At 41.7% G+C, this 72089-nt stretch overlaps 1 protein-coding gene across 4 annotated transcripts; it reads left to right on the top strand.

The window, feature by feature from the left end:
• The first annotated feature begins 15500 nt into the window (after nucleotides 1–15500).
• INSIG2 (insulin induced gene 2) lies at nucleotides 15501–29195 on the top strand. Of its 4 annotated transcripts, XM_032693113.1 has the most exons (7): nucleotides 15587–15618; nucleotides 16513–16706; nucleotides 19627–19967; nucleotides 22833–22957; nucleotides 25212–25378; nucleotides 25790–25889; nucleotides 26342–29195. In XM_032693113.1, the coding sequence occupies exons 3-7, from the start codon at nucleotides 19724–19726 to the stop codon at nucleotides 26381–26383; spliced, it is 678 nt and encodes a 225-aa protein (XP_032549004.1). In that variant the 5' UTR covers nucleotides 15587–15618; nucleotides 16513–16706; nucleotides 19627–19723; the 3' UTR covers nucleotides 26384–29195. The 4 variants fall into 4 exon arrangements, with proteins under 4 accessions (XP_032549003.1, XP_032549004.1, XP_032549006.1 ...); XM_032693112.1 differs by lacking the exon at nucleotides 16513–16706 and having other exon boundaries at nucleotides 15501–15618; XM_032693115.1 differs by lacking the exons at nucleotides 15587–15618; nucleotides 16513–16706 and adding an exon at nucleotides 15995–16181.
• The last annotated feature ends 42894 nt before the right edge of the window (nucleotides 29196–72089 follow it).

Genomic DNA, 72089 nt, shown 5'->3' with positions numbered 1-72089 from the left:
GCTACATCCTTTAGCAGATTCTTTTACTTCATTCAAATTACTAATCGTTTAGATTCTCTCTGAAAGTCTTTCCTCCCTCGCTCCCCATGCATGCTTAACCTAATTAACTATAAATGAGAAAAAATGCTATTCACATAAAAAGAAAATGTTAACCTATAAATTATCCAGTGCTCCCTCCTGAGGCTGGCAACGCCTCTCGCAGAAAAGCTCAAATGTTGGTGCAGTACTCTTGGCTTCCTATCCTGTTTCTGCCACCCAAAATCATTTTATACAACACATTACTCTGCCATTTTTTACATCTGGCAACATTTGCTGATACTAAGTCCTCTCCCATGTTTTCAAGACTACACGAAAGAGGATTTTGAGGATGATTAATTGGAGACAGAAAACCATTCCTTTACATTTCAAGGAACATTTGCAGAAGACTAATGGTCATTTATGGAAATATGGCCTCTTTATACCCATTAATGTCTTCCAGTGCTCCCTGTGGGTCACACAATCAACCACCGCTTTGTGTTTCTTTGCTGCCGTCATCCAAAGTCCTCTCAGTTGCCATCATCAGTTGAAAATCTGCTTTGCCATCGCCAGATCAAAAGCTCACTCAAGTCTGTGGGGCTGAGACATCTAAGAGACAGGATCCTTGCTCTATATGTTTCTCCTCAAAATACAGTTTCTTTCAGAGGTTCTCAATTGCATTTTGCCAAATTTGACCCTGACAACCATTTCCAAATGTATTTGCAAATCCAAATAAAATGGAGAGAGAGAGAGAATCCTTTATTTTTTGATTCTATTCTCATGCTTTTGTGACTTTGTTCATCTTACTGTCCAGTGGTGATGAAATCTTTGCTGTCACTAGCACAATATAACTCTGATCCACAGCTAGAGCTCCAGAGTACTGTCATAACTTACTGCTATTATCATTAGTGTTACCATTATTTGGAATTATAACATTTACTTCCAGTAAATCTTGAATCCCTGTCCAGTAACATGACAAATGTGTGCCCAGGTGCCAGGTCACATCATGGGCACCACAAGGGATGCTAGGCTCAAGCAAAGACTGGCACTAGGCATGCCCTTTCCATCACATTTTCCATGGTTCCCTGCTGTCCATCCCTATCTCCCTGTCACTGCAGGGATTTGTGTCAGCATTCTGAGGGCACTAATAGGCCTTAATGGCCAAGGGATTAGTATTACACAGTATGCTGCCCGGTTTTTTCCCCTTTTGCCAATGAAAGGAGACTGCCCTGGCAACAACAATCTCTTGCCAGGATATTTGTGGGCACTCTATTTTGGCACTGGCATCTCACCAGCTCATGGTTTAATTTACCACCAATTCCATCTCACTGCTCAGTGTTTGCCCCATGCACTGCCTGTGAGCTCCAAAACAGATGCATGTTAAACTGGGAAGGGCAAGGTGCTTGCAAACAAGCTGGGAAGATGGATTATCCATTGTGAATGAAAATCTTTTAATTTCCTTTCCCTAGCATTATCCCTTTTTATTTTGATTAACAAAAGATAAAAAGTACATGTATGTTGAATAAAAGGCACAGTGTTACCCAATTACCCAGGTGTAAGTTGTATTACAGTTGGTAATATCATCCATGTAACAAGCCTGGGGTCGGGAAATGAGTTCTCAGTTATTCCACATCTGTATGACAAGAAGATTTCTCTCTGGTGACCTGAAAAGGAAGAAGATGGTTCCAAGGACTGAAGCAGACACCGACACCTTCATCTCTGTCCCCAGCCAAAGGGCTGCAGCCACATCCCTCAGTAACTACCCAGAGTTCAGACATCACGAGGAAGCTGATGCTGTTTCAGGCAATGTCCAAGTCATTCAGAGGACACTGGTCCCAGGCACATATGGTGGTGTCACCTTCCCATGGAGATGGCTGATGCCAAGAACAGCCTCTCCTTCTAGAGAAGCCAGAGAGTTACAGCCATCAACCAACACCCAGGGATGGGTATCTGTTGACACCTCTAGTTTGTTACAGTTTCCTTTGCTATCCGTGTAACTTGTTCCAGGTATTTTATAAACTGAAAAACATCAACACTAGGGGTTTTTTTTTTTGCCCTTGATATCAAAAAAGACGTACTCAAGCATAGAAGAAAATGAGAGAGAAGAAGGAGAAATGAGGACAATACTGATAAAAACAGAGAGAAATGATAGATCAAAAAACTGTAACTTAAAGAAGACACAAACTGCTTATCTGTTCATTCCCAATTCCCTGAAATTTTCCCTGTTTTGATGGTGCTTGCTCACAAGCTGAGAAGAGATGGGCCTTCCAGCTGTGAGGAGACAGCCTCATACCAAAACAGGAAAAGAAGCATAACCTACTTGCCATTCCTGAATACAGTAAAAGAAACAGACAAAGAAAATCTCAGGAACAAACTGCTGGCATTTTGTTGCATAGCAAAATAAAGACATGGATGTAATGCGTGCGTGTGCATTATATGGAGCAGGAAACACTGACACCATCACACAAATTAGTTGAAATTTTTGTAAGTACACAAGTCTGATAAAATATCCTTATTAAAGGTATGTATAAAATTCAGGAGAAGATAGTACCATCCAATCTTTTCTTTAACATTGCTTCAGGATGATTTACAGCACTTCAGCAGAAAAATACAAAAGCTAAGCATGTAATTCACTTATATTTTTACCTACAGGAAGGCCTGTGCTCTTTTCTGTGGTCCCTCAAAAGACTGAATCAGCACCACAGCACCTTGCAGACAGACCCCCATCAAACCTGCCAACCCACTGTCTCCCCAGAACCTTCCTCACAGTTACTGCCCACATTTCATGTTCCCTGGGTTTCTCCAGTGCCACATCCATTTCCTTTCTCCCGTTTCCCATCAGAGGCTGAGCCCATGGCCCCAACCCCTCGCCAAGGGAGCACCAGCCAGTCCTACCCTTTTCCATGGACCCCTCACTTCACTGCCAGCACAAACCCCAATCACCTACGTTCCTGTTCTCTACCAAGAGCCCCTTTCACCAACGGGTTTGCAGGAATACAACTGCTAAGAATTTGAGTTAATTGGCACTAATTATAGTTAAGGGGGAACTAGGGACACATTCGCAGGGGGGAGGGAGGGGTGAAGGAGGAAAAATATAATTCAGTACACTCTCAACTCTGTACACACACTTAGCTGAACAGGGTTAATAAGAGCATCGGTCTGGTTCCCAAGCACATAAGAGGTAAATAGAAGCCATTTTTCATGTTTTATTCTTCAGGTACAGTTTTACCATGGCCCGTTTTACAAGTGAGGTAAATGAGTCATAGAAAAAGCAAGTAGCTTGACCAAGGCTTTGCAGTAAGACATCGGCAACATAGAGAGAGCACTGCAGGAGCTACTTTCCAGCCCACTTGATCCTCAAGAGAACAAAATCTTGCATTATTTTTATTATCATTACTGCTGTGTAATAGCTATCCTTCATCTCCAGCACCAGAAATTTTAGGCTAAGCTGTGGCACAGCTGCACGACTGAATTTGAATCAATCAATCTTTAATCCCTGATTAGATGAACACAGCAAGAAGAAAATATCTGAGGGAAAACAAACTTCTATCAGAAACAAAATTATTATTTGTGAGGCTAATGTCCTGCATCAGTTTACAATTGATAAGATTCAGTAAGCAGCAGTGGAAAAATATTACAAAGTCTATTAGGAGACACTTAGGTGAATATTGTGTTCCAACCTTTGAAATCCAAGCTGTGCCTTAAGATTGTAACTATCTTTTTGCTCCAGAACAAAAAAAAAAAAAATAAAAATTGAAAGGCATGACTATTAAAAAAGGATAAAGGTTGAGTCGTAAGCAAATGTCATGTTATAGATTTACCTACCAACAAGAAGCCAGCGGGGTTCAGGTCAGAGGTTAATGAAAGACATCCAAAGGTCATTCCGTGATTATGTGAGAGCATGAGTTTAATAGGGCACGGGGACGACAGACACTGACAGAAGATTTATACCAGAGGTGATGACACTGCTACGAATAGTGCTGATAAAAAGAGCCCCAATATCGGCCTGAGCAGGATGATGAATGGTGCACACGTCCGCTCACACTTCTCATTATAAGCTCCTTCACTCATGGTGGCACTTAGCGGCGTTTATTTACTGTGGTTTGATGGCACTGAGCAGAAGCACAGTATATCTAATACTTTAAATGTAGACTTGCCATATAAAAATGAAACAAGAGATAAGATTAGGCCATTGAATAATTGCCCAGCTTTCCTGCAGAGATTATATTCACTAGTGCTAACATTATTTTTTTCCTAATGTTCTAGTGTACGAGCAGCTCAAGTGAATTAATTTTCTAAGGCAGAAGGTCAAAAGAAAATAACTGATAAGCGTTGTGCCTGCTGTAGAATATCACTTTACAATATTCTCGCCTCCTCATTTATCAGATAGAGAATAAGAGATAATATAATAAAGGTATATAAACATATTTTTTGTCACACCATATTTAGTTTTAGTTGTCCCAATTGCTATTTTTCCTTGTGGCTATGGGTAGGATCAGAGAAGTCAGCCAAAAATGTCAGAATGAAAAAAAAAAAAAAAGACCCACAAAAAATCAACAATAAACCTTAGGACCAAACCCAAGGAAAACTGAGACCTGATAAATAACATGCACTGCACCAAGAAACTCCTTTTCAGACTGTTATATATTTATCAAACCACTGGAGTGTGAATTTATGAATAAGTCTTATCATCTTTCAGGCAGCAGGCACAATAAAAATTAGAACTACAGAAAATTGTGGGTATTACAAAAGGTTATTTCTATCAATTCATGTGTATCTGTAGATGGGATTGTCAGAGAAGAAAGTTCTGTATGCCTTTCCACTCGTACCTTCACCCAGAGACAGAACAGGACAACATGACGTCATATTTAACATTTAGTTGGACGTGGAGCAACATAAATAAACACTTAACCAAGAGGTGTTGTAAATAGTGTGGTAATTTTAAGAGGTGGAGAGATGTAACATTCTCAGCATACAGTACCATCCCTCTCCAAGTGCTGCCAGTATTGCTGCTTCCAAATACAACAGATCTGTATTTTGTACCACATCCATCTTGTGGTACCTGAATGTCTCCCACATAACAGAAAAGGCAGGCAGCCACAGAAATACGTTGCCATCATTATTTCTGTCATTATTGTTTACTGGGGTCCACGTTGCAAGCACCATTTACACAGAGGTCATTTGGGTAAGCAAAGGCTTATTGCAACAGAGATGTGCAGTCTGGTTCTAGAAACGCTGCATAATGTGAAAATTTTGCTACATCTTGTGCTCACACATAGTGGAAAGGTGCTGCTTGTCCCAAAGAGACATCATCTCCAGGAGGTAACAGGGGGTCTGCATGGCTTCACCCCAGGCAGGACATCACTGAGGGTGGGGGATGTGTTTGCTGCAGCACTGTGTGCTTCTCTAATAGTGCTGTGATAGGTCTTCCATGACATTAAAACAGCACACATGAAAACCCTCCTAGCCCATTCCTTGTGGCCAAGTTTTCAAAAGATAATTTCTTGAAAGAGGGCCAATGCACCCAAGCTACAGCCTCTGGCCACTCTCTAATTAAGGCACAGAATACAAGCATTCTGAAAGGGGGGGTAGTATCTCCAATATACTTTGGAATATTCCTTCACCACAGAACAAATATGTGATAAACAGGAAAAAACCCCAAACCTACCTGAATTTCAGAAAGAAAGAAATATCTCCAGTGTTACCTTGAAAATCACATACTGGTATCTAATACCTGAAGGGCATGTGAAGGTTCAGTAGATCCCCCAGGATAAGGGACCTCTAACGGACTCCAGAAAACCAGATGTATGTCAGGCAGAAGTTGCTGAAGTGTCACATCTAATTAATGGAGAGAGGAATTACAGTCACTTACATTTCTGCTTGACTAGGGGGAGTAAAAAAAGAAAAACAAGAGTTAATGACACCTTATCCCTGTGCAGCACGTGAAACCTATGCATTGTGTGAGCCAAACAGGAACATAAGTGGTACTGGCTTTGTACCAGCTTCTGGAACATGGTAAACTCCAACTTGAGTGGAAGAAATGTCTTTTGTTACCAAACCAGACATCCCACCAATTCACAGCCCTGACACAAGTCACAGACTAGCCCTTTTTAGTACTGATTCTCAGTCATCTCTTCCATCTATGCCCAGAGCAGATGGACTTATATATATACCCATTTTCATTTAAAGGACCTCCCTCAGTTTTCCAGTGTTTTCCAAGTACTGCAGGATAATTTACCAAAAATACACTTAACCAACATTTCTCACTAGAGGGGTATTTACTAAACTTTGACATCTGGGTACCTATTTTTTCCTTTGGAAAAATAATATAATCAGTTTTACACTGGGCTAATCACTAAAAATTAATAGAAATACATCAACAAGGCCATTAAAACAGTGTGTGGGGTACATTCAGATATACGAAAACCAAGGAAAAGGCAGGAGGCAGAATGGTTTTTCTTTAAAGCTCTCTAGTCATCAGTGACACACTGTCATTCAGCATGTTTTATTGTCTATCTGAATCCAATGAATAGAACAGTCTAATGAAAGCCACAGTGTTTCTGGATAGACAGTGTATTTGTTACTTAGGCAGACAATAAAATGTTAGTAAAACATCTGAAGCAGCTCTACACCAAATGAGGATGAGATTTCTTATTTATGAGTAAGGAAAATAAAACTTGAACAACACCACTTATTTATTATGCAGTAAAAGAGAAAGCCAGGGTGACTGAAATTTTGCATATAGAGCAAACAGAAAATCAGTTTTCTAGGACAGCCACAAGAGACCAAGTTTCATCAGAAGTTATAAAATCATTGCTGGTTATGAAGGTAGGATCACTTTTTATGAAGCAGCAGAAATTCACTGATGACAAAACATTGCTCATTTTGGCCCATGTTCTGGTTACAAGCATGTCCAACTACTTCTAAAGTCTCTAAAAATATATAGCTAAAATCTCATAACTGGAATAAAACATGGTCTTTATTCTGCACCACAAATGCTGGAAAATATTGATCTAAGAGTCAAGAAATTGTATAAGCAGATTACTCTCAAAAAGACTGGTGTATGAAATTCCCTTATTGTTTATAATATATTTGGCAATTGACACATGCCTTTGGATTTATTTGAAATGGAAGATCTTCATACGGCTCTCAGGAAGCACATATGAGAAAATGAGAGTGAACTGCTGAGAAGCTCGTGCCCTTTCCCAAACTAATTATGTTATTTGGAGTCCTGCATCTGCCACGGAGATCCACAAAACAAACTAATTATCAGATAATCTAATCTGCCAGATTTAGATCAAATCTCTAGAAGAACTGGTTGCTAATTATGGGTATATGCACGTACGTATGTGCGTATCTGTATGGACAATATTTTTAGTTTAACACTATGAATTTAATTAATTTAGTTCTTGAAAAAGCTTTCTTCTGAGAAAGGCCAGAGGAGAAAATACTGTGACAACAGCCATAAATCCACAGCAGAAGGTCTGCTGGGTAAATAGTACAGGGCACAAGTTGTAATATTTTCCTGTATTTAAAGTATTTGTGTTCATTTTGGGTACGTGTGTTTATCTTTATGCAAGTCCTGGCTTACTCAGAGTTCTTCAATTCTTGGGTAATGGAAATACCATCAGAAGCCTGAATCTCATCACCTTGTTTCATAAATGAATCACTGGAGCAAAAAGAATAAAAAAAACCCTACCAAAAACCCACTAGGAACAATACAAACACAAACACAATACTGAGATGTTATTTGTTTCTGCAAGGTGAAGGCCAAATTCTTCACTGGGGTAAATTTACAATGCCAGCAGAAATTGACATCCAAAATGTGTAGCCCGGGAGTAATGGAGCTAAAACAAAATCCAGGAGCCAGTTTAGGCTGGTGGTAGTTCAGTGTCCCACATCAGCAACACATCTGGGCACATATTTTTCAGTTCTTGTGAAGTCCTATGTACTTTGGCTCAACTTATGCGTGATAATTCTAGTAAAAGAGATAAGAATTAATAAAAAAAAAAATCTCCCTCATTAAACCTTAAACCTTCCTCATTAAGCCTTAAAAATACGTAGAAGAGAGTACAAGTGATTCTGTTAACAGATCCATTTACCACCACATTAAAATATAAGTTCAGAAGGTTCATACTCAATGTTCTGATTGTAACATCAAATCTTACACAACACAGCTAAGCCTCGGCTTTCATCAGAAAAGGTCAAGTTGAAGCAGTAGCTCAGAACTCCAGGACAGGCTAACAACTCTTTGATGACACTAACTAGTGGGTCACTATAGAAGAAAGAGACAACTCTATCTTTTCACAAAGATTACAGCCAAGACAGTAAAGTAATTATGAAGGAGAGAAAGCATTTTCATTTTTTAGGCCTGAGAATTCTTCAACACAAATTCAATTTAAATTATTTTATCTTACCACAGTATGATAGAATGGTTTGGGTTGGAAGAAACTTTAAAAATCATCTTGTTCTAACCCCCTGCCATGGGCAGGGACACCTTCCACTAGACCAGGCTGCTCAAAGCCCCATCCAGCCTGGACCAGTAATATACTTCTGTCTTCTTTCCTTCTCCAGCACATGGGCTCTCCAGTGTTGCCTCTGTGATCAAAAAGAAAATATATAATAATGCTGACTCAGACAATTCTTTTTTTTTTATAGCTTCAGGGAGACTTACATAGAGTTGATTGCTAGTTACTGCTCTGTTTATCCTGGTGTTCCTTGCACAGTCAGGTTGCCCAACAAACTATTTCACTTCTTGCTTGCCAAGCTTGCTGCAGCTGCATTGCCACATGCTCAGAGGGTTCCCAGGACAGCACAGGCTCCTGCTGCAAGTGACTGGACTGCAACCTGCCTCTTGGCATGGGCTTGGCATGGAGGCAGTGGGTGAACTAGCTCCCGGTGCTCAGCACCTGTTGGAGGTCATGGAGTGTGAATTTAGGGTTAGACAAAAGAGCACTGTGCTGCTGCCCTCTCTCCTTTATCAGGCTCTGACAGCCCATTAACAACAGCATCAGGTGGGATGTTTTTCTGTTTGAAATCATAGAGTTTCTGAGACTAATTGCCCAGCCCAGGGTGTGTAATGCTATTCTAGATGCCCCAGAGTGTCCCTCCCCCGCCACAGCCTTAGGAAGGTAAAGGTCTTGCAGGTGGCTGTCACATCCCCAGCTCCATGCAGGTGTCCTGGATATCCTAAAGTATTTCTGACAGACCGTGAGTCCTATGTTTAGGCACCTGAATCACTTACTGACTGTCAAAAGCAACTATAGCTGATGGAATATATTTCATTAAAACTGATTTTAACTGCAAATTGTGTTTCTAAGTGAGCTCTTGGTTCCTTTATTTCTGCATTTGCACCGTGTGCTTTCTGAGGGAAAGGTCAAATTTGAGACAAAGCAGAATGCTGCAAAATGGAAATATTTGTTGGAAACGAGAACTTGTGGTATTTGAATTGTCACTGTAAATCTGCAGATTTTCACTGGCTAAGAGAAATAGACATTTTTTAAACTGCTCTGTAATGTGTCCTTCTCAGCACTGTCAATGCCAGCAGTGATTGCTGCCTGACAGAAGCACCTGAGACTGGTGCAACACAAACATTCCTCAACACTGACCCAGATAACCTGTGCTGTTGAACAAATACACAGGATAACATCATTATCTTCTTATTCTGAGGCTTAAAAGTTAGATGTCTATGAAGTTTGGCACCTGTTCCATTTGCAACAGGTGAAGGAAAGAAGCAGGCTTCTCCAGAGGACAATTTTTTAACTTAAAATAGATACATCAAATGAGCAGAAGGGTCTCTCTGTGTGTGCTATTTCTTTCTACCACCCACAGAGGAATCTGCTGCTCTTTTTGGACTGTAAACTTTGCAGAAATAGCCTGTTTGTAGAATCATAGAATATGCTCAGCTGGAAGGGACCATCAAGTCCACAAGGATCATCAAGTCCAACTCCTGGCCCTGCGCAGGACAACCCCAAGAATCCTAGCATGTGCCTGAGACGTTCACACTTTGCCTTTGTACAGTGAAGGGCAAAATATGGGTGGGTTGCCCTATCTCAAAATAATTTAAAATTAGTTGTTGATATTCTTTGTAGGCATAAGTATAAAGTCTGTATCTCTACAAATATAATGCCAATTGAAATAAATTCAGTCAACAGTATTGCCAAATGCAATTGGCACTGAGACTGTCTGCTAATGACTACATGGCAAGCTTTGGGTTACTGAGCAGAAGCTTTCAATTTCAGTTGCTAGAATCTTCTTCTTCCTTGTGGATCTGAAATGCCACAAAGGGAATGAAGGAAAAAGAGAGGGAAAGGGATCAAGAAAGGAAGAGAGGAAGGAAGGGAATCTGAGTTTCATGGCTGCAGAGAAATTGTTAACCTCCCAACTTAAAAATATTAATTTTCATTCTAACTTCGATGACATATATATCTCAAATATTTTCATTTGAGTTCAGAAAATATTTTAACTTCTTGTGCAAGGGTACTGTCCTTCTCAGACACTGCAGTTTTTCTGTTTGCATTTCTTACGCCATTTTTCTCATCCACGGAGCCAGCTATTTTTAGCTTGATTTGACATGAATTTTCTCCCTGCCCTTTTTGCATATACTTACTCATCTGCACTGACCTTATTTTGACTCTCAGCAAGTGACACACTTCTGACAGATGCACATACACCCAGGGGTAGAATGCATTCATATACATTCTCCATGCACCTCCAGGCTCCATACTGTCCTTGTTTCTCACCAGAATTTACCACTGAAAAAAAGACTTCCCACTGAAACTCAGTGTCCCAGCTATTTAGTCTGTCCTTTGAATCTAGATGTTGTATGGCACTGTAAAAATATGGTAGGAAGTCTTTAATTTCTAAATCCCATACCTGGATGCATTCTAACATGATGATGATTACCTTGCATTTTCAATCTCTTATTTAAATGTCACAGTCCTTCAATGCTACAGCTATTTGTGGCTCTCTGGCATGTGATGCAATGAGGTTATCTTGGCAAACTCCTGACTGGGCTGGACTCCATATCTCAGAAACCATGGCTGTGGTTGGCAGTGTTTACTCCCTAGGTAACTATTTTAGCAAGTACTGAATGAGTATGGAAACTAGACTAGGGCTGAGCCACGCTGGCAGAGTGATACAGGAAAACCCAGGCTGCATTTGTCCATGCACCACCTTTCAGTACATAAATAAAGGACTTTAGCCTCTGGAGCTGACAACACAGCACCTTTTGCAAGTGGCTAAATAAACAAACAAAAATGGTTATGATGTCAGCCCTACAATTGTGTATCTTGTTGCTAACCTGAGATAAGCACAAGCCCTTTTCACATGTGAGAATGCACGTGATCTGATAGTTGCACATTGCTGCTGTCTCTTTTTCATTTCCTCTCTAAAATGCCAACAAGTTTTATAGAACTTGTCAACTACTTGCTATGCTCTTGCCAAGACCCCAGACTAGTTCACAGCACTCTGCCTCTTTGTGCCTAACTCCCATGTGAGCTCCCCATGAGCTCCCCATGTGCTGCAGGATTTGTCTCTGCCTGTGACCAGCTGTGTGCTAACCCAGGTGCCTGCAATGCCTTCTGCAGATAGTAAAAGATAGTAGAAGACAAGACAGCATCCTCAGCTGGTGAGATAAAAGACATTTGTGGAAAATGTGCCCAGTTCCTTAATTCTTCACTTTGGCCTTCCAGAAGCCTTCTGCATGCATGGAGAACTTCCAAGAAGGCTTTGGAAGAGATTTATATTCCTGAAGAATGATTTGATAGAGAAAAATCTATTATTTACTTTTTTTTTTAAACAACACTAGCTAGAGGCCCCAAATAACACCAATACTTGATATAGTTGTCTGGAATGTAAAATGAGGAAGGGACAGGCAGTCCTTGTTGGGAAACTTCTGTTGGTCATTCACCATGCTTCAGCACGGCTCACAAAGAGGATTCTGCAGAACTCCTGCTACGGGGATGCCACAGATACTTAAGATCTGCAGACTGTGCTTGAAGAGCTCTACAGACATTCAATCACATACCTAACAGGAAGCAAACCTGGTTTACTCCCTGGGAACAAGGCTCCTACCCAGATGGTCATACACTGAATGGTCTTACACTCTGTGGTTGCCCCACTGCCCCCCCCACAGTAAAGGCAGGCCTTCGGAAAGAGCTTTGGCCTGATGTTGTCCTTTATATAAACTCTAGAAGCCCTATTAGGAATTGGCTCCAAACTGTCACTGGAGGTTTTGTCTTGTCATACACATAGGCTTTTCTCAAGTTACACATGCGTATAGTTCCAGGAACACCTGATCATTTCATTATGAATCATCACAGAGAGACTCAGGTGAGGTTTTTTTACCTACTCTCTTATTTTTCTCTTTTTCTAACCCATCCATCCATGTATATATCTATCCATTGTTTCTTACTCTTTCCTTATTATCATGCTATGGACACATCTCCAGTCCAGCCAACTGGCCTTGGCTCACTCAACCAGTGTATCAGGCAGCTCTGAAAGCCTTTACAAAATACAGCTTTTAAAAAGCCATTGTTAGGGTCATGAGAGCAATTCCACTTTTTCTACAGGTGTGTGGCTGCTATAAGCTCCTCTGCTTTATATAAAATTTCCTGGGCTTTTCATTGTCAAGTCTATCATATCCAGAGCAATACTGATGTCTCAAAACTAAGTGCAGAACACTCTGTATCATCTTCTTCTGCAGCCACTGCAATGAAACAACTCCATATTGCTTTCCAAAAGAGATGATTCTGCCATGATGTTTCATAGCAATTCCAGTCAAAGTCAGAGCAAGTGACATTTCTCTGCAGGTCATATCTCTGTCTCCTTTGTCTGCAACACTATTTGCTGACATATTTGTTTTGGCAATTTCCAATTCAGACATGTTTTTTTATGTTTTTCCCTCGTGCTCCTCCTATTTCTGTGCAATAGGACATTGTGCCCTCCAGGATAACCAGATGGGTGTAAGGACTGAGCCTTCAGCTGGTGTAAACTGGCAATGCCATGAAGTCCTTGGAGTTGCAGAGATTTACTCCAAAACTGGTTATTCACTTTCTCACGTTAGTCTTCATACCCTCTAGTAATACGGCTAACATTTATCATATGATAATTTGTTTTTTGTAGGAACTAATCTCTTGTAATTTTATAGTACCAAACACAGCAGCAGACCTGACTGTAACTAACCCAAATTTATATACAAGCCATTACCTGACTATATATATGTGTGTCTAGAGAAGGAAAGATCCAGCGATTATTCACAGTCTCCATCTACTTATGCCATACTTTCCTCTCTAGTGCACACACCTTATGTTCACAAAGTTTCTGATTTCAGGCTTTCTGGTGGTCCTGATCCTTAAGGCACGGAGTGATAAGGCACTTTGCTCTGCTTCAGGCACATGGCTGGCCAAAGGCTTTTATCTGACATTAGGGAAAGCTATTTTATTTGATTAAAACATCCGTTTGTCTTTCTCGATCCAAAATTTGGAGTTCGAGGTCAGCAAAGCAAATATGTAAACCACAGGCAGGGCAAGCAGCTCATTAGGAATTACAATTACTAAGAATAAAAAGACTTTGTTTCTGTGTGACAAAACTCAAAGTTGAATGATTTGAAAATTCATTTATTGCTCATATAAACCACAATGGGTTTCTACTGCTGCAAATGTCTCCCTCTTCCATTCTTAGTATATCTATTATAGACCCATGTATTCTCTGAGTTTCTATATGTTTGGTGACACTGTTGTTTGCAACATACCAGCACAAAGAAACCACAGTTATGACTAAAGATGCCAATATAGTAAATAGCTACAAATTCCATCCTACCCAGTCATTATTCTGGAAACTACAATGGGATTTGCATGGAACCACTGCAGACTTCGTAATATGGAAAGCTCTGTCAAAGTCTTTGCAACGAAATATTACGCTTGAGGGAATGCAACATTCAAATATTTTTAATAAATTGTATTCAAAATCAGAGCAATGAGAAAGGGAAGAGTTCATTAATAATAGAATAATAATGAGTACAATGTTATAAGGAATATATATGAGATATAAATGGCTGTAACAGTATTATTCTCCAATAATCTGCCTCATGTACATACAATAAATGGTATTTTTTATTGTGATGCCTTTACCAGCAGTTAAGACTGGCTAACACAAGTTGTTTTCTGCTTAATGTTGTACATTCTCCCAGTCTGGCAATAAAAATGTGGCTTCTGGAGTAAGGGGATGTGTAATTTTGGACTCAATCAATAAAGCAAGTGCATGGGAAAGTCCTTGTGAGACCAGGTGCTCAGGATGGCCACAGCAGGGCTGGCAGCTTCAGGTGGGAACAAGGACTTTATCCCCCCATCTGTGCTTGAATGTGTAACAGGGCTGTGGCACAGCCACACCAGTGCACCGAGCCCAGCTGGGAGCGTGACCGTGGTGCAAATAGTCCAATGCATATGGATTTTGTTTTAATTACAGAATCAATGAATGTTAAGGGGTTGAAAGGGGCCTTAAAGATCATCTAGTCCCAACCTCCTGCCATGGGCAGGGACACCTCCCACTAGACCAGGTTGCTAAGGCCTTATCCAACAAGGCCTTGAACACTGCGAGCGTTGGGGCATCCACAGCCTCTCTGGGCAATCCGTGCCAGGGCCTCACCATCCTCAAAGTAACGAACTTCTCCCTAATATCTAACCTGAATTTGCCCTCCTTCACTTTGTACCCATTACTCCTTGTCCTATCACTACAGTTCCTGATGAACACTCCCTCTCCAGCTTCCCTGTAGGCCCCCTTCAGATACTGGAAGGTTGCTATGAGAGCTCCACACAACTTTCTCTTCTCCTAGCTGAACAGTCCCAACATCCCCAGCCTGTTAATAGAATCACAGAATACGCTGAGTTGGAAGTGACTCATCAGGATCATTGAGTCCAACTCCTGTCCCTGCACAGGACACCCCAAGAATCCCACCCTGTGCCTGGGAGCACTGTCCAAATGCTTCTTGAGCTCTTGTCAGGCTTGGTGCTGTGACCACGGGGAGTCTGTTCCAGTGCTCAGCCACCCTCTGGGTGAAAAGCCGTTTCCTGACATCCAACCTAAACCTCCCTTGGCTTCAGGCCATTCCCTCGGGTTCTGTCACTGGTCACCAGAGTGAAGAGATCGGCACCTGCCCCTCCACTTCCCCTGGTGAGGATGTTGAAGACCACAATGAGGTCTTTCCTCAGCCTCCTCTTCTCCAGGCTGAATAGACCAAGTGCCCTTAGCCGCTCCTCATACGGCTTCCCCTCAAGGCACTTCACCATCCTCGCTGCCCTACTTTAGACGCTTTCTAACAGCTTAATGTCTTTCTTATATTGCGGTGCTGAAACTGCACACAGCACTCGGTGAGGTGCTCCAATCCTCTTGCGAACTGCGTGGCGCGCCTCTGGACTTGCTCCAACACCCCCAATTCTGGTCCCCAACGCGTTCCCGAGGCGGATCGGCGCCGTGCCGATGGATGCCCGGGCAGACCCCGGGGCTCTCTCTCTCCCCCCCGCCCGAGCCCAGAGCGCCCCAGGGCCCGGCGGTCGCTGCGGAGGCTGCGCGGGGCGGGGACTGGCGGAAGATGGCGGAGGTCGAGTGAGTGCCGGGGCTGTGGAGGGGCCGGGCCGGGGCCGCGGGAGGGGGAAACGCGCCGGGCCGGGCGGGTCAGCGGCGCCCCCGGCCGGTCCTGCCCACGGGCCTCGGGACGGGGGTGACGCCTGGGGGGCGGCAGGCGGGCCGTGCCGGGGGCGAGGCGGGGACAGGCCGGCGGGGCCGTTCCCCGGGCGGCAGCGGGACTCTGTGCCCCGCGGGGCTGCCCTGGGCCCGCGGCCCCTCCGCCGGCCCTGTTGGAAGGGCCGGGCCGGGCCGGGGTGAACCGGGCCGGGGGTGCTGGCGCTGCCCAGGCTGGCAGGGCTGCCGCGGGTCCGGGGCTGAACCGCCGCGACCGAAGAAGGGGGTGGTTTGCTTTTGGCAGGCGACGGATGGTTTCTTGCCATCTCCTGCGCGGTGTTGCTTAAATAAATCTTCTCTTACTCGGCCCCCGCAACGCCGCGCCGTGCCCGGTGTGTGTGTGCGGTGTCAGGAGTTGTGGATCTCTCCCGGTGCTCCCGGAGAGCCCTGGGGGGCACTTGCAGGACGGACCTTCTCAACAGGAGACAGTTAAGTGACTAAGTGTTTCCAAAATGTCTAAGGTGGTAATTTACTCCTTAAGTGTTTGTGCAACGCCAGACACAGTTTACGCCTTGCACAGTGTGTTGGAAGGAAGGCTTGGGCTGAATCCATGTGCCACCGAGGAGGGGAAGCGCAGCTGAGGCTCTGGCAGTGCCAAGCCTGTAGCTTTCAGTGTGGTGTTACAGTTGTGAATGAGCAGTCCCAAGAGACGCAGGCTCAGAAATCGTGTTGGTTCAATATGTGATCTATTCCCATCTGAGAGGAAACGCTCAGTAAAAAATAAGTCTTAAAAGGAGACATTGTCTTCTCTGTCTGCAGGCGCAGTAGCCTCCCAGTCCAGGAGGAGGAGGTGATGTTGTCTTTAGAGATCTTAATTTCATTTTCATGAAAAGTGATGATACTAAATATCTTTGCTGAGCCAAAGCTGTCTGAGGCACTGAGGAATTTTTCATGAGCATTGGTCACCTTGCTCCATTCCCCTGTTGCTCTGTGGCATGCCAGAAGGCCGTAAGGTCAGTGGAAAATTTAGAAACTGGGATAAAACAAATAGAAATGATACGTGCGGGGTGAGAAACCACCAGGTGAAAACTACTGCTACTTTAGGACCTTGAACATCTACCAATGTGTACCCACTCGGGTGCCCTCGCTGTGGTCAGGCTGTTTACCTGGTAGTAAAAATCTGTTGCTGGTGCCTTGTATGACTTGCAGCTGCAGTGGTTGTATAAGAGCAGTGAATGATTTCCTTGAGTAGCAAAGTCCTCTGACGTTTTGCTAAGCCTTCACAATTAAATATATATTTGCTGAATGACAAATAAAAGGAAATTGGATAAATGCAGGTTTCCTAGTCTGAAACTGGTTTATGCCAGATTAAAACTGGACTTTTTTCAATCATCAGCATTTCTAGAAAAAAACCAATAACATTTGATCGATGTTTACATCAGTATTGCCGTGCAGGACAGTTGGTGATTCTTAATTAGGTTGAAGATTCTTGTAGTTGAAGAATTACTAAAAGCAGAGTCTTGTTAGAGGGACATATCAAGAGATAGTATAAAAGGGGGAAATAATTGCTGTGGGGAAATTGTTAATAGATTTCATCAAAGACTGGAGGCTTGGGCCAATCTCTCTCAGTATTTGGGTTTGGAACTAGGTGATCTTTAAGGTCTTCCAACCCAAAGCACTCTATGGTTCTATTTTAGTTGATGACATTGGTGCACAAAATAGGATGCAGTAATCTTGCTTGCTGAGGACTCAAAGCTGAGAACCGTTTGGAGGGCCAAAGAGGACTGGGAGATTGTGCAGGAAAAATGGAATGACGTTGAGTGTCAGAGTAAATAACACCTGAAATGCAGCATACAAGGTTTGGGGCTGGTAGCAGGGAATGAGGACGTCAGTAACATGAAAGAAGAAACACTGGAATGTAGTAATGGATCATGGGACATGAGCAAACCACTTTATGACTGAAAAAAGAAACTGTGATCCTGTGTGCTGCAAAACTGCTAGTTATAGAGAGACACAAAGGTGTGAACTTTCTTGTACATCAGCTGTGGTCATGTATTTAAAAAAAGGGATGTGGAGATTTCAGGAAATGCCAAAAGCTGTTGGGATGGAGAAGTACAGAGTCAAGGGTTTAACTTGTTTTCCTAGGCAAGCTAAGGCTTAGAAGGGACATAACAGTGTGAAAGCCTCCGTTAGGCACAATATTCCTGCAGAGTTTGTAACTGGGACCTACAGCCTCCAATGCTATGCATTGAAAAGACTCATGTAAATTCTGAGAATTCCTGTGATCATCTGTTGGGCAAGCCCTCAGGGATACAGGGGAGACTCTCAGCTGAAATAGTGATGTATTTGTGATTCCATGCTTTCTTTCCTGGAGGGTAAATGTATTATCCAAGCTCCACTTATCCAAGCAACCAAGTCATGCCATCCGGAGGAGGGAAAAAAAATCTGAAGCACCTCCTTTTTGCTTGAGGGAAGTGTGTTGCAGTGCCAGTGCCAGCCTTGATGCAGACATCAAGGCTGGCAGTGTGAGTCAGGAAACAGACTGAGAAGCCAGACACCTTGTTTGTCCTCTGTCCACCTAAGAGGTGCTCATTATTACAAATAATGTGGAGAATCAGCTGTGCAGAAGAGATCCTGTGTTCTCAGGAAGACTGCTGCCTCCCCAGATTGCCAGTGGGAAGCTGCGTGTGATCAGAACTTTTTTTTTTTTCCTTTTTTTTGTTGCCTGTTGGAACCTTTTCCATCTGATGGAGGATGCCATGGTGTGGCATTGCATCTTCTGTGCAGTTACCTGGAGTATCTTACATAGCCTGGGTGTTTTTAACTTCCTTTTCAGCTTTCAGTCAGCAAAACTGAATGCTGTGTCCTCTGCCCTGCTGCTGCATCTTCAGAGAGCTTCCTCTGGATCTGCTGGAGCCGGGGAGGAAGGGAGATGGATGTTCTGGTTTGGCTCCCCATGTACCATAAATAAGAGTTAACAGAAGCCGCCACCGGCTGGCAGTTTCAAATTTAAAAACAATGTCAGGGCTTTTTTTCTGAAGTTCCAGGTGGCTAAGCTGTCGATCAAAATCGTTGTTATACATGAATGTGGCACTGAATTCATGTATAACAAGACTTTTGATGGACAGGTTTTTTTAAAAAAGAGTGATTGGGATGGGAACTCTGCCATTCCGGTAGTGCCTGCAGTTACTCACGTAGGACGCTGCCGAGCGCACGGGCAGGCGGAGCTCCTTTTACCTTCACCCTCAGGTGCTTTTGTGCCTGATTACAGTTATGGTTTGTAATAACATATGGCAGTTTTCACCAAAAGTGTGTTACTTGGGCAAATATTTCTCTGTATTGAGGTTACTGCTCTGGTTTGCCAAGTTGTTTGCACTTACCAGGGGTTACAAAATATGCTCGCTGCAGGATTGTTGAAATTCTGACTCCATCCTGAAAATTATTTTTCAGATTTCACTTTCCAGTTGAGAAATGTTTTCTGGCATCTCTTCAGCAAGAGAGATCTATGAACCTCTGTGGCTGACGTGGAATTAAGGACTGTGTTTACTTGCTTCTGAATTACATAATCTCCAGTTGTTGCTTAAAGGAGGGGAGAAAACCAATTTATTGTTACTACAAAGCAAGCCTTTCTTCCATCTGATACCAGTTTCATTTCTTCCCCTCCTCACTGTGGTTTCACATTCCTAGCTGTCCCATACCACGTGTTTCCTCCTCTGTCTCCTAATAGACAAAGCTATTTGTAAAACCTGTTTTCTTCGTAAGTTGTTTTTGCAACTGTGGTTGTTTCTCCTCTCAAATGACTAGTTGCCTCCTCAGAAAATTCAGGAAAAAAATACAATAGACATTTTTTTAACCCAATCTCCAAATAATTTAAGAGAAATATATGTAATGTTTCTTATATCTGCATTTTCACCCTTTTTTATTATTTTTCAGGGTTTGGATGTCTCCTAATTGAAGAGAGTCAACATACCGATTGCAAGTGAATCCTCCTCAGTCAGCCTGTTGGATGCCTCTGAGAACATAAGAAGTCATGGCAGAAAATGATGCAATGCCAACCTTACCAAAAAAGTGTGGCCCATATATTTCATCTGTAACCAGTCGTGGCATGAATTTGGTAATTCGTGGTGTAGTGCTGTTTTTTATTGGCGTATTTCTTGCGTTAGTATTAAACTTGCTTCAGATCCAGAGAAACGTTACTCTCTTCCCCCCTGACGTGATCACAAGCATCTTCTCCTCAGCTTGGTGGGTACCACCTTGCTGTGGCACAGCATCAGGTAAGTTCAGTCATGTGTGTGTGCCTGGCATGGAGATGAAAAAGTGGAGAGGGAGGTAGATAGTTACAAAAAGCTATATGAGAGGTGGGGAAGGTACAAATTTCTCTTCCATCATCACTGCCCTTTTTGAGCTGTTACTGTCCTTTCTGATCTCCCATGTCTGTACACAAATTCGCATGTATCCAGAAATTGTTGTTCTGCAATTTTGTCTTATTGTACTGTTGTTAGCACAGCAATTTTTCTGCTTTTTTTGCTGGGGTAGAGCGCAAGTTCAGTAGACTTGAGGAGGTGGTGCCACATGTAACCTGGAGGCTGGATTACAGGAATGTGCTCTCAGACAGCCCTTGAAAATACCCCAACAGTGTCAGACTGTGCATCACACAGTGCCTTGTTTCAGCACAGCAAACCACCCTGAGCAATACTCTGTTTTGTGGTCCAGCTTTCCATTTGTTCCTTGTTCCAACTGGAGGTATGGCTTTAGCTCCATGGAGCTGGGAGCCCTGATGTGTCTCCAGAGCTTAGGGCAGGCAGGCAGCTTATAATCGTAGAGGCACAGAGCAGAACAGAGCACCTCAGATGATGTGAACATGCTCCATTTCTCCCATGACCACGTAGGGAGTTGAGGTTTTTGTGTGTTTAACTAGTTTAAGTGAGATGTATGTCCACCGTAGGTAGTAAGAAATATCCCCTTTCCCTCTTCTTTCAACTATCAAGGCATATTCTGTGTTACAAGCATGATAGGATTAGACTTTCTACTTGCCTCTGAAAATCACTGATCTGTGGGTCAGTTTCACGCTTTACTAAGGGAATATTCTTAGCAGCCAGTACTGGAGCATTCTGCTTTGGTGAAACTGTTAGTTGTAGGCAATATCTTCCTAGAGGTCAGTTTTAATAAGATTGAGAAGCTTGTGACTCTGGGTAGTAATGTGAGTCAATAAACTTGTTTTCAAGATGGCATCACTGTTTTGCAAATGGTAATATTTAAGTCTGGTTTTTTCCTAGGTTTTTTTTTTTAATACCTTCTAGAAATACTACACTCCAGATGTCATAGAGGAGCTTAATTTGAAAGGAAACCCTCCAAACAGCTTGCTAAATACGTCAGTTGTGTTCTCCAGTGGAAATGCATTTGGCATATTATGGTGGCAGTTACATACCTGCTTTATCTGCTAGTTGTCTTAGTCCTTTTCCTTAGCCAAGATTGTTGATTAGGTTTTGGTTCGTATTCTCTATTTGCTGCATTTTTCTTTCATGCTTTAAACTGACTGTCTTGACAAATATTTCTGGTAAAGTTTTGATCTTTTATATGTATGGAGTAATGGGAGTTGAAGTGACAGAATACTAGCTTGCAATAGCAGCAATGCACAAGGTTTGCAGTGTTTACTGCAGCGTTTGCACCAAAAGCTGTTTGCATCAGGCTGCACCTTGTGCTCTCTTGGGTAACCTGGGGACACTGCAGCTGTGAGTGGGAACTTGTGAAGGGTAGGTCTTGCCATCATCTCACAAGAAACTTGTGGGCCTCCCTGGATCTGGTAGGTTGGTGGTTTTGATGAAAAGACTGGATATGGCTTGTAAATTGTAGTCAGTCCCTTGCTAGGCAGTTGCACTACTTGATTTTAAGCCACCTGATTTAAAGATATTACAGCCTTAATTGGCTTTTCCCAGCAGGAGTCACCCCTGTTGAAGTGTTCAGGTTCTTTCTTTTTCATTATCAGTCTTCTGCATTTTCTTCCCTTATCTTCTCTGCTAGCATACATACAGGGAACCTCTGTGGTAAATACTGATAATTCACCCATTTTCTTACCATTTGTACTTGCACAGCCTTCCTGGAATTGGCGTGAACATTTCTCTGCAGTATGGTTTATTATTATAAACAGAATAAAGGTATTTTGCATATTTATAATCAGTGGTGATCGAGGCTGCATTCAGAGAAGTCCTTTCATCCATCACTGTTATTAGTCATGAGTTTGGCCCAAGGCCTTTGGCAAGAAAATTGCTCAGGGAGGATTTTTTTTTGTGCTCCAGCTTTACTGATGATTCATTTTCCTGAATCCTGGAGATCAGTTTCCTCTGTGGCAGAATAAAGAGCATTTGTGGTGTTACCCCCAACAGTGTGCTGGACTGAGAGCACTGGAGTCTGTACTGATGGCTCAGACTCTGCCACACTCCTGCCACACCAGTGTAACTTTATGCACCATTGTTAGTCCTCAGTGGGGTTGGTAACAGTCTTTTTAGCTGCAGTTGGAGTAGAGAACACGTTTATGAAGAAGTACTGAAAGAGCATCACAATTCCCTGGGGCTGGAAGTCCTGTTTTCTGTATTCAACAGCTGCCATAGGCTCTTGGTTTTCTCTCTTCTGGGTGAGCTTGATAGTGAGCATTGAAGAAGAGAAAAACATTATCTAAACAAAACCTGCTTGTAACAACAGAAGAAAAAACAAAATACCACACTCTGCCCGTACTGTGGTGTGTTTGTTTTGCAGTTATTGAAACATGTATGTTTGATATGTGGGGCTTTCAAAAGTGCCACCCTGCAGGTTATCACTGTTCTTCCTGAACTGCAATGCAGATTTTGGTGTGGGGGAGAGCTCTGTCATCCTCTGCCCCTAATTCAAATTGTCTCCATATTTCTCCTTCTGCCAGGTCACTGCTGCAGTGATTGAAGGTGCTGCTGAAGTTTTACAGGGCTTTTTTAAATAATAAAACTCTTTGAAATTCCTCTTTGTTTACAATGTATGTTTTTGTGCTATTTATCCTTACAGGTCTGTTTTAGTAGTGATTATAATGGTCAAAGTCTGGATAGTCTTTATTTTAGTTAAATGTTGCAGTGCTTTAACTTCTGGGCCTTTTTTCTTTTCTGTCTCCACAGCTGTGATTGGGTTATTGTACCCCTGCATGGACAGACATCTGGGAGAGCCACATAAGTTCAAGAGAGAATGGTCCAGTGTAATGCGATGTGTAGCAGTCTTTGTGGGAATAAATCATGCCAGCGCTGTATCCTGTGTTCAGATGAAATTGGTGATAACAAATGGGTTTCCATGAAAAAAAAAATCACGCAGTCAGTCACATGAATTGTTAGTAAAGATATAACATGCAGAGTTTTTGCAAGGGACATGTAGAATATGTGTTAGTGTCAAACTGTTGTAGCAGTGTTGGAGGTGATAAGTCTCAGGTCTTTTTTTTTTGAAAAATCTTTTCATTAGAAATGTCTCAATATTAGGCTTTGTCTTAATTAGATTCTTTATTTTCTTTGAAAAATTAAAGTAAGTGTAGGAAAATATTCATATGGTAGGTATTACAGAAAAGTGCTTTAAGACATTCCAAGTTATGTCCTTTTAACACCACAGTAAGAGGTTGAATCCCAGTCTTGAGGTAATCAGTGAAGCACATGCACTTTGCAAAGAACGGGGAAAACTCAGGACCAGGAATACCCAGGACTATGCAACTCAAGGAAGCGTTGTTACCCCATTCTGCAAACAATGCCTTCCTTGACGCCAAGAGAGTAGTTCTCATTCCTGTGGTCATTCAGTAAGAGCAATTAGAAGTCAGTCAGCACGCTGTAGTACATTATACTCCTCCTAATTGTGTAGCTGCTCAGATACATCCTGGCACAAGTGAGCTCAAAGGTGTCCCTCTGAAGCAGCTGGGGACATGCTGGGTGACAGGGTGCTTTTCTCATGGACTGCTGCACCTTACTGGCAGTGCTGAGACGTTTTCTGTAGTCATGTCTAGTGCATTCTCTGTCAGCTAAAGGCAGTATCTGTTTGTGAAAACTGGGGTCTTGTAGAGTAATCAGAAAGGAAGTTGATCATCTCTGAGATGCTTGTCTCCATCAGTGTCAGCTCCAACACAGTTCACAAAAACGATACTAAGAAGTGCTGACCACCTGCTACTGAGTCTCATTCCCAGGAAGAGGGCAAGTTAAGTGAAAGATGGGAAGGCAGGCTGAATTCCCACTGAGGTGGCTTGGCCCTCAGATGAGTTTTGTTGTTTTCTGGTGGTGTTGCACTGCTCTCCAGAATGGCCGGATGAGCTGGAGCTGCCAAGGCTCCGAGTCACTCCCACTGTCCCTCACAAGCCTCGCTCTCCTTGCCAAAGATACACTAGTCTGGTACTGTGGTTCTCACTGACCTGGCCTGTACCTGTTGGGTGAGCACATGCAACTTTGCTGCTTTTAAGAAATACAGGAGAGTTGGCACTACCCCTCTGCTTGTGTCTGGTTATTTACAGCAAACCTTCTGCAATTCTCTAACAGCTGTTACCCATATTTCAGGACGTCAGCAACATACTGTCTGTATTTCCTCCTTGACAACTCTCCAGTCTGCTTTCTCTTCAGCTCTTGCCAGTTCTGCACATTGCCATGTTTGGTGAGGGTTTTGGTCTTGTTTGATACTTTTTCTGATGCTGTTGATTTTTATCCTGTAATTATTTCAGTTAGTGAAGCTTCTTTCTCATTTCCTCTAGGTCTTTCTCCAGATTTTTGTGCGAAAACAGAGCAGTGTTTTTTATATTGTCATCCCATAAATTTGCTTTCAGGCTTATGAAACGTGACAGCCTCCTTTTTAATTATCTGTTTTGGACAGGAGTAGGGAGGATGGGTTAGTGTTTCCAAAACATTTTGAAGGATGTGAAACACTACAAAGATATCTGGAATGACTTCATGCTTCTGTCACAAAGCTGACAAAACTGACTTTCTATGTTGATTTATGTGAACACTTCCAGTAATATTTACATTTTATTTTATAGAAAACATTAACATTTTAATGTTGAGCTTTATGTAAAGTGTCATTTAAATAAACAAATTGCAATTAATTAAGAGTGATAAATACCTTTTTTTGGTAAATCCCTGTCACTTGGAGAAGTCTAATGCTAGGTTTAAGTTTTCATATCTAGTGTAATAAAGGACGAGGTGAGGATGAGATGTTCTTACTCTTAACAGTAACGTGTGCATTGCGTGTCTTTATAGTGCTTGCATTCTCTGGTGGGTTTAGAGTATCTTTGCTCTTGTACAGGGCCCAGACCCTAAAATTTGAAGAAGTGTCATAAGTTTTTAGTTTCCCAATATATTGACAACTTTTACAAGGCTTATTTTCTCACGCCTGTAGCTGCGTGAGAGCTGACGCAGGTAATGCTGTATTTTTTTAGTAGTATTTTTTTCTTTTGTGCCAAAATATGATAAACAGAATGAAAAAAATTACTTTACACTTGTATATGGTATTTCCAAACTTATCCTTAACAGCCAGCACAGAAGGTGGATTTTGCCAACAATATCCAGCTGTCTCTCACATTAGCAGCACTGTCGATTGGACTGTGGTGGACATTTGATAGATCACGGAGTGGCTTTGGCCTTGGAGTGGGAATTGCTTTCCTGGCCACGTTGGTGTCACAGCTTCTTGTGTACAATGGAGTTTATCAGTAAGTATTTGCTCTCTTAAGATTAAATTATAGTATTCTGAACCTGTAACATAAAATCAGAATAACTGAAAGGGTATGATTTGACATGATTTCCAAAGCAGTCAGCACCTAATTTTGAGCACAGCATAAATTGGACTGTTTATGAAAGCTGTTATGTGTGTGAGAAATCTAGTTGGAAGTTGCTAATTGAAATAAAATTAGTACCTTACTAATAATGTAACATGCTTTTTTCAGTTAGGTAGATGCAGCTATAATCAATAAGAAGCTCCTTTGTTGTTTTCTGCAAGTAATTAGATTTCTATAATGCGTATCTTTTTGAGTTGAAATGTCCTAATATAATTTGCCTCCAATCACATGGAGGACTCTCTGTATTGCATGGTGTTGAGCTCAAAAATGTGTGTTCTTTTCCAGATACACATCTCCAGATTTCCTCTATGTTCGTTCCTGGTTGCCATGTATATTTTTTGCTGGTGGAATAACTATGGGCAATATTGGCAGGCAGCTGGCAATGGTGAGTGTGGAGGAGAGGGTTGATTGCCTTCTAGTAAAAGTCTAAATGTCCATGTCATTTCTTCCTCCATATATACCAACCAGCTATTTGACTCGTGGGTGTGCAGTAAGGTAGAAATCAGTAATCATTGCTTTTCCTGTTGTTCAAAGCACAGCCTATGCTTTGCTCTGCACACTCTGTTACATACTTTTAGGTCCTGAAAGGACCAGGAGGTAAATAAGAGCTACTGTGTTTGGGGAAAAGTCAGGCCATCCCCCAAATCTGACCTGTTCTGTCTGCTGCTCAGGGAGACAGAAATTGCAACCACCAGTGTGTGCACAGAACCTGGGGAGACCAAAGTCATGTGGGTGAAGTTTAAGAAGAGCTGTTTTATTACCCATTTTGTAGAAAAGTCACTCTCATAAGTCTTTTTCATGTAAATTAATATTGTTTTATCAACTTCTGTTTTTCAGTATGAATGCAAAGTCATTGCAGAGAAGTCTCATGAGGACTGAGAGGAAACAATATGCACCGTTTAAACAGGAAAATTTTCTGACAAATGACTGTTGGAGGAGCATAAGGAACACTTGACTATGAAATTGCCAAAATGCAATTTTTTTCCCTTGAGTGGTATACTTTACTGCAATCTGTGATTGCTGCTTCTATAGAAACCTTGATGTCTGATTTTGATTACTGTGAAGTTGTAATAGTATGCAATACATTTGACAATATTGGTTCAATTATAGGATTCTTTTTTTCCAAATCTAAACAGTTTACCATAAATTCCTGTTTGTCCATAATGTTGCAGTGCCAAACTGAACCTTTGCACTATGTTTCTGTAGCTGAAACTTCTTGCTTCACTTTATCTTGAAAGTTTTGAGGAATATATTCTAAACAGCTAGTGAAAGACAGGGGGTTCAAATGTTGGAATGAAGATCTCTTTCCATGATGATAGCCCATAATATCTGTATGAAATTTATGGATTACAGGTGAGCTTTGATGCAATAAGTAACTGATTTATGCCTATTAACACAGTGTATCATTCTTCTTACTCACAGGTGAGGAAACAATACAGGTTACGTGGGTTATTGCTGTAGCATTTCATTCGTCTGTGGTACGTGCCCAATATCACAGAATACAGAAATGGAAACTGAATCTAGAAATTACTTGCTGTTTTTCCCCTGGTACAACCAGTATACATGTTTGTGTATGAATGTATTGTCACATGTGGACAGATTCTGAAACTACCCGTGTGCACAACGTGATACAGTTTGGGTTATTGTACAATCCTTTAAGCTGATTTGTGTGGTTAGGAAAAAAAATCTTAGGGAGTTTTTATTGCAAAATTTAATTCTGCTGAAGTAAATCAGCCACTACCATATAGTGTCATAAACCCCTCCATTACCAATGTTACTCTTGACAGTCCTTGCCTACCACCTGCTCTGTTGGCAGGGAGCAGCAGGAGGAGGCCAGGCTGTATTTTAGGTGCCGATGTAGCTCTTGTTTCTGTGACTGTGTCCAGACAACCATAAATGCATTTGTTCTTACAGCAGTTTTCTGGGGCAGAGAAATGTTTTACCCCTGTTTTACAGGTGCCTGTGCACAGAAAGCTTGGCAGGACAGCGAGCTGAAATAGGCTGTGTGCTAATCAATTCCCTTCTTAAGAAGGATTTCAGTTTGTGACCCATATTTGGGGGCATACGTGGAATTTCCTCTTGGCTTTGCAGCTCCCTTTTAAGATCATGAGATCAAAGAACTTGGGCAACAAGGTAGAAAGCAGACTTCAAGAGGACACTGCTAACCTGTGCCTGCAGTGAATTTGGCATGGGATGTCTCCACTTTGTTTTCCCCTTCTGTCTTTCTTGATGATGTTTTAATGTATTTGTTTTCCTTTTTTGTCTTGAAGTACTGTTTTTCGAGTCTTCCATGAAAGGTTTATAAGACATGTTACAGTCACCTAGGGAGGCTGGAGTTGGTCCAAAGAACACATAGATGTTTAGACAAGTTTTTATTAATGTGTGAATGTGTTGTACATGAAACCTGTACACGAAGCTTGAACTAGGCAACTCTTTTTCAGTCTTATCTGCTTATCTTCAAGTCTGAAAGGTATGGAATGGAGTGGTCACGGAAGGAAACTTTATTGAATGGGGAATTGTAAATGTGAAAAGCAAGTGTGGTATAAAAAGCTTGGTTCTGCAGCTCCATGAAGTATCATCAGCTTGTCATGGTTCCGTGGCAGTTCAGCACCAACAGCACATGGTCATGGGATAATGTTTCAGGAAAGCATGTACAGAGGTGCTTTGCTTTAAGCAGAGGTAGAACATGTTTAAGTAGATCCCTGACTAGAGATTTTCTCTTAACCAAACCATATGGCAATAAGAAGCATTTTATTAATAAAACCGGGAAACTGGGTACAAGTGACGGGTGAGTTTCTTTAGGCAGGCTCTGGCGATTCGCTGAAGAAGCTGTTGGGTCTCTCTCTTACAGTATTTCACCTCATCCACCTTCTTTGCTTCAACAAATGCCTTCAGCTTGGTGGGCAGCACGAGTGGCATAAAAATTCAGATATTTCGTATCCTAACTGTAGAGAACACATGGTACCTCAGTAGCCAGTGTGCTGACTTGGTAAACAATGTAGTTTCATCATGACCAGCGAGTGTGTACAACTGGAGATGAGTCGCTTTTGTTATTCACTTGGTGGTAGAACTGCTGTTACCTGCCAGTCTTGATACTTAGACAGAAGCAGCCTTGTGTATGTTAAAATGTGCAGTATGTGAGAAGTGGTTATTGTGCATCTGTGGCACCCACTTTACGGCACTTTGCACTCAGATTCAGCTAAACCTGGTTAGACTGTGCTGTCCGCTAACGTTTAAATTTCATTTTGGAAATTTTAAGCATGTTGTGCAAAGGCAGCAGTCATCCAAAATAAATTTGGGTGGAGTCCTTTATTATATGTGTCTTACTGTTTTTATTCTTACTTGACTAACGTCAATACAGGATCACATTGTGGGTGTCCTGTTGTTTCAAACTGCGCTGTAATTTTGTGGCTAATGTGTTCAAACCCTGGAAAAGGTTCATGATGAAAATGCTGACGGCCTTAACTTTAGTGGTGGGAACATGCTGCTGCTGTATAGCATGTCATTATAACATTATAACATTAGACTCTTAAAAATGTTGTTCAGTAGAGAATGAATAAGCTATATTTTCTAAACAACTTTATAAGCAGTATAACCTCTTCACCAATTAAGCATTGTAAGGTCTATGCTGTTTAAACTGGCAAATTGCCAATAAAAGCAAAATGTGCATTAAATAAAATTCCAGCCTTGATTGATAGGTTTCTTCTTCCTTTAAGAAATTACACTGATTTTTAAAATACACTGAGTTGCCTTCTATCAGCAATCTCTTAATAATTTTGACTATTTTCCTGGCATATTGGTTGCACACCTGCCTAGAAATACTGAAAAAGAAACAGGCAAGATCAAATCGGCCATGATTCTATCTTAATTAGCATGCTGAGCAGCCTTGGAAAATCTGCCCTTTTGAATCTGCAGTGGGAATAAGTCAGATAACTCCCCTTGCAATACAGAAAATAGAGATTTAGATATAAATAGCTGCTATGAATATGAAAAAAATCCCACTCACAAATCGCAGAGAAACTCTTTAATATATTTGTGTTTATTAATGTTCCGGTCTGGATATGAAGTGAATGTTATTCTGCTATTCACAGACTCAATTCATTATGCCCATTACTCTCTCTCAAAAAAGATGTGACCAATAGAGGTTTGGAAATGTGTAATGGAAAAGTGTCCAGGCAGAGGTGAGTAAGGGTTGGGAAGAGAAGTTCATGGAGGTTTGAGATGCAGTCCCACAGCAGGACAGAACCACAACTGAAAGTTGGAAGGAGTGCAGCGAGTAAATGGAAAAATCCCGTTTGTGTTGGCAGCCTGTGACCTAAAATTCCTAACTCTACTGTCAAAATGCAGCATCCTGGGCGTGCCAAGTGTCTGACCAGGCAAATTACAGCCAGGGATAGAAATAACCATAATTTTGGATAGTAAGCACTAAGATCAACCAAAAGCACACAAGCAAAGGTGTTTTGCTGGAAACTTAACCTCTCCCTTTCATCTGCAGCCTCTCCATGAGGAATGGAAACTCCCGGTCCTTCCAGCCCAAGGGTATCAAAAGGAAACTTGCCTATTTTGGGGAGAATATTCCAACTGCTGAGCTGCCAGGCTCTCACGAAACGCATCTTGTGCCGCTTTATAACAGCTGCCCGAAGCAGTCAGGAGGAGAGTAAATAAAGAAACTTTTCCTCTGTATCTTCTGTACTTCCCTGCTGCCATCTGGCTGGGAGCTGCCGTGAGGACCTGTGGGCATACACCAATCTTCCCTCTTTATCCTTCCCAATATGTAAGGAAGGAACATAATTTCACCGGCCGCATCACCCCGGACGTTTTGCATATGCTTTTTGCATTTTGGAGCAGTGTTACCAATAATTCCAATATAATCTGTGGAAATGATGTTAAATATCAAATGCAATGCTTACGAAAATACAAGCATAGCTGGGCAGAGGGAATGTCTGTCTTGCCGTGGGGAATAGCGATCCAATGCTGTTAGTTTTGATGCCAGTACTAAATGCAAAGCATGAGTAATTTTGCAGCTTAATGCTCAGCACTAAACAGTAAATGAAAGGTCAGTCCAACATGTTAAGTGTCATGGAATAGTAAACACTCCTTTAATTGCTTCAGGCAGCCAGCTTGGATTTTTGGTATCTGTTGTCATGTTTTGAGCGGCATGGTCCAGAGCCTTGTCCTGATTGCCTTCCCCCAGCCAAATGACAAAGCCTCAAATTAAAGGATAAACTTTATGCCTGGGCTTTTCAGGCAGCATACTGGGACTTTGATACTGTGCTTTGACTGTTTAAAAGCCATGCTGGGGAAGAGGTAGGGGTCATTTCTTGGTCTGATTGGAGCCAAAATCCAGGTGGAAATGTAGGTTGGCATTTTCTTGAGGTTTTCCTTTCTTGCTCCTCAGTTCTGAAGCACGGAAGTTCAGTAGCTCCTGTTATACTTTCACACTTTGTTTTTTTAGCCTGTCCAGCACTATAGCAGATACGAAGCAATATATAGGAATACAAAGGAATATAGAGGGAAAGGGCAGCTACTAATTTTCCCAAGGCCAAGCCAGGTGAGAGCTCTGTGTCCAGTGTGTCCAGCACATCCATGTCAGATGCACAGCCTGCAGTGTTCCCAGATCAAGGTTCATAGGATTCTTTTTCTGTAGAGACAGCAGTTCTGCCTTGTACTTTGCACTTAAAAACTTCTATGCAGGAGGTGACCTGTTGTAGTTTAGTTCTGCAGGGATATGTGCACACATTGCAGAGCATTTGCAGTGGTGAAGGCCACGGGTGCAGCCATAACACCTGCTTTTTATGTCTTTGTGGTAGAAATCCTGAAATTGTGCCTTGTAAGCAAATATGGCTAAGTATTTGTTGAAAGAAAAATCTGTATTTATAAATATGTTGCTATCTGAATTCACAATGTTATTTTGCTATTTCTGTTCTCTGATTAGTTCAGTAGCCTTGTAACTAACATTTAGGTATTCAATACTTTTTTGGTAATCAAACCTCAAAGCAGGATTTGTTTTATGCAGTTAGTCAATGAAAATATGTGAACTAAAAAGAAAGCTGTGAGGAACAGGGCTGCAACTTAATTTACCAGAGAGAAATTATGCAAGGAGAACCTTCAGCATTTTCCATAATGTTGCAAGAAAGAAAAGGACAATAAATGATCATTCTGATTGCACCATAGGTTTCAAAACAAGGGTAAGGGGAGTCTCACAGATGCATTTGTATTGACTTGTTCTGATCTCAGCTGTTCTCCAAAGGCATCACTTAATTGGCTATGATCAGCAGAATGTGTTTTGGCTTGTCTGTTTTCCTCTACCCCAGTTGTGCCAGTTGTTTCGTCAGCGACTAAGGATGCCTGGGGTAAGCCTAGCTATGCCACCAGAGAATTCTTGGAAATATGGCTTTAGCAACTCCTTACTGAGATTGACACAGTCCTTTTGAACTCTGTGAGAAACTGGTGGTCTGGTGCAGGACACTGGTTGGTAATGGTGAGGTAAAGTGAAGGATGTGAGTCCATGATGTTCAGGTGAGGTGAAAGGATGCCCAGTGTCTATAAGGACATTAAGTGCATGTGCCACTTGCAAGTTCCAATGAAGAGCAAAGTTGCCTTGTTCTACAGACCATCATTTCTTGTCTTGAGTGGTGACATGCCAACCGTGCGCCAAAGAATGTGCTTTTTTCCCTCCTCTTTACTCTTCCTTTGCACAAATACATAGGACCTTGAGCTAAGGACAGTTAATCCTGTTCTTGGAGCCAGGACTATGTATAGGCTGGGTCAGCACTGAAAGACTCCACTGTTTCTTTTTAAAAACAAATGCTTGTTCTGTGCTGCATGTCAAGTGCAATCATTGCTGAATGAACTGACATGCAAAGCCAAGTTCTCAGCCGAACTGGCATAACTCCATCGATTTCAGTGGATATGCGGTATTTCATGTCGGTTGGGAATTTGGCCCACTGTGTTTGAAATGGACGAAATTGTTTAGACCTCACTTGTTTTCTAATGTGATACAGGTCAAAAAAATTCCTACACTGTGCAAGAAGTAAGAGCAGCACACTGCACATTTTGCCTTTCCCTCCTCTCTTTAAGCACTGATGGAAACTGTCATCATCCCCTGTGATTTGCAATGTGTGCTTTTTATACGAGATATCAGCTCTTCAGAAGAATTAGATCTGGCAAAGCAGATTAATAGTGATGCAAATACAAAATGTTGGCCACCAATGAGCTTGTTGTCATAAATGCTTGCAGTGATCTTGCTTTTTTTTTTTTTGTCCAGCATTTTGCTTGTAGGAAATTCAGCTGAGGCTTTGTGTTGGACCTGTGCCTGCTCTGATTAAACTGAGGAGAGAGAAATAATACTGCATTGTGTGGTTTCAGACTCCTCTTACTAACCAGTTTCCTCAAATCAGTGTATCAAGCGAAAATGCAGCTGGAATAGTGGCTTGAAGAAGATGAATTGAAAGATCCTGAAGACTGATGTTTCAAGGACATGAATCGATGAAGTGATGTGTCCACTGCGACAATAGGTGGCATTAGAAATGTTAGACATGTAGTATTACGTAAGTAATAAATGTAGAAATGCAGCATTAAGAAACAATGAAGCTGGTAGAAAGGGAGACATATATCTGTTCCCTGGAAATGTTTTTTTTTCCATGTTTGTTCTGCAGACTTTGATCATTGCACTGGTCCAGGGCGTGAACTTCGGGACAGTGGAGAGCAGCAAGATGGGGGGTCACTTGATAAGTTGGCTGCATACAAAAGGGAATTCTGTTGAGATGTCAGGTCAAAATGTCCAGTGCCAAGACAAATACCAGTGTTATTTTACAGTTCACACATGGGCTTTTTGATTTTTTTAATTTTTTTTTTAGTGTGAATTTATAAAGGAGAATCACCTTCAAGTACCAAGGGACAGAGAGAGGTATCATGGGTTGCTTTTGCATTCACCCCTTAACCTCTGTGGGACTTTACTTGAAAGTATGATGAAGAGTTGTTTCATCAGACCCACACGTGCCATTTAGGGTGCTTTTTTGTATCCCAGCTCCCTGGATTTGCAGTGCATCTTAGGATGTGAAAACCACTGTGTTTCACTGCTTGGGATCAGCTCATGGGTAAATGAAGATGGTTGAGTTGCCCCCACAGCCAGTGGCTTGACAAATGTGGTCCCTTAATCTGTTCCCAGGAAATATAATAAGCGTAGTTGAAGCAGGAGTGGTTCCCTAGTCCTTTACATTCCATCCCAGCACCAATGCAAGGTCAGTGCAAAGGGGAGGCCTCTTCTTGTCTGTGGTATTGCCTCCTCCTGCCTTCCACCAGTCTTAGAAGTGACACACCAGGGGTGCTGTGTAACAGGAAAGGGACCTCGTTGCTACCAGAAACCCCCAAATTTTCAGGAAAGTTTCAAAACCATGGGGACAGGACGTGCTTTCTGGCATCATCTGAATCAGCTTTTCATGGAATACTTACACTTTGGTGAGCTTTTAGACCTTGATAGTTTGTTATTTATAAGGTTGCTGTAACTAATGAAACCCAGAAGGATGTGGTGAGGTTGGTCATGTAGCTGCTACACAGAAGATTATTGAGGGATGGGACCTGGAATAGGGACCAGGCAACACATCTCCTGATGCCTCTCTGAGATTTCACTGAGGAAGGACATAAACAAGCAACTGACACTCGTATAGACAAATCTTTATGGATTTTATACTCGACCTAATGTTGACTGATGTTCAAGGGACTTCCTGAGTAGGAAACACTGCTAGAAAATTGTTTCACTTGAGCTCGGATAAATGGCTCAGAGTATCTGGTATATGCAATGAAGATGAACATGTGTTCGTCTCTTCGATACCTCTTAAGTTATGAAGGTCTGTTCATTCTGGTATCTAAAGTTCTTGAAAGCAGAATCTTATCACCCGTTGCACTGTTTCCCTGAGATGGTTCACAATATTGTTTATCATAAGCACTGTTATATCTAGTCATTGATTAAAACAGTAACTTCCAATTTAATCTTCCCATGGGAACAAAGTATTTTAGATATTAGTTTTCCTGCACTTCTTCAATATCAGGCTTCTCTTCAACACAAAGCTATTTTTAATTAATTCAGCTGACCCTTTGTTACGATTTCTAAAGTAAAAAAGACTGATTAATGCCCAGGCACAATACCTACATTTTTTTAAAAATGCCTGCATTTATTCTGACAGCCAGTTAACATCTAAAATATATACCTCTAAGCATTTACATATGCCCTTAGCTTTCAAGATGTCTTCATCTCGTTGATGTGCCTGAGGCCTGACACAAGTTGTAAGAAGATGCAGCCTCTGTTTCTGGGAGCAGAATGTGGGTTGGATTTAAGCACAGAGGGTCTGGCCCGTGGTGGGACCTTGAAGATGGCTGCAAGCAGAAGGTGGAGACCCACCTGCTCTCCTTCTCCCCTCTGGTTCAGAGGAAACGGCCAGAGCCATACTCAGAGCCAAGTGATAATTGTACAGTTTTGCTTTACAGTTAGCTGAGTGTTTGGGGAAAAAAAATAAAAAAGTAGTTTCTTTTCAGCACCGTCTTGTCAAAATGCCAAATGCCGCTTGTTTTTGACATTTTCAGCTACTGTTAAATAATAGTCTTGCTTCTGTCACAGCTAATGTTGACTTGAAGGCAGTTGTGCATTTCTCAACTCAAATGCTAAGTAGACAGGCTTGGGTCTTGACAAATATCTTTCCGGGCTTGCCCAAGGCAAGTAAAAATGAGCTTCTAGTTAATAGTTTATTTTAAAATTCAAATTGGTGAAATAGGCAATTAAAAAAATGACAATTTTCATCAAAATTTGCAAATTAAACGTCTCTTTGCAGTCAGAGCGGGTTCAAGAAACTGCAATAGATAATTGCTATTTGAAATCAGTGAAGTATCCAGCATTTTAGGGCCATGAGGATTGTGGCTGTTCTGCCTTAGTAAACCTTGATTGATTTGGTAAATAAGCATTTCAACTTCTCTCTTTAAAATAAATAAGCAATTTTATTGCTTTATTGCTTACCCCTGTATGGGAGGTAAACAAGCTCTCGAGCAGCAACCCCGTAATATCATGAGCCCAAGTGCCATCTGTCACCGAGAATTCTGTCCCTTTATGCACAATAGCTTCTTATGGCATTAGGTCCATTGTAGGTTAATTGATTAGCAGAGATCCTCCTTTCAGTTGTTCCTGCTTTTCTTCGCTAAAGGACCGTATCTCTCATCTCCATTTCCTTTTCTCTCTCCCGTATTAGCATACTAATCACACTGAACTCCCACTGCTAAAAAACTCTATCCATTTTATACTGGGGGAGGGGAGGAGGAATAAACCAGCTTTTCCTGAGAGATTTGTGGATGCTGTTTTTATGGCAGTTAGAAGGGAGGAAAAGAAAAAGAGAAGTGGTAGCAGAGGTGAATAATGGACCGCGTGGGCTCTCGTGTGCCAGTGAAAGCTGAGCCTATGGCTGCATAAATATTAAACACATTTGAGAAGCACTATTAAAATAAATATCAAAGACAATGTTGCTCACACATCTGTTTCTCCTCAAATTTTGCCACAGTGCTCTACATTTGTTTTCTCTCCAGCTGTTAACACCTGTCTTTCTGTCAGTGGTAATAATGCAATTTTAGGTGGGCTACGGAGCTGACAGTGGCATGAAGGAATTTCTCTACTCTTTATATAAGAAATTCTCTTTTCAAGATTAAAAAGGGCTCTGTGAACAAAGATATATCCTAGTGTTAATCCTTCAGAGCAGTATATAGGAGGTTTGTTGTTGTTTTAGGGTTTTTTATCAAACTACAGAGAGTTGGGCTTGTATTGCATAGCTGAACTTGAACTAGATGAGATATCCTACAGTGGGCAGCTACTGCTTGCCTTTGAAGTTCTCACTTTATTGCTGACACATATTCAGAAGGTTGTGTGTGCGTGGTACTCCTCTCTCCATGTGATGCTTGTTATCTAACCTCATCAGAAGTATATGCTGTGCATTGATTGCTAGCAGAGGACGCACATCCAGTGGTGATGTCTTCTTTATTTACCTCCTAAATGAGTACAGTATGCACAGGGCTGCCTGAAAAAGCACTTTATGCCTTTGCTGTAGCCGTCTCAGCAGAAGGATGGTAGGAAATGCTCATCTGTCTTGGCATTGATGATGATGAGACAGATCCTCAAATAATGTCAGCTGAGAGCCCATTTACTGTGCCTGTTTACCTAATGCAGAAGAAAAAAAGCTATTTATTCCTTTTGACCTACAGAAACCCATCCTGAGATTCAGGGCAGAGCCCTGAACCACACCAGAAACATGCCAGATAAGGAAGAAATAATGATGTAAAAGCATGTGTTAGCAGCAAGGTAACACTCTTCACCCGATACGAGCTTAGTTTTCTGTCTGGGGTGCTACAGGCACAGGCTTAAGGCTGTTGAGCCCATATTTAGTCCTCCATGCCACCTCCTCCTGCAAGGCAGCCCATGGGTGAAGAAGCTCCCATTCACTGTGGGACTGTACATTTCCATCTGAAATCCCTACCAATGAGTCCCAAAGAGAAGAATGTGGGTGAACTTTGCAGGTCTTTTAGCGCAGATTATCTTTGCTGCCTAGGTGAAGCTCAGACATGGTTTGTCAAGAAATGAGAGGGTATGCCTGGTGTGGTAGATAGATGTCCCCAAGCTTAGTATCTTTGAGGGGTAGGTACAGTTTGGTCAGCCACTTCAAAGCAACAGTAAATTCTTCTTCTGAAGGTGTAGGTAATGATTCATGACCACATTATTCTTTCATTAACAAATGAAATGGGTCAATTTTCAAAATTACCAACTTGCATCAAAATTTGCAACCAGGGAACCAAAACTGACCTTACAGCAAATAGCCCCCGAGGTCAGAAATTATCATCTTCGTCGTCAGTAGGAGGATATGGAAGGATGTGAACCAGGTCACAGCCAGCCTGGCCCTGTCAGGCAGCACTGGCAGAGCTTCATGGACATCAGTCAAACAGGCAGTGAGGGGGACACAGGCTCCCCGGGAGGGCAGAGGCATTCCCGGGATCAATCCCAGCCCGTGAGCTGTAACAGTTAACACAGGCTGGCTGCAGTGTTAGAGGCTGCCCTTGGCACAGCGGCTTCGCTTCCCCACCACGATTCCTTGTGCAATGCCTGTTTATTCAGGCTCCATGCAGGGATGAAACGTTTGACCCATTGTGCGGGAGCGGGAGGAGGGAGGCATTTTCTGAAGCGCTCTGTGCTGGCTTCACTCTTCTGCCATTAAAGCAGTGGGAGAGTCAGGGCCTCATTGTTTCCCAGAGGGAGAGGACTTGGGCCAAGGCTGAACGCTTCAAAAAAAGCCCCACCCCAAAGATCTGCAATAATAGAAAATTGAACCCAACTGTAACTCTGGAAAAGGGAGATGATGTTATAGCATGAGACACTCCTTCATGTTTTCAGTTTTCCATGGGGGCTACATGTGCTTCGGGGAAACCTTTTTACGTGTTCAGTTCATGCTGGAACATTTTCCACTGCCTGGGGAAAAATCAGGAGATGCCAAAATCTGCTGTCACCCTCAAGTCAGCTCTCCCATGTTTTAAGTGTTGTTAGTGCTTGTGGGTATCTACACTGTATTTGAGCTCCTGGTATCTCTCAGAAACTCAAATATTGTGCATATTACAGCCAGGATGTTCAGAGAGCAGAATGGCCCTCTCTTAGCAGATGGCTGCAGCCTACGATGTCCTATAATCAAAACATAAAATATTACTACTTTTACATACTGTGTTTGGGAAAACATGCCAAAGTGTAGTTAGGTTTCACAGGACCAGAAAAGTTTCTTCAGTAGGAAATAATTTGTTTGGAAGATTTGGCTTTGGGATTCTTTTTCTTTCTCTTTTTTGTATTACCAAATAGATCTGTCTTCAATCTGCAAGTGCAATGTGATCTGAATTAGGCACTATGACAGAGGTAGCCTGGAAAAGACTACGAGCAGTGCCCAGGAGTTTAAAAGATCTTATAAACCTATTTGGGCTGACTGATTTGGCATTGCTTTAGAGGCTTTTGCCCTAGGAAAGTTGTAGGGTCTGGCTGCTCTTGTTACAGGAGCCTTTAAGAGGAGAGTTGGCCTGATGTGACTTTAGCTGAGTGCTGTTCTGCTGGGTGATGCTCCCAGGTGATAAATGGTGCTGTACACAGAGTGTGCAGAAAAGAGCATCCTTCCTCCTGGAGACAAATTGCTTTCTAGTTTCTGCAGGCTGCATGGTTGTGATTTTTCCCCCTGATGTAATCTGTACTGGGTGTAATGTTACATAATGTGCGATTAAAGACCGGTGATAACTAAGAAGGTAAGTGATCAAATATTTTACCGGAGACACATGTACACATCATTTATCTCACTTTTCTCACAGAAGAAATTTAGCCAGTTTCCTTAGCTGCTAATACAAGCAACTAAAATCCTGAATTCGATTAAGTGTAGCTCCTTCTGCCTCACATTCTCCAGGAGACGTTATTCAAATTTTGGAATAACATCAGCTCTTTGAACGGTTCTCATCAAGTCACAGTCCACACAGTTTCTCTTGTGCAGCAAAGGAATCAAATCCCTTGGGTTATTCGAGAAATTTTAATGTTATGGGAAGGAAGTTCTCATACTTGATAGGGAGGTTTACAAACTATTCTCCTGTCCTAGATGAGAAAACTCCTGGTTTGTATCATGGCAGCACTGGTAATTTTTTCCAGATTATGACTTTGTTACAGTTCCATTCTTTTGAATATGGAAGTCCCAAATACACTGCCTATATGAATGATGAGCCATAACAACTGGATGAAGCAAGAAAAATATCAGGAGAGATGCCTTGGATAAGATAAAACAAAACCTTTAGTGTAAAGAAGTCTTTACTATAAGATGGCTAGAAATCTGTCCATGAGCAGGGGTGAGGATACTCCAGCCTAACCTCCCCTCTCCTGGTACTACTCAACTATTCCTCAAGTTATTTGGGAAAGTGTAAATTGGCATAACATCAACTTGTTTCATCATCAACACCTCAGTCTGAAGAGTTTCTCATCAGGGGGATACTCCCAAGTTTGGCCAGATATCCTAAAGTTTCTTCTTTTCTGCACCTTGCCAAAGTCTGTAAAATTAGCCTCCAACCCAGCAATTTTTCAAAAGGATGACTGCAGCACAGCTGCTGTCCCAGCTTGTCCACAATCCTGGGCCATGCAGCAGCTTCTTCACACAGATGAGGAGAAACCCGAGCCAAGCAGCAGGGCATTTAAAAGGAGCGTCACATCTGATGGTGTTCATTTTTTTTAATGTGCAATGAATTATACATTTCCAGCTAAACTCAGAGCATTCAGTCTGCTCATCACAAAAGCCACCAGCACAGCTGGCAACTGTCACCCTGCCTCGTTCCATGGGGAAGGCTGTAAATAACCCTGCAGCCAAATTCCGGGCGAGCAGCATGTGCATAGGGCGCTGCAATCCAACTGCAAGCCCCACTGTGACAAGGAGGGAGCTCGAAGCTCGACATGGGAGACAAACAGGACAGGACTTTTCATGTCTATGTAGTAACAAATGGATTAGAAATGGAGTCAGGCCATGGATGCTGAACAGGAATTGAAAAGTTTCCAAAATCTGAGGATGTTTGTATTAGTTTGAGCTTTTGAAATCTACCAAAAACATTAATGTTCGGATTTTTTTTGACTTCTCTGGCATGTACTATAGCATGGTGTGCAATGAAATATTTTTTCCAGCCTTTGCAACATGTCCCCTCATAGAACTGTCCTGTGTCTTTTCCCTTCACAAGGCTGACTTTGGGATTGTGGCATGCTGGTGGTGTTTGGAGAGCAGACAGCCCCCGGGCTACAGAGGTGCTCAACCACCATGTTTTTGCTCCACTAAAATTTCATTCCGTTCGGGCTGAAATATGAAGTGTTAAAAACTGCCATTTCCCCTCTTGCAGTTACATTGCTGAGGGAAATTTTGGAAGGTGGCCAAAACCAATAGAACGCAAAAACCCCTACAGCAGAGCAGTGCAGTGGAGGCAGTGGGAACAGACTGTGCTGGGAACGCCTGGGGCTGCCAGGGAAGCACAGCCCTGGCTGGCTGTGGGGAGAGGGGCAGTAGCACCATTTTGTCTGCCCTCATCACTCGCTCCTGTGGCTCATTTTTTTAATCTCTGTCATCCAGACTCAAATCGTGGGGTCACAGCTCTCAGGGGAGAGGGAATCAACACCCATGACCTCATTCCAAGGAATGGCAGGGAAAGACAACAAGAGGTAGCAGAAGACAGGAAAAATGTGTCCTCCCTACCTTGACCACAGGCATCTGGAGCACAGATCCACTCTCCCTCTGCACAATATCTCCTCACTTCCACTACAAAACAAGACCCTTAGAGCAGTGGCAGCACACTCTGCTTCAGAGCTTAAATGCTCATGGAAGTGAGAAGTGCTGTTGCTCTTATTTATACTGAGAAATTATGTTGAGGGGGAGGAAAAAATCATAATTAAAAAACTGCATGTAAGAAGATCAGGAAGCAACAAGTAATAGTGCTGAAAGACTGAAATGCACAGCCTGGGGTGTTCAGTGCCAAAGGTATACTCAAAAATACACTTCAGCGATCACGTCTTTGACAAGCTTGAACTACATGTTAAACAAAAGCCAGAAAAGGTCACAGAGACATTAATGAAAAGGTATTAGTCAAACAGGCATCCTTATGAGGAGGTGGCAGAGCCTGCAGGGTGTCAGCTCAGACAAGCAATGTCCGTCCCTCCTGCTAAGGATACTAAGTCTGTTTTGAGGGTCCGTCAGTACCAAAGGTACTTTGGGGCAAATTAAGACTGTGAGCTATGAGCAGGGTTCATATCCAACTCCTGCCCTGGAAGGCTGGTGTGGACCAGCCTCATGCTGTATAAATAGTTGCCATACTGGAGAGGAGCTTGAGCAGGCTTCAGTCACCTTGAAGGGGATTTGGCTGCTGTAACACACGTACCTCACTCTCTGTTTGGCCAGCCCTGGCCTTCTCTGTGAATACTGGGGTCTCACATAGGTCATCTTTCCTTCCTAACGGTCCCATATTGATGTCTCAGGTCCCCAGAGCATCCCACCTGGCACTAGAGACCTACATTTCAGCCACTGAGCTTTACCCTCTGGGCTTTAATTCCTCCACATACTCATTGGAAAACTGTGCCTCATTCAGAGAGTTCCTGGAGGGGCAATTCAGTAACAGTGTGAATTGCCACCCTTAGGAGAAGACAACATGCCCAGATACTAAGATAAGTGGCTGTTTTGCTAATCAGAAAATGAAAGTTATAGGTCTGGATGTAACTGTGTTCCATTGGCACTGTCTGGAATAACACACAATGTTCTAGCCTGGAAGGACATTGCCAGAGCTGTGCCAGAAAGAAGCTCAGCAGAGATGCGGATGAAATTTAATCTAAATATTTTAAGGTCAAGAGTCATGTTGCTATATTTTCTTTCTTATTCATATTTTAATAGAGCCATTTATCTCTGGGACCTGACCATCAGTTCTGTCTCCTAAAACCACAATGAGAGCCAGATTCTCCTTGAGGCACACACCAAGTGCCATGAAAAACCCTGCTCCAGCCACTCCACTTTGTAGTATGAAGGCACAACACTCCTTTCAGCAGCAGTGCTGAGGAAAACTTCTTAGAGAAATTTCTTCTGGTTTTTTCACATGGGAGTGTTTTCACTGTACCATCTCCAAGAAAACTCTGTTCTGGGTTCATTTAACTCTACCTTTCCTCAAACATGCAATATGTCACTTGTTTCAGTTTTGTTCACGAAATGGGCAGTTTTCTTTGTTTTTCTGTCAGAAATATCTACTTGTTTCTGATGAATATGGGTGAAGTCTTCAGCAATGAACACTTTAATGCTGCAGAGCCAGTGCTTGTGCTCTCAGAGACAGCAAGTTGTGACCTCTCCATGGGAAAAATCGGTTGAACATGGGATGCTTGTTGTGCAAAAGGAGAGGATGTGTTTTTTGAGGGAATGAAAAGACATCTGGTTGATGTCTCAGTCCTGAAATGGGCTTGGAGTAAATAATGAGCTTTTGAGGTCTTTTAAATTTAAAAAGAAAAAAAAAATAATGCAGGCAATGACATTGCATGTTTTTGTGACAAGTCTCTTCAGCCTGGGCTCTTTCCAGAAGTTCAAGTTTCTTGCTTGGACTACATGCTAAAACCCAATGAATGTAGAATTTAAACCACTTTTATCTCATTGATGCGGTGCGTTATTTTATGCATCTGAATTACTCCAGGATAACAGTAAATCTGGGTTTTACTATAGCTTGTCATAATAACAAGTGCAATTTTAAAGAAGTTTATTTCTTTTTAAAAATGTATCTAATTTAAATGAAAATTATATTTACAATCCAACTGGAACTACAGTTCCATCTTCTATGGAATCCAATTCATTTCTAAAGCAAGGAAGTCCTGAGATCAGAGTTTTTCATCACTAATAGATTTCAGCTTATTTTCAGTCCAAATGTGTTCAGCTTCAGCTTGCAGCTACCAGATCTTTCTGTACCTCAGCCTACTGTCTTAAAGAGCCCTCTGCTGTCAGAATTTCCTCCCCTGATACTATGTGTAGATGATAACTAAACTATTGCTGAATGTTCATTTTACTAAACTGCATGGATTGATCTTTGCACTACAAAAAAGGCTTTTTCCAAACACTGAATCATTTCCATGGCTCATTTTTGGAATCTCTTTCAGGCTGCCCATGTGTCTTTGTTATGTTTGGTGGGCAAGGAGCCTCAGCCCCACTCTGGAAAGGCACAGAAGGAGGTGGTGGGACAACAGCTCCGGCACTGCTGCGTTTTCACTGCCTCTGTCACCCAGGGGCATTTTGGTGTTGTAGTCCTGATGGTGAGCACCAGTTTGGGACGGGCAAGGGAAAGCAGGAACCTATTGAGCAGTCAAACCTCAACCAGCCTCAGCTCAGAGTTTGAGGTCAGCTTGAAGAACACCTACCACTGTCCTTACTCCTATTTTATGGAGCCTACATGTGACTGCCCCCATGTTGTGAGGCTGGAGCACCCCTGGACATTCGTCTGTATTAAAGGAACCTTCTTTGGAAACACACTGTTTCTAAGGAAAATGGGCTGATTTGGCAGCAGAATGTGCTGAATCCCAGGGGAATAAAGGAGGGATATCAACTGGCTGGCACAGTTCAGCACAGCCCACGGTGCTGCTGGTGGGGTGTCCTCCAGCCCACCTGCCAGCTGGGCTTATTGTGTTTGGGGAGATAAAAACTGAGAGGCTGATAATATTTGAGCCTTGCTGTTTCTTTAAGTGTTATTTGTATTAATATATTTAACATTTGTGCATTTTGCCTAAAGAGGCTGAAAAACTTTCATCTGTGGCAAGTTCCTTGCTGTCTAGAATTTCCCAATCTCTCCTTCTCTGTCCAAAGCACTGTCCAACAGGACTGCAGCTAATGAAACCTTTTAATTTGAAAGAGTCATTAATTTGAAATGGGGAAGGCAAAAGGGTGTTCTGAAGCATCAGACATTTTCTCAGATTAAAACCTCTGTTCTCCTTTTTAACAGAAGTATGAAAATTGGTGGGATGTGAATTCATGGCATGTGTTTCCTATCATATCATCACTGGGAGAAGTATAGAATAAATGAAAGTGAAGTAATTTATTGTGCAGCCTTAAAAAAACTGATCTGGAGCTCTTTTCATACCTTCTTCAGTAATTACACATGAAAACATCATGCACATGGTAAAAAAAGCTGTGAGACGCTCAGTTTTAATTCCCAGCTGGCTTTGGGGGACTGCTGTAAGGCTGAAGCTTGACCCTGGGGGCTTGAGGTGTAACTACCTTGAGAATTTGAGTGACCCACCTGTATCAAGAGGGGTCTCAACTTCAGTGGTCTAAAACTGTAAGTACAGTAAAGGAAAATACCCAGAAAAGTGCTCTGTGAACCATATGTGCTCTGTGGGTAACCTGGGGGGTGCAAATTATTTAGAATGAACTTTAATAGAGTTGAGAGTAGTTTCATCCTGTGTGTGACATCTAACAGTCAGGGTTCTCGTTACGCTTGTATGAATCATTAACTTCCAAATCTGCTAGTTCAGCCTCTGGCACTGAGCCTTGTGTCACTGTTACCTGGTGTTCACCTAACACAGGCAGGTAAAAGTTATAATTCATCTCACTTGGGCAGCCTCCACTTAAATCCAACTGGAATGACACTAGCAAACTCCAAAGATTAGAAAATGCAGGGAGCCAGCTAAAAGCTCAATAACCAGAATTTCTTTCTATAGGTTTTTTTTTAACACCCGAGAAACTTTTGCATTTATGTTAGGGTTAGCCAAGGCATATCTGAACTGTAAAACTTTAATATTTTCATGTCAAAAATGATTTTGCTAAAGTTAACTTTCCCCATACTTTGACTTATCAGTTTCAGTCGTGGTGGTGTGCATTTCAGTTGAAGTTTTATTACATTATGTTGGCAGCACATTATGTTTTTTACACATGGATTTGATTGAGAAATGAAACTGGAATAAGAATGAGGTAGCAGCAGCATCTGCTGGGAAACGCAGCTAGTGCTGGTGTCAATCAATCTGATTGATTAAATATGGTGGCACACATTTTATTAAAACAGAATGCTCTCCCTGAAGAAGACTATTATGCCAATATAATACACAGCTTTCTAAAGAACGTTACAAAAGAGGTGGTCTGTTTGTGACATACAATGCTTGTAAATAACTGGAAAGAACTCAAGAGTTCAAATTACATCAGGCTGCTCATGGAAACAGCTATTTTATTGTTTTGGCATGCGGTAGCTGGTATTGTTGCATTGGCAAGATCAGCAGCACTGATGGAAGTTGAATTATTGTGTGGGACCACAAAAGGTTTTACGCACTCACTGACGTTATTGAACAGGTCTGAGGCTTTAAAGCGCTCGGTGGCTTGTGACCAGGATATATGACAGGCTGGCTCAAGGCTAGAGATGGAGGCAGCGCCTGCCCACTCCATGCCTCTGGCATGCTGGAATTCATTTCCAGGCAGCCTCCTGGCTCTCTCACTCTGAGGGTGGGTGTTCATGGTGCCAGCCTGGGAAGCAGACTCTCTGGGAATGGACAGTAATCAAAGTCACAATTGTACCTGCCCATCAGGTACAAGGTACAGACATCTTCACCTTGCCTTCCTCTCTTTGCAGAAAAAAACAGGATGTGCAGCCCCTCCACCTTAAAATACAGCTGGTGGCAAAAGAAACCATTTCATGGTGCATTCTCTGCTGTCCCCAGAGGAAGGTCAAGAGAAACAATGAGTCATATTATTTGAGATGTGCTTGGAGGCTATAGTGATGGAGAATTTAGGACACGATAAATCTTCACAGTGTTTCCCATCCACCTAAAATTTTGGTTTCTGCTGGGTGTTTTAAGGAGTCAGTAGTTTTCCATTAGCTTCAGTAGGGCTGAGGTTTTACCCACTTCCACTTGTATTTTGACACATTAAGATGAATTATGAAAATTCTTAACCAATATCAACATTTTACTCACTTTCCTCCAAATGTAGACATTCATAATTTAACACAGGTTTCTGCTTGCTACATTCATCCTCACTAAGTGTATCCAAATAACATTTGCTTCAGTAAATAATATAAATATAAACATAAAAAAACATCTGCACCACAGAAGAGTGCTGCATCCTGCTCTTCCTGAGAGTGATGACTTTGGAATCAAACAAGTGTTGGCTGTACACGGCACTGCAGGAACAGAGTAAAGGGGTGTTTTGGCCATTGAGGCTCCTCCTGCCTACCATCGTCCAGGCACACAATCCACAGTGGAAAAATGCCTAATATATGAACTATGTGATACAGCAACAGCACAACTCTGCTGGCTGATGCCATTCCTGTTTTCAAGAGGACAGTGCTCTTTATTGAGCTCTTTGGGTTCTTCAGATCCCGTGAGAAGCAGGGCGCCCGGGGAGGCGAAGGCAGCAGTGAGACCTTTGATGGGATAGGCAGTGAATGAAGAAAATAGTGAGGAGAGAAAGACTAAACGGGGAAAGAACAAATTTGTATGGGGAATACCCAGTTTCCAGAGGGGGAAAAGAAGAAAGAAGAAACAGTACATGACAGAAACTATTGTCCGATTTCAGAAAAGAGCAAAATGCAACAGGGGTGGTCACAGTATAACAACATATATATAATAGCATAGGGGAGAAACATAGAAAACATTAGGTTTTGGTTCACTCCCTTTCCATTCTTATTGCAGGAGTGTCTCATGGTAACTGTTATGGATCAGCTCTTCTAGTTAGAGTGCAATTTCTTGTCCTTGTGGTAACTCCTATGGATCTCCTTTTCTAATCTTGGAGCAATTCCTTGTCCTGTTTTATTTCATCAGGAGGACACAGCCTGCTCACTGTGCCCTGGTGTGACAGTCCCCTAAAACCCATGTTTGGTCCCTGAACACCCCTCTACTCTTTGGCCATTTAATTCAGGGAAATACTCAAGTGGGTGCTAAAATTAAAACCAAGTTCAGCAGAGAATCTCAGGCTATTTAATGTGATGGCTTCAAAACAACCTGAATACAGATGGCTTAGACAATATCCGTGCTGAATTTTTAATGGCAGATTCAGAACTATTTTTATGATCCTACTGTTATTTCTCCTGAGAGATCTTTTCTTAGAAATCTAAGTAGAAAATAATAATGAGGAAAAAAAGCCTTGCTAGGCAACCTCTTCAATATGCAGATGGTTTCTGCAGTGACACTTCTGCTGAAGCTAATCTTTCAGGATAGAGATATTTTCAGAAACATCTATTTGTGGTTTTTTGGTTTTGTTTTTTTTTTTCTTTACTCACAAAGACTCATCTTTGTATACAAATCTTTCCTCCATCCCAACCCGCTTATTTGGTGGTTTTGAGGCTTGCTAACAACTTTTTGCATGAACAGACATCTCTGTTGCACTTTGCAGACCTCAGGAATGCAGCTAATGATGGTATTTGTACTGATCTATACTTCTGCCTTCATCCTTCATTCCATCATGGAGTTCACTGGCTTTCTTAAAGGTTCACTACCACCTTCATTGTCTTAACTTGCAAAGTTATCCCAGTGTAGAATTGCTCTCAAGAGCATCAGAGCTCAGATCTTACTGTTTTACAGTGGGAAATGGTGTATTTTCTAATATCCTCTCAAAAAGAGTCATTGAGGTCATTCTGAGCACATCAGTCTTTGGCAGGTGACTCTCCCATTTTTTCTTCTAAGTTTACCTCCTTTCATACCCATTAATCTTCTGTACTCCCCACCTTTGCAGGAGCTTCTCCATTTAGTTTCCTTGCTGCTTGGATGCCCCTGGGCTGGGAGACTTTCTGGTTTGTGGTGCTTATATTGTCATCCTGATGGAGAAACCCAAAGGCAACATAATCTCTGGATTTATGGTTAATGTGCACAGACAGGACAGTGATGTAGGCTTGGGGGAAAAGCCTTAGTTTTGCTATACAAGCAGAGGAAAGGATGGTCACTTCAGACTTCAGTAAGCATCTGAATTAAAGCAAATCCAGTGACACCACCCCTTTTGATAGTCCCTGACAGTGAAAAAACTAAGATTGACAAAAGAATTTGATTTCATGCTAAAATGCCAGACTGAACAGCAGTTCAAGAGCGCTGAGTATCCTGTGCAGTTGTATTTGCAGCAAGCCCCAGGAGCAGCCTGGGTAGGAGAAATCACTTCAGCTGTAATGGTTTAATAGCTGAGAAACATGCATCAATATTTAAATAGCATAGAATGAAATATAACAGCTCCTAAAACATTCAAGAGCAGACTAAACATTGCTGAAGGAGTGAAAATAACACGAAACATTATCAAGCCTTTTCTTTAAATCTTCATGAATCTGCCAGTTTTACTACCACAAGTTCATAGTTACAATTGTTAGCTCAAAGTGCTTGTTAAAAACAACTGAAGTGCATAATAGGACTTAGTTGCATATTTTGACACATCTGCAAATGCTGGCATGGAAGGACTCTAACTTACTGCTATCTATGATTAACCCTATGAGAAATATTTTGTATAGTGGGTCCACGAGATTTTAATATCTTGGTATCTATTGAAGGTTAATAACATATATTAAAACATAACTAAAATGCAGTGCTTAGGCTTTCACACAGGACAAGGAGCTTGTCTATATTTACTAAAGTATATGACATCTGCTCTGGGGAGCCTGAGCTGAGACACAGCACCAAATTGGGACCTACTGTCATCTGCACAGTCAAGATTTTGCATATTATTACCTGAATAAAACCCACTGTTAGGTGTGAACATTTATAAGACTATTAAGCAGTTGAATACTCTATCACCATCATATCAGAAGTGCTTTTGCTGGGCACAAAGGATATCAGCTTCTCTTTTTGCTTCTCAGGAGTCAAAATCCATTTCTTGATAAGGAAAATGCCCTTGAACAACGCACTAGGAGGGAAGACCAGCTGGAGCTCTGCTTTGTGGTTAGTTATATTTTGGAATCCTAAGTAGCTGTTTGCCTATGTCTATATTCATTAGACAGGGATTTAAAGCAAAAAGTACACCATTCATTATTGTTACTGCAGCACAGACCTCCACAGCCAGCCCTATCAAATAATGCAAACCAAGTGAACAAACAACCAACATAATTTACCGTCAGCTTCTGTAAAAACCTGGAAAAAAAATCTCCACAGTCCAAAATATTGTGGGTGGTTTTAACAACGTTGTCCACAGTGCATGAAATGCAATATTTTGGGGGTAGTAATTGCTGTTATTTAAACCTCAGAAAGCTGTAGATTTATATTTGTTCGGTTTCCCCTTAAGCTGGATAATAAATCTGTACAGCTTCTTCTGGCCTTTTTTTTTTTGTGTATCTCTTTTTTTTTTTTTCCAAGAAAGACTTCTGAGATGATAATATCTGCCCATCTGCCTATACTGGTCTGGTTTTTTTGCTTTTTAAAAATCACAGGAAAGATTTTAACTGCTGAGTTGTTCTGTACGGAACAAATTCTGTCCTTAGACATCCCATATGGACTGAAGATAGCACCACTTATACATATGCAGAAACCAGCAGTCAATTTTGACTCAGAAGATAATACACCAACTGTGTATTAAGTTTAATGTAGATTAATGCGAGTTGCTTTCCTCTGCATGTATGTACACAGGTACAAATAATTAAGATTAATTCCACTGGATATAATGGCCTTCACTGTGCACGGTGCCATAAAATTCTTCTTTAATAGCTGTTAATTGGATGTATTTGCTTTGATGGTGAAGTCCTGATTAGTCTTGTTACCCTACAACCCCTTCCTCCTCCCTTTGCTCACTTTTGTGCTTAGGAAAAGATTTATAATAAGGGAATCACAGCTATGCAGTTTATTAGCAAAAAAAATCAATACATGTATCTGTTGAAATGTATTAGAGATTCAGCTGAAGAGGGGTACTCTGCATAATATTTGAAGAGTAAAGATGATGCATATTTTCATTTTTTCTTCTATTCCCCATGCAATGTTTTTACTGATAATAACTCAGATTTCTTACTAGATTTCATTTTTATTATCTTTTTTTTCCTTGGCTTCTGCATTGAACCTATGGATTTTCTAGGTGGTAACAGGAGAAACTTGGTACCTTCAGCAACCTCCAGCTCCAGGACGTCAGGCATATGGCTGAAGTTAGGAGCTGCTTCCATACTGTGATTCCATTTTTTTTTTTTTTTCTGGAAAACAGTCAGTAATTATTTTGCTTTCTCTCTTCTCTGAAATACAGCAATTCTAAACATAAGGGACAGGGGTTTCTGTGCGTGCAAATCAGAACATCTTCACTGAAACCTAGGTGGAGATTTGATTTGTGCTTTTTTAAGTAGCACATTTTTAGCAGTAATACTTTGCATTTGTTATCTCCCAGGAGCACAGCTCTGTTTATGGAATTAATGAGCGATGGTTATATAAAGCAAGAAGTTAAAGGTGCAACTGCTGCCTAAGCCCATGTCTCAGAACCACCTCCTAGGCACAGCTCCCCCATTCTCGCCCTTGCTCCGACATGTATGGAACCACAGGCAGTATTCCTGGGACACCAGCCCAGAAACATGTGTGGCTGGGGCAATTTTTTCTGCCTGGAGCCATTTTATGTACCTGAGCCCAGCCACTCAGGAGTTGTGACAAAGTCGGGCCTGGCCCCAGGAATTCTTCACTATGGATTTCTGCTCCAATGACCCAACCTTACTTAAAAAAATCGTCTGTAAAATTTTATCATTAATATTCTGGTTCCTTTACACATATGAACTCATCAGCTTACTGCATTTCCTGCTCTCAGTGATCTCATTGAAGAGAATAGGGCTCTTCCCTTCTCCTGCTGCCTCTTCCCATCTGCCTGGAGCTGCTCAACACCGCTGGGACACAGCCACACACAGAAGAGGGAACACTGCTGGGACACAGCCACATACAGAAGGGGGAACCCTACTTTGAGGATGTTTGCGCTCTAACAACTATGCTCTTCCTCAAGGAATACTAGAATTAAGTGTCTGTGGGGTCTGGTCTACTGCCAGAAAAGCTTTGGTGGGACCTCATCCAGCCAAGGACGGGCTTCTGCCTTCCTCCTCCTCTGCCCTGTGTTTAGTGAGTCAATGCACTCCAGCAGCCAAATGAGATTCTTAAAAATGTATGGGTTATAAATGACCAACCTAATTAAAAATTACTGCATCAAATGTTCCATGGAGGACAGGCCAGCACTGCTAGTTGCATGAATCACTGCTGTTTATGTCCTTTAATTAGGAAAATTGCCACACAATGCAGGTTTTAGAAGATGTCTTTTGACAGATCCTCAGGGCTCCCTCTGATTTTATCTCCGCATCCAAGTCTGCTGCTTATATTATTTGGATATCTTTCTGTAGCCAGGGGAAGTCCAGACAAGGCCAGTTCCTAAAGTGTTTAAATCTGAGAAGCCCCATCATGATGCCCCATTACAGCATCATCTGAGGATCTGATTGAATGATTTGGAGACTGGAAGAGAAGGTCTTTTATGAGATTAATAATCTACGGAACATTAATATGTAATTCTCTCCCCTCCTCCAAAAGGAAGAAGTCTGCATAATAATGGCAATTATAAGAAAAGTTAAAAAAAAAAAGAAAGCCATTTATTTAGAACTACTTTAACATGCTTTGCAATTATACATTTATTGTTGGTATAAAATGAACAATTCAGAAGAAGCTGGGTGCGTATGAGCAGAAACAATTAAGAAAGGTGTTTATTTTACTGAGACCTGACCATTTCAATTTCAGAAGTAAAGCCCTATCACTGAGTTTGCAGTTGTTTTATTCATGCTTTTAATTATAGCCCATTTCCAAACTCGACTGTATCTGCCCTAGGGGAGGCTGCATTTCCATGCACTTCTGCCTCAAGTCTCCTGTAGCAAGGGAAGGGTTAAAACCAATATTTGTAGATAAAGAGGTAAACATATTTACATTCAGTTTTTCACACTTTATGCATATGTCATGCAGTGAATAGTTTTAGAGGTATGTTTGTACTATCTCTCCAGAATTTTTACAGTCTGCAGGACACAAAATCTCTATAAAGTGACTTATTGAAATAGAAGCAGATTGGTAAAACCGTTTCTCTCTTATGAACTGTGAAGAATGATCCTCTAAATGAAATCAGGAAGGAACTGGACAGAATCTTGTTTAATGGTGTGACAAAATGAATCACAACTATTCCAAGCATCCATCACTGCTAAAAGGGGACCACAAATGATCTGTGAACTACTATATATTGATTACTCATGTACTACAAGTGTCGGATTTAATGTTCACACACCATGGAAAGGCGGCAGGGACAGATGGTGCCTTAACTCTTCTTTGATAGATTTTAATGGTGAAATATTGATTTCTATCTGGCCAAGGCCTGTTGTTAGGGGCCAAAGTCATTTGTTGGGTATAGCTGGACACCCAGTCTGCTAGGGGTAATCAATCATTTTTGGCAAGGCAGGTGAAATTCTGAAGAGAAGCACCTTGGGTTCCCAAACTGTATCGAGATGAGGCTGAGACCAACATTTGCGCATGCACGCCCCCTCCTCCCCCCACGCACACATACAAAAAGAGTCCATGAAATTGTGCTTGTAAAGAATTATTAATGATAAGACATGTTTACTGAGGAGAGTCACAGCGAATCACAGCTGACATGAAATAGTCTGGGAGCCTCGGAGAGAAAATGAGCTTCTCGCTAAAAGGGACTATATTTTATTTAAACATCCGTCTAGGGCTGAAAACTCAGGTAATCTGTTGTGTTACAAGCCACTGGCTGTTCTTGCCATCCAGAGAGATAACAGTGAGGAGCTAATAGGAACACATCAATCACAATCAGGCTGCAATTCCACCGGTGTCTCCTCTTCCCAGCTCCTTTTTAAGCTCCTTAATAACGATGATAACATAGTTCTGGGCTTGTGAGAGGGTTTCTTCCCTTTGAGGGTCATATTCATAAAGCGAATGGCTTGCAAAGTCAGCATCTCACTCCTATGGAAAAGGGGGTGTGAGCAGAGGGAAGGGGTTTGCAGGTGGGAGGGGTAGGGGGGCAGGAAAGGGTGGATTTCCCCCGGCAATAAATCCATGGACACCCCTCTTTTCCCTGAAAGTGTTCCCAGGAGAGGATTCTTGTTTGGAAGCAGGTAGGAAAGAGTAGCCTCTGCCCAGATGTGCCCCAGATGTGGGAACCAGTTGAGGCTGATTTTTCGTTTAGATTATCTTGCTTACCTAATGATTTTTGCTTCACTGCTCAGCTCGATTGTGTTCACTAGGACGGCAGGCTATTAAAATGTCAAGGCGCATTGAATTGTTGTTATCAAGGAAAGAGACCTTTCCAATCAGCCCGTGTTCCCCGGGTTGCATAAAGGCGGAGAAGGGATTGGAGGAGGAAGAAGACCTTCTTCATCCTGGTGAGGGGGAGAGAGGTGCAATGTGGTGTGTGTGTGCGTGTGTGTGTTTCTGTGACTGTGTAGGTGCAGCAGATGTGTGCGTGTGCCTGCTGCAGCACGGTGCAGTAATTAAAATGCCACCTTTTATAACAGGTATTAGACATTTCTCTCATTTGTATTTACAGGGAGAGATGAAACTTCTCCCCGTGGTGCTTTTCACTGCAATCCTTATAAAGAAAATACTGGGAGGAGGAAACTTGTGTGGCTGAATCACTGGCCACGCATACTAAGGAGCTGCTGGGCTGGGCTGAAGGAGAAAAACAAAGGCAAATGCCTTCCTCGTGTCTACACCTGCCTTAAGGCTTGATAAGAAAATAAGTTCACTGACCTACTGGGAAAAACACTGGAGATTGTCCGGTATCACAATATTGAACAACTGGTGACAGGATGATACAAACCCAGCACATTTGGAGACACAAAAATCCCCTAACTCTCGTCACCACCACCACCTTGTTCATATAATTGCAGAACAGTTTATTACACAGAGGCACATCAGATATTGCCACAGATTGATTTTTTCTTTCTTCTCTTGTAAACCATACAGTACATCATATTGGTTGGGAAAAAATACGTTCTTTGGATTTACTTCTCTTTGTTTAAATCATCTCACAAATATTTTGCTTTTTGCCTGTCATTTCTTTCATTTCCATTTTAAAAAGATGGCTTTGTTTTTGCTTGTGTATGGTTTTGTAGAATAATGACATCTACCCCGTCCCCCATGCATCAAGCATCATTGATTGGCCTGAACATCATTGTCACTACTGGGTGTTCATCTTCACACTTGCCGCTGGCAGGTCCCTCATCTACTTTCTGTCTTGCACGTGCCCCTGTCCGCAGCGACACGCTCACTCACAACAGGCGTGCCCACTTTCTTTTTTTTGCCTTATATTCATTTCTCCTGGCATGCTTTTGCTCTGCATCTCCTCCTCACAAGGCCTCGTTTCTCTCCCTCCGACCTTGTGCTGCCGTGCGAGTCTGTGGGCACAAACCTCAGCGAACCGCTCAATCCTGCAGCAAACTCCAGCTTGGTCTGTGTTGAAAAGCCGGGACAAAACAAACCCTTCCATCCTTTTCCACATTGTATTCACTGATTCATAAAACTTCTTCTCATAGGATTTGTTTCCTCGACATGTTAGGGCACAGGCAGGAGAGAAGACTGAAGGGACTACAGGAGTCCTCGCTCATCCTGCACGTGGCTGTGGAGAAGGGGTACACAACCCTCCTTTCCCACCATGTTGTTGCTCCAGCTGGCCTTAATTTTTGCCCCGCCTTACATTTCCACTCTCACGTCTGTCTTGGGGCTTGTCTCCACAGAAAAATTATTGCACACAAGGCTGGGATGTGAATTAATAGCACATCCCTGCAGGGAACATTGCAGGTACAATGAGGACTTGTGTGCACAAGGACGTTACTGTGGAGCCAGCCAAGGTGTAAATCTCCCGTGTTGTGGCACCAGCTCCCATACACGTGGGGTTTGCACGGCCCCCTCAGGCCCAGCTGGTCTGCACACACCCAGTGCCCACATGCCCTCACGGCACATGTGCTTTCCAACCAAGAAGAGCCCAGAGGTATTTGCTGGTGTGCATCATACTCATACCTGTGCTGCTGACAGACCTTGATATATTTATTGTCACAAGTTGCTTGAGTGGTAAGAAAGCAGTATTATTTCTTTACAGAAGGGAAACTGAGGTGTGCAGGCTCATGAAATGCCCAAGGCCTTCAGATGCTGGGATCCAAAGTGACTTGCCCAAGGACATAATAAAGTGGGTAGCAGGCAGTAGCAACTGCTACCTAGTCCCTGAACACTGTACCTTGGTTATTAGATCAGCTTTCCTTTCTCCTATTAATGCTTTTTCTTATCTCCTCACTGCCCTCTCAATGTCTAGCAGTTTCCAAGTTTTTCTTGCAAACCAAGGCTCCCTCAAGCAGCTGTGTTTGGCTCCACACCACCAGCTGTGAACCAGGTCTCCAGAACAGACAGAGAAGAAGGGAGGCTCCTCCACTCGCTTACCAAGTCAAACAGAGTGTTTTTCACTGTGGCCCAGGTGTGGGACCTACTCACGGCACCACACCAGGTGTCAGCATGACTCTGCTCCCAGCCATGGTGAGTCACTAGACTGTGGTGGAAGTGAGACAGGATTAGATTCAACATTTTTCCAGACTCTGCGGTGGTGCTGATCAAGTTTATTAGGTAATGAACAATGTGTGATTATCCTTAGCCTGCACAAGAAAAGCACTAGCACTGGTAGGAAGCTCATAGTCAATTGGATTAAAAAATACATGTCCAAACAACACATCCAGGAAATTACCATATGCTGTAGAATTGTACTCAGAGGACATAGGTTGACCCAGAAGAGCAAAAGAAGGTAAGGAGAGCAGCATAACGGAGACCTGGAAATGGTCCAGATCCTTGTAACCTGGTCACAGATATAGATCTAGGCAAGGAGCAGTATGCAAGCTGGATGTCAGTCATGGTATCTCAGAACATGAATAGTTGCACCTATTTTTTTATGCTTCCATCTGTATGCTGATTCTAATTCCAGAGTGTGCCTTTCCAGGGCTGGCTGGGGTGAAAGGCTGTTTTCTTTGCTAAGACACAAAGACTTCTCTGTATATGGTAGGGTGAAATGGATGGTAACAGAGATGGGATGGACTCACAGTATCTTCTGATGAAGTGCCACTACTGGACTTACCTGCTAGCTAAACCCTCCAGTCTTTCCAGTGCAGCAGCCATTTCCTGCTCGTGCTGCTCCCCCATCTCTCCATTCACGAACTTCAGAGGCTGTACAAAATGATCAACCTCCAAGAGGATCTAAATTTCAGTGCAAAAATCTAATTTCAGAGATCTAAGACCTGCCTATGTGTCTGGCCCTTTGTGCAAGAAAACCCTTTAGTACTGGCTATTACACTTAAATGTAAGTTGAGTGGGACCAGGAGAATTGTTTCCTGAACTGAGCCAAAACCCCTGTTAAGAAGTTAAGGCTGGTATATATGCCAACCATGCCAGCATAAAACACATCAAAGGGAAGTAATTGTCCCCCAAGCAAGCCTCATAATTCACAGAAAACTCAGCTTAAGTTAGCTCAGTTAAAATAAGTCTGAAGAGAAAGACATTGGAAAGTTCCTGATGATCTTTTGTGATATCATGCAATAACCCCATAATTATGATTAAAGCTTCATTTTCTTTGGCTTCAGAACTTATCTTCTTCCTTGGCTGCATCTCTTACCTTCCCAGGTGAATTCAAGGGGGCAGTGGAGCAGTCACTGATGCCTGGATTTGGAGAGGGTCGGTCAAACCCCAAGCCAACATGCTTGGCCATGGTGCACCCTCTCCATTTGAATTCATCCCTTTCTCTGGGGAGTTCCAAAACCTTACAATAAATCCTTGGGCTGGCATCATCAAAGACAGAGAGGGCAGAAACCTGGGAGATGCATTGAAATAGCCAGTTCATCCAAACTGCTTTTGGGGCAGATGTGACCCAAACTAAGTTCTGCTGTGTTTGAAGCCAGACAGCAGCTGCGTCAGCCTGAGGGCAAACTCATTCCTGTGGCAGCCACAGAACAGCTGCCAGGTGTGCCAGAGATGTCCTCACCTGGCAGGTCCTGGTTCCTAAACACTCAGCACACAGAGGAAACCCAATGTCAGCCAAGGTTGACCACATATGACTGGGTGAGGGTAAAGGTGAGCAGCCTCTACTGGCAAACAGCTGGCTGCCAGCCCCTGCTCTGGCCAGGCTTGGCTTTGGAGTTCAAGAGTCCCTGCTAGCATTCCCAATCCATACCCTCCATCACCCTCAATGTGTCAAGGGAAAAATACCCCGGGGATCTTCTCAAACAGTCAAAACTGTTATAGCTCTTGACTCCTCAATGCAAACACTGGAAGCAAGGCCAAGCCACAACTAAGACGTGTCTATTTTTTTTTTTTTTTTGCATACCACAGATTTATTTGCTAGCAAGGGAGCTGTGTATGGCAGGGGAGCAGAGGGCATGGCTGTTGTTTGCAGTGGAGCACCTTGAAGAAGCTAAACTAGCACTCAAAGCGGAATAATTGGTGCAGCAGGAGGCTGTGCCCATGCTAATAGTTTTTGCAGAGATGAAGCTTATTAACATGTGCACTGGTGCATCTGTATTGCCTCTGGGACTCAAACTCAGCATGGTTTTCTACTGTGCTGCATAGAGGTTTTACCTTCCTCTGACCTTGCTCAGGCTCCTTTGTCCTGTTCTGCTGTGCTCTGAGTTAACCTTTTGTCTGCCTAGGCTTATAGCCTATATTTTAAATCCTGGCCAACTTTTTCAAGTTTCTTCTACATTGAAGGTTTCAGTTGTGCTGAAAGTATTTTGCATCCCATAGTTGTGATGCTTTTGGTTTGAGGAAAATTTGTTGTACAGTGCACATTTAAATTAATCAGCTCATCTCTAAGCTGAAATTTTAAGCTATTGCCTACTGTTGTACTTTGGGATAAGAGCTGTGCATTTAGTCCACGAGAATTCACAGACTGAATTCCTGTTTGAGAGAGAGAGAAAAAAAAAATTACTCTGCTTTTAGTATCCAGACTGTGCCCTTACTTAGTCTAATAGAGGAACAGAAATGCAACTTTTGGGGACCTACATGAAATGGGCTGGAAGAGAAAATATGGTCTCTGTCTCTGATCTTTGCTGTGAAGCGCAAGACAAACCAAACCTCTGCCTTTTGATTTACTGATGACAGCACACTTTAGGTGGAGTATGCCAGGATGTCACCTCTTATCATTGACTGTGAAGACCATAACAAAGTCCAAGTAACAAAGTCTGAAGTCCAAGTGACACACCTAACTTATCACTCAGTTCAAAACAGCCCTTCCACCTTGCTGCACGAACAACTTGGCTAACATAGCTCAGATCATAACCCATCCCTGGCTTCCTCCCACCTTACTGACCATTATCCAGGGCAAGAACAAGCCCCAGTAAACACAGGCTTTAGTAGTGTTTTGCTAACAGTGCCAACCATCCCAATCTGCAAGTTTCATCTCGAAACACCCTCCACTTAGCTGTAGTTAGTGGTTGTCCCAGCCCAAGGCCTCTTTTCAACAATGTTTTGCACCAAAACTTAACACCTGATAATTAAGTAGGTGTATTTTGGCCCCAGACAGATTTAAGACATCATCTGAAGACTCATTGTTTGCTAGTTTCCCCTCACTGCTGCAGTGTAACCCTGTGAGCTTTCTATGGACAGAGTCCATGGTTTTTGCTAATTCACTTCTTTTATGAACTCCAGTTGTTTTGCACTGAATGTGGCACATCTCCAGCATACAGGATTCATATCAGGCAATCATCCTACACAGTGTAAATCAATGAGATGAAATGTAGCCATTGACACCACTTACAATTTTGCCCATTACTATGAAATCCTCTTTCTTTAAACGGAAGGTGCTTTTGTGAATCCATTGAAGCATAGCTGACAAAGCCTCCAATACCCACTCTTGCCTAAATACTGCAAAATATAACAATTATAAAAGATATATGTGGTGCATATTTATAAGGATTAGAATAAGCACTTCGGTGAATCACTGCAGCGCCCTTGTCCCTTTTTCAGGTTACCTATAAACCTTGGATATTTTCTTCTTCCCATGACTCAAATAAACACTCTTCTGTGGGCTTACCAGGTCTCTCTGCCTTTCTTTGTGCTCACAGTGCAAAATATGTACTTCTACAACTGTGTTTAAAAAAAAAATCCCTGCACTGTAATTATTCTTTATGCTAATATAACAGACTAGTAAATGTTCCTACACTTCTTGTAGGACTAATTACATTTCAATAATGTGAATCATCCCTGGAGCCACTACTGTTAAATATTTTTGGAGCAGTAGCGAGGGAGTTTGTTATTTGTACACACTAGAGAAGTGTGGATTTGTGAAACAGAATAGCACAGCTCTACAGCAGTGACACTCCTAACGTGGCCATGCTGGGTCAGAGTAGATGGAATGGGGGACCATATCAGCTGGAGGATTTGCTGCATCTCATCTGATTCACCAGGTCCTCACATTCAGAACTCAGCTTTTGCAGTGGCTAAAATAAGTTTCACTTGAGACAGCAGTTATGATGAGCTCATTAGGAGCTGCCGCTGAATGAAATGTAAATTTTATAGATTGTGTATGTCTAGAAAAATATAAAGGATTCCAAACTCACTCTCTTTTAATTGGCTAAAGTAAGAGATTTACTATAATTTGCAGAGTAGCAAATAAAGCCAGAAAAGAGTTAAGGCAAACAGAGGAATTTCAGACATAGCAACAATTCCTTGTATGTATCCTGTAACAATTTCACACAGCAGCCCTGCCTAGTTATTGACTTCTGAGAAATACTTTGGTTTCAGATAAGGAACTGACATGGGGACAGTCATGTCATTCATTTCTGGAAGCTGTCACTGAAGCTCTAGCCTTGCTGCTGTGTTTCTAGTCTACCTGCTCAGTGTGTTGGTGGTCAGGCAAGTCTTGCCTTCACCCTCTCTACTCTGCACAATAACAATGTTTACAATACTCTACGTTTCCAGCTGCTGCGGAGCCTGCCATGTTTAATATTAACTAAGTGCTGCTCACTAAATGTGTCAGTCACCATTTCTCCTCCAGGGCTGGTTTTGTGTGTTTTTGACCAAGTTTCAGTTATCACAGACCACCTGGGATCGAAGGCTACCACTATCTGCATGCCTTGCAGCAGCTCTGTGAAGCTGAATGAAGCTCAGCACCTGAAGGCTACCTGCCAGGCCATGTCGTCCTTCTGCCCAATGTTTTAGCTTGAACAGAGCTGCTGCTCTTCTCACCAGGTTGCTGGAAATCTTGGACAGAAGGTTCATGCACATGCAGTTACTCTGATGCATATGGAATATAGCAGCCCTGCTGCTTGGAGGTTAAGCAGATAGTCTGCAGGAGTGCATTAAATCTGAGCATGCACAAATCAGCAAATACAGACTATTTTTTGGATATCCAGAAGATAAACTGAACAAAATAATTTAGGGGTTTTTTGTGGTTTAGGTTGTATTCACAAAAACAATCTGCATGGTTAAAAGGTCAAATGACATACATTATGGAAGTATATCCACTGCACACGCAAAGGCCATAACCTGGTGAAAAACTGACTGCTGTAACACAACAAAATAATAAAATTGGAACCATGACCTTCCCAGCTAAGTGCTTTGGCCAATTTCCTTAAGCTTCTATCTTTTCTACAGAGGCACTTGTTTACAGATCTACTAATCTATCGTGTTACCGCCCCTTCTCAACCATCAGAGCCCTGATCTAGGTGTAGCCATTCCCATTCTGCACCGGGGTAGATTGGTCTGCCTTCCTTGGCCACATCTGTGAGCAGGTACTGGTGCAGCCTGCCTGGGCTGCTCATTCTGGATTGGCCCTGCACCAGAGCTGGGATGCTGAAAAACAGGTAGTTTGGGTTGTTGTTAGGAACAGCAGAATAATAAAGCTTGCTGCTGCAGGGAGATAACGAAGGGTTGGGAGTAGAGAGAGGTCCACTAGGGAAGGACAGCTAGAGGAGCTGGATGTGACATAAATGAGCTAAGGGAACTGTGGAAAGGGAAATCCTTGGCAGGAAAAAAGAGACTGAAATGTGAGAAAAAAGACTGGGGAAAAAAAGAAAAGAGAAACAAAGGTGAAATTTAAAGAAAGTATAGGTGAATTATTTTGAACAAATTTGTCACTGCCAGAAGGAAAGGAAATACCTGTATTCCGTCTATTCTTTTTCTTCACTACAAGTTTCAGTTTTTACCTTTAATATGGTCACTGAAGATGCTTGAGAGAAGGACAAAGCCCTGTTTTAAGTGATTCTGTGCTGCTCATGGCATCTCATTGAAATCTTTCTGGTCTGCAAGCAAAACAGCTCTTTTGGTTTTGTGTTTCCTAGTGCAGCACCAGATTGTTCCCAAAACTGTAGCAGTTCAACCTGTTACAGACCCTTCGTCTCGCTGGTGGGAAAATAATAAAAAATCAAATTTAGAATGTGTTGCCTCCTTCCTAGGAATCTGGGATCAAATTATTCTGCTTGTAGTCAGCAAACCCTTCCCCACAGGGTTGATGTTTTTAATGTAAAACCAAGGTATTATAATAACAAAACCAAACACCACTATTATTATTGTTGTTGTTTAAAACCCTGTCAACCTGTTTCCATAGAAATGGAGTGTAGGTCTCCAGAATATTTGCTAAATGAACTCTAAACAGCCCACACCTGGGACATGTGAAGGGTTGAGAAACATGGCAAAGAGAACCATCAAGCACCTCTGCAATCTCTCCTGCGCAGAGTCAGTCTGTGATATTAGGAAATGGAATACAGACACTTGCTTAGGCTTTGCTTCAGCCAAAGAAGCTGTGAAATGTGTTTTTGAGCTGTACTCATGACTTGTCTTACAGAAGCAGCCAGCACATGGCTGAAATGGCATATTTTTCTTGTCTCCCCACCCTCTTTTTCCTTGTTCTCCCTTTCTCCTCTTTAAATTCTTCTTCCTGATAGAAAGGGATTGGAGCCAAAAGTTCCCTTATTCTGGAAACTGCTTGAGTCTGAGGTTTTGACTTAATTTATCTTTACCTGCTGATGTGAGTGAACTACAACCCTGTTGACTTGTGTAGTGTTATCCGAGGCTAAATCAGTATATACCTGATCCACAAAGGAACCATTGTACGGCATGCTGGCATTTGATCATGCTGGGGAATGAAAGCCATATTTGAGTGAGGCCTACAAGTGCCTCATTACTGCACTGTAAATAACTGGATATTACAGTAATGGACAAGGCTCTGAGTGCTACAAACAGCTTCACATTCACTGTATTGATTTGCAATGTGCACAGTGATGGTCTGCTGTAATAAATACAAATGCCATACTGTAGAAATGTCAGAACAACTTATTAAGAATGTGTCTCCTGCTTGTGCAGTACAGCATGTACATCTGCACAGCTGCAGGGTTGTGGCGAGGTGGAGATGAAGCTGTGGCTCAAAACTCAGCATTGCAAGAATATAAATTCAGCATATTAACACAGCCTGTACTGGCCAGTCCTGTTTCTTTGTGCTTCCCTGTAACAGACAACACTTCTCCTGTGCCTCAGAACATATTTCACATTACAGAAGATAATATATTGTTTCTCACATCTCAGGAAGGTTGAGGTGTTACCAGGTCTCAGACCACATACCACAGGCAATTCTCTGCCCACCTTCCACCACTTAGAGAAGCAGGAAATGCCACCAGAGCCATCATTTCTTTTAACAGTACAATGGTTTTGTCTAAGCATGGCAAACCTTCAGCATTTACCAGGGCAGTAGTTCAAAAAACAGACTTGTGGCAGATCACACGTGTGCTTCTGCTGTGTACACCTAAAGTATGTGCATGTACTGTTATATATGTGTGTCTCTCTTTCACTCAAGATACACATATATAGATTAGTGACCTTCAACCAGATCAACAGTTTATATGACATCTGCTCAATCTCTTGGTCCACTAGAGGGTAAGAGGCAACTTCCTTAAGAAAATAGTTTGTGTCCCTCTATATGTCTCTTGAGGTAACATTTCCCAAGCCATTCTTCTCTGTGACAACTGAGCTGATCTGCATCTCCCATCTGGACTCTCTTCCTTCTGAAATAATCCATACACTGACCAGCAGTTTCTTCCTAGAGTTTCCCCACATGTTGTGGTGACATCCCTTTTAGCTCATTATGTAAAAGAATGTCACAGAGAAAAACTTGTCCATATCTGCTACCTATAGGTAGAATTTACTGTTGGAAACCTCTCAGTCCAGCCTGCCCCAAACTCTAACCAATGAAGGAAAGGGAGAATGAAACTGGAAAAATTACTTTGCTATATAGGAGAAACGACAGGTTAATCATTGTCACAAAAATAAACAAGATTTTATGAATGAGTGTGGAGTGTGACAGGAGCTACGGAAAGGCTGGGAGGAGAAGTGGATGGAAATCTCTTGCTGGAAATCAGTGTGTTTCCACAATCATGAATATAAATATTGCCTATGCTCCAAGAATGTACACTTATACAAACATTCAGATGGATATTTCCATAATATCCATCAGCCTTAGCACTTTGCAGATGACAACGGAATTAAAGCCCATCATACATCATTTGAAGGAGAACTACTGTGCTTGTCATGCAGACTGAAAAATGGAAAGGTTAGACGAATTAGCCCAAATACAGGGCTTGTGGCAAACCTGAATCTGTAAACTCTGATTCCACCTGACTATTCTTTGTCCTTGTATTTATTGAAAAAGTCTTTTTGAGTTTAGTAACAGAAGGGATCTGTGGAGTTTCACAGAAGTCTGTAGATGTCACTACAGGAACTGCCAGGATCTCCTACTTTTTAGTGTTGTTCTTGTTGTTCAGGTAGTCCTATAGATTTAGAGATTTCCTATAACGTTCTGCTGCAAATGCCATAGGAAATGAGAGAGTCTTGAACAGCATAGAGGTGGTGCAATGCTTTGCTCCCCAAAGTCCCCCATTGGGTAGGCATGCCGGGAGAGGGGAGGAGAGCCTGCTGTTAACCTTATCTGATGGATTGTCCCTGAGGCACCACTGCCATCTGGTGAAAGCTGGAGCAGCCCATGGGGATGTGTTAGGGAGCCATAACTGACAGCCTTACCACTGCACTAAACCCAGCCCAGAAAGGGAACACAGTCTGGCCCACAGAATTTTACTGAGAGTTTTTCTTTGGAGTTTTTGTTTTAAAGTCTGTTTTAGATCCCTGAACTAAATCCGTAATTCTTCGTACAATGAAGTCTTTGTACACTCATAAAAAATTATAGTTATTAGACTCTGAGTTATTAATCTTTATGAGGAAATCACAGGATGTTGTCCTCAGACTTTTGAAAGTTAGTGTTGGTTTGCCACTTTTGTCTAAGTAAACCCATTTTCTGAAGCATGTGAGAAAGAGGTATCCTGCTTGTGTTGTGCAAGTGCCCTGTTGAGGAGCAGTCAGTGGTGATTAGTTCTGCAACACACTGCATGGGTCAGATTTGTCAAAAAAGAGAGCAAAACGCTTGTCTTAAGTATGTGAACAGCTATTGTCTGTTAGTTCCCTGAGCTTTGGAAAATGACCTGGTTCATATCAAGGATGCTCAAAACTGGTCTTGGTCAGATTGACTATGCAGATGAGGGGAGAAGAGCCACTGGCATGAGCAAGCTGGCGCAGGTATCCATGCTTTGTGAGGAAGCAAGGAAGTGAAAGAAGTAGAAATTACTCCAAAAACCAGTGGGTGTTTTTCTGTTACTGGCCTGATATCCCGCATGGTATAGGGGAAGCCAACATGTATGGTGTTCCCTGGGGGTTGATCCATTTTGACCTGTAGGCTGAGGTGTGTAGAAAACTGTCTACTAAACAGACCTTGGATCAAGCTTCAACCTCCTTTTATCAGAGTTGAGTGTAAGAGATGTGAGAGTGAACAAAATCTCTCCAGCAGAATTTTACTTTAAATATCATAGTTGTCTGGGATGATGGATATACACCAACATTTGTTTTCTCCTTGCACTCTTGCTTTTAGAGTCAAAGATTTTTGTATGGGCTTGTATACCTTGGAAATTTATTATTAAAGTGTTTATGATGGTGTGGGTTGTTTTGCTTTAAATTTTAAAATCATATTTAGAAATAGTATCAATTGCTGTTTCAACAAGGAGAGATTGCATTACAATCAATATTATGTATTATATCCTGGGGTCTGTTGTGAGCAGATAGTATTAAGACATACATAATTTATTGACAATCTCAATCTTGGCCCAAAATCCTTAGTGAGGATCAAGTCAAGTTTTGGTCAAGTTTGTAATGACTTTGTAAGTGCTAGGTTAACTTTCCTGTAGGGTAAAACCATTAACTTCAGTGGAGTTAAATAACCAGTTGTTTAAGGGGAATGGAAAATGCAGAGACTTAACAACTAATGGGTTTTTCAACACAACAAAACCAAAGGAAACTAAGAGATTTCGATGTTGGATAATCAATTTTGCATCCTGAAGAACATACTGGCTAAAGTTCTGGAAGCTGTGAGAAGCCAATTCTCTATGCTTCCAGCCAGAACCTAGCTAGAGACCTGAATACAGCATGTCATTATGATTAATTATGGATAATGAGTGTTTTATGAACCTAAAAAAGAAAAGCATTTATTTTTCTGGTATTATGGTGGTAGTGTCTTGTTTTGTTTAAAGCTGGGATTGTGAAGCCAAACAGATGATGAAACTCCTTTATTAGCTCTTTTGTTTTGCTCTAGACTGTTTACTAGACTTATGGGGCCAAATTCCCATCACACAGCAGCTCTGCCAGAGCAAGAGACGATGATTCGGTTCAGGAGCTTTGGGATTTTGTATTTTTGCCTTTTGTTGTGTTTCATTCATTTTCTGTGTCGGAAACCCTGTAGACGTACGCTGATCAAGAAGCCGAAGAGGCTTGGGACTAGCCTATCCCAAAAATGGTCTGCCTCTGGGGGTTTATTAGTTCTGGGGCCTGACTCGAAGCCTGCTGGAACCTCCAGGAATATTTCTCTTCATTTTTGCAAGCCCTCACACCAGGCCCTTAGGGGTTTCTCTAGGAACCTGCAGCTCAGGATGATAAAAGCTTGAGAGCAGTGATAGCTGAGGGAACAGGGCTGTGACAAAGGCCCTGTGCAAACGATCCTCCTGGAACTGATACCCTGTGGCAATGCCACCCAACACGGTCAGTCCGGAGAGCACCTCTTATTGCAAGGTCGAGGTGTTTTCCATCCCTTCAAGATCTCCATGTTTTCCGGACTGGAGCCCGTGTTAAATCAGCATTGTGCTCAGTGCTGGCTTTATCCACAGAGGAATTCTCTTAGATGGGCAGCAGGAGAGTGGATGTAAAAAGACCCTTTGCCTCACCCCTTTGTTTTAGGGGCCTGGGGACAGGAGGACAGGATAAGGGCTTTTGACGCTATTGGACCCTAAGTTTTAAAGAGGGTTTAAAAAAATATAGGGGCAAAAACGGTGAAAAGAGAGAAAAATAGTAGCAAAGGGATCAGTGAGCGACAGCCCTGGTCTCCGGCTGTTCTCTAGCACGCCAGGAGGTGGTGCAAAGTCCCTGCTCATCCCACGGACAGGAGACAGATCTCACTCCTCCAGGGACAACTCTCCAACTTGTATTATCCGGAAAAATACTAGAGGTTTCACCTTCCCCAGCATGCTTCTGTAACTCTGGTATTTTGGTATGTACTCAAGGCCAGCAATAGTAACTGTGAGAAAGGGAGCAAATGCAGGGGAACTTTATACTGCGAACTGCTATTATCATGCTGCAATAATGGTGATAAAATAAAGGTATTACCAAATGACTTCTAAAGTATTCTATTTCTAGGACCAGCAATTCTTGCTGTGCAGAATGCAGACAAAACTGTGATCAGATTTTAGATTCTTTGTGCTTGCTTTTTCCATTTTGTACGATTTCTTCCTTCTTTGTTTTCTAAACTTTTCCATAAAATAATACTAAAAATTAATTAATAAGATTAAAAACAAATAGATTATAATAAACCATTGCACCCTTGTGTATCAATTTAAAAAATTTAAAAGCTCTGTCATGAAATTGTGTTATCAGTTATCTCTTACTCAAAACAGGGACCCCTAAATAGTTTCCCTTTCTTCTTACTGAAATACTGTACATTAGTAATAAGGAGTTTTAAATCTATTGAATGACCTTTGGTGGTAATTTAACAAAACAAATAATTTGTCTTTGTGACAAAACTGTGTAAAACATGGCTTGATTGCTGAATTACTGAAACATTAGAAAAATAAACTCATTAGTTTCAGATAAACTGAAGTTTTTATCTAATTTTAAAAATCTCAGTGTGCTATTACAAAGCTGTCATATGAAAACTCATTTTACATTGTGAAAAAATAATTATATAAACTTGAGTTCTGCTTATCAGAAAATAAAAAAAAGACTCAGTTTCTTGTTCTCAGCATTGCAGAAATTATGGGTGAGTTTTTTGTTTGTTTGGGATTTTTTTATCTTTTTTTGGTTGGTTGGTTGGTTGGTGTTTTGTTTTGTTTTGTTTGTTTGTTTGTTTTTTTAAGAAGAACAAGACTCTGTAAAAGAAGCATTTATTTAAGCTTCTCAATTGGCAATGATTAACAAAGCCTATTGTGGAGTAGTTTGGACTGCCAGTATACAAAAAGAAGTATATTTCAGCATGCTTCTTCAGAACAAAATGAAAAATTGTCTTTTTATAATATATTTTTTTGACACCTTTAACCTTCTTCCTCTCCTGGCTAACAAATACTTTTTTTCAGGCAAGTGTCACATATGTTCCAGGTATGGAAACTCGCATTGCTTTTATGAATGCAGACTTCTTCAGGCAGTATGTATATATATATATACATATATATATATGTTGTAAAAAGCATATCTCCGTTCAACAATCTTTTTAAAGGTATGGGAAAATTAAGTTGTATAAAAATTAAAAGAAACTATAGGATTAAATTTGTGCTAACTTCCTTGCTTTTTAAAATTCTGAGAAATATTGGATACTTTTTTTAATCTCTACCTTAATAATAACAACACATATATCTACTTATTTTCCATTTTGCCTTGGAGGTCTCACTTTGGAAGTGAGGGGTTAGGAAGGAAGAACGGTGGAGAGCTGTAAATGTAAATATCCAAAGCATTATCCAAAACACTCAATAGCATATTATTTTAAATTTCAGATAAAAAAGCTTTTAGAAGGTTATAGCAGAATTTCTGTTGCTTTATACCAGTGTAACATCACTGCAGTCAGTGGAGCTACGTTGGCTTGTATCAGCTAAGAATCCAGGCTATTGTTTTGAATCTGATTTTAAGTGTAAGTGCTTTTCTACAAACTTTAAAAGTTCAGCTTTGCTTATTCAAGAAAATTAATGCTTTGAACTGTGACTTGGAGTATTAAAAAGACATTTCAGAAGATAGCCAGATTTTCTGTTCTTGCTAATTTAACTTTCCCTTATTATCTTTAGAGAATGTCATTTTTCCAGCGTGCTAATGCAGCAAACTTTTATACCATCATTAAGGATCATGGCTTATTGGATTTCATCTGACTACTCAAGCAAACATTTGTTTAGTGACACTCTTAAATACAAGATTGTGCCACAAATGTCAGAAATGTTGTTTGAAAGTTTATGACTAAAAACTTTTACTTTAAAGAGGGCTTGGAAAGAAATGAAAATATAAAAGTTTTACATGAACTTTCTCTGGGGTGCCATGAGACAGCTATTTGGCTCTTGGGATTTTTACAAGATTATTATGTGATAGTAACAAAATTTATAATTAGGTTTAGGAAAAACATGCATAAAGTAGGAATATAGCTCCGGCATTGAGGATGCAGGTATATATCTATCACCCTTAAACAATCATTTTCTTTGACAGCTCTCGATAGCAACAATTGTATGTACAATATTCTAACATCACAATGACTTTATCTGGCTTTTCATGTTGTTAAGATAGTGGGAAGTTTCCTATTTTATTCCTTTTATTTAGACCTGTTTTTTTGCTTTTGTTTATCTGGTTTAAAAAAAAAAAAAAGATGGAGAAACAGCATTTTGCACTTTTTTATAACCATTGCTGAAAATCTGTCACAGCTACCAAGGAAAGCTAAAGAAAACCAGAAACAGAAAGACTATTATTTATAGCTAGCAAGATACAGTATGGCACCATATGGTAGAATTTATCAAATTCTTTCCTTTCTCATGCAGGGCGAATAGGGACTGTAGACAGTTCCCTCTTGCAGTCCTTGCTTTGCTGGCCGCTCATTCATCCTCACTGTGGGCTGAATCCTGCTTGACCTGCAGCTTTTACACCCACAGACTCACTTCTGAGGGCATGATGAGCAGGGTTTGGCTCCCTGTGTTTATTTCTTCCCTTTGCAAACGCAGTTTTGCTCAGAATGCTGTTTGCATTTCAATCAACTAAAACAAGAGGACGGATAAATTAATGCCTGACTTAGCTCTTCACATCTCATTCTGAAATGTAACAGTAGTCTGGCGAGGGTTTGAGTTTGCAGGGTGACACTTACCAGGTGTAAGGTGCTGTAAGGTTAAGAAGCATCAAACCTATAATAACAGTCTGACTTCCTCTTCATTTTGTCTCCTTTTGTGTTACATACTAGGGCAAGGAAGGTCTGCCAATCACTATCATTTCTTTTTCTTGTTCTGTAAAGACTGGGTCGTCACAGCAACAGGCCTGTGACAGGCTGGTATCCATTTAGAGCTCCAGGGGGGTCCTAATAGGATTGAACCGAAAGATCAAGTGAATAGCTTCCTATTTTAGATTTGTAATAACTCTGAACTGCTTGCATATACATGGACCTTACAGTGTTTTGAGGAGACTTTTTACCAGAGGAAAGATCTGTCTCTTTCTAAGTGTGCTGTACTTTGGAAAGGATGTCCCTTAGCCTACTCCATCCTTAGAAAAAGGAAGGGGAAAAAAAAAACAAACCAAAAACCCAAACCAAATTAAGCCCACTTCTCTTTCTCCTGCACACACAAAATTGGAAGGTGTCATTTCCTTTCATTAATTCATTTTACCAGATCAAAGTAAATAGTCTGTTTATGGAGAACAAAGAAGCCCCTTTTTGGTATTCTGCTGAAGTCGCTATCAGATTCAGAAGTTTACTCATCTTTCTGAAATCTGGCAAGGCTGCATGCTGCCGAGATTACAGCCAAAGAGCTCATGCAAAACGGGCAAATAAATTCCATGCAAAACAAATTCTAGCAGAGAAAGAATTAGGAGGAGGCATTTTGTTGATTTGGGAGACTCTCGAGAGGCCAGGGTTTTCATTCAGCTTGCAGAGGGGGCTTTGGTAAACCCACAATACTCAGCATGCAGACGAAGGACCACTGGGGGAGGGAGGAGCTGTATTTTCTTAAAGTTATTTTCATCAATTATGAAAACTGTCAGGAAATAGATGTTGTTTCATACGTTTCATTCCCATCCAGATTATTATATCTATTGTTTATTAGGAACAGCGCTTTATGTGGAACTTCTTGTAGGGGAAGATTCCAGGAGTAAACATGTCAAGATCTAGCTCCAGAAATTAAAAAATATATTTTTAAAGAGGACTAAATTTGGATAGCTAACTTAATTTGCTGAAAGTAGGGCTTCTGAAGCTTCTGAAGCATCTCATTCTCAGAGGGTGGTACTATCACATTGCAGGTGGGACTGTCATATGAGTCGCACTGGTTTTGGTGTCTCCTCTCAAGGCACAGAGAGTTAACTCCAACCGAGGTTACAATTGTGTGTTGAAGATCCCTAATGCTGCCTGGCCTGGATGCCTTGCTCTGGAGCTGTTGTGCTTTGCTACCTCAGCTTTGACAACACTATGCCAAGTTAGGACACCTGAAGGCTCGTCCTGGAGAGGCTTCTTTTGAGTACTGTCGTGCTCCTTTTTTTGCTACTTAGATGGTAATAAATGCCAGCTTCTACAACCAGCTTCTACAACCATCTCTGAATCTCTCTTTCAGCAAGCAGAATTTTTAGCCTTTGTCTTCTCCACCCTTCCCTAGAAAATATTTTGGTTTTAGCCAAAGAATGCCTTCATTATCTTAAAACCACTACTAAACTCTTTCAGGGGAGCCTTCCATTTTCAAATAACCTGCATGTCTATACCAAAAGTGCAAGATTCATATATGTCAAGAAATACTTACAAGGATTGTGTGTGGATAAGTAAATTCTTCTATTTTCCATTTAGGATCTTGGCACACAGATACTTTCCTGGCACTTTTATCAGCACAAATTTTGAAGAGGATTTTGCATAGATTAGGGACCCAAAGGCACTAAGTTAATGAGAATTAGGGGCATCCCTCTGTGAGAAAGGATTAGGCAGGTAAAAGACTAGGACTGTGATCCGTCACCTTATAGGGACAATGGCAAAAATGCAGTTCATTGGTTCGGACCCTGTGTGTGGAGTTGAGATACATGACAATGAGCACCAAGATGAAGGGAGCTGGAAGAGGGATATATAGCAAAACCTAGGGGCATCTAGAATGGGCTTTGAATGCCCTAACCCAAAATTTATCAACTTCCTTTTTGCATTCAGCCAAATCAAAAGAAAGACACACCAATCAGACTTTTATAAAGGTCTTTACATGCATTTCTGTTAGTTTGTACTTAGATTTCCTAGAGAATACAGTGTAACATGGTCTGAAACATTGGAACAAATTTTGATGTTATATGCAGATTTTATTATGAATTTTAAGAGTTTTTTGATGAAAACTTTTGGCATGCTTTCTATAATTCGAAAAAAAAGGAGGATATTTTCTCTTTGCTACAGATTTCCTTTGAAAAACCTATGTCATGAATACTTTCATACTGGCAAAGCAAGTCTTAAAGGATCTTCTTAACAGAATACAAGGAACATCCTCACTTACCTGCAAGGTCTGATGTTTTGATGAAACTATCTTAGAGGCTTTGAATGTTGCCTTCTAGTTGTAAAAGATGCAGAAAATCTTTATGACAAAGAAGATACTAATCATGTTACAATCCCACACTGTGTTGTTAATCATGTTGAAACTCCACTATAATTTTAAAATTTAAATCCTGAAATTTACATACACAAGAAAAAGGAAAAAGATCAAGCAAAAACTTCCTGCCCTCCCCCCCCCCCCGTTTTATCTCTTCCATTCAGCCAGGTCTACTGGCTTGATGTTGTCCCTGAAGAAGCAAGTTTTGTTTCCTGATGCCATATGT

Source organism: Chiroxiphia lanceolata, chromosome 7 (assembly GCF_009829145.1).
Source record: "Chiroxiphia lanceolata isolate bChiLan1 chromosome 7, bChiLan1.pri, whole genome shotgun sequence".
Lineage (NCBI taxonomy): Eukaryota > Metazoa > Chordata > Aves > Passeriformes > Pipridae > Chiroxiphia > Chiroxiphia lanceolata.
Note: the sequence above shows the minus strand (reverse complement) of the source record. Positions and strands in the feature narration are given on the sequence as shown.

Coding starts and splice junctions, on each gene's coding strand:
- INSIG2 (XM_032693112.1), top strand. CDS start 19,724: ATGGCAGAAAATGATGCAATGCCAACCTTACCAAAAAAGTGTGGCCCA. Junction 25,379..25,789: donor GTGTACAATGGAGTTTATCA/GTAAGTATTTGC, acceptor GTTCTTTTCCAG/ATACACATCTCCAGATTTCC. Junction 25,890..26,341: donor TTGGCAGGCAGCTGGCAATG/GTGAGTGTGGAG, acceptor TCTGTTTTTCAG/TATGAATGCAAAGTCATTGC.